Source organism: Vitis riparia, chromosome 9, assembly GCF_004353265.1.
Source record: "Vitis riparia cultivar Riparia Gloire de Montpellier isolate 1030 chromosome 9, EGFV_Vit.rip_1.0, whole genome shotgun sequence".
Classification (NCBI taxonomy): domain Eukaryota; kingdom Viridiplantae; phylum Streptophyta; class Magnoliopsida; order Vitales; family Vitaceae; genus Vitis; species Vitis riparia.
This window is the reverse complement of record NC_048439.1, coordinates 3,518,046-3,589,610: the sequence shown is the minus strand read 5'-3', so window position 1 is coordinate 3,589,610 and position 71,565 is coordinate 3,518,046. Positions and strand designations below refer to the sequence as shown.

At 35.3% G+C, this 71,565-nt stretch overlaps 5 protein-coding genes across 5 annotated transcripts; 1 reads left to right on the top strand and 4 right to left on the bottom strand.

Annotated features, from left to right (window-relative positions):
- Positions 1-329: 329 nt before the first annotated feature.
- Positions 330-5,452, bottom strand: LOC117922320 (senescence-induced receptor-like serine/threonine-protein kinase). The gene is made up of 13 exons (XM_034840431.1): positions 5,375-5,452; positions 4,172-4,727; positions 3,465-3,949; positions 3,235-3,367; positions 2,510-2,581; positions 2,329-2,400; positions 2,168-2,242; positions 1,853-2,031; positions 1,542-1,771; positions 1,328-1,454; positions 1,165-1,230; positions 898-1,072; positions 330-805 (listed from the first exon to the last, which is right to left on the bottom strand). The coding sequence occupies exons 2-13, from the start codon at positions 4,474-4,476 to the stop codon at positions 388-390; spliced, it is 2,337 nt and encodes a 778-aa protein (XP_034696322.1). The 5' UTR covers positions 4,477-4,727; positions 5,375-5,452; the 3' UTR covers positions 330-387.
- Positions 5,453-24,908: 19,456 nt separating this feature from the next.
- LOC117922322 (probable LRR receptor-like serine/threonine-protein kinase At1g51860) lies at positions 24,909-26,075 on the bottom strand. Its single transcript, XM_034840434.1, has 4 exons — positions 25,953-26,075; positions 25,798-25,860; positions 25,506-25,695; positions 24,909-25,436 (listed from the first exon to the last, which is right to left on the bottom strand). Exons 1-4 carry the CDS (start codon positions 26,065-26,067, stop codon positions 25,016-25,018), a joined length of 789 nt encoding a protein of 262 aa, XP_034696325.1. The 5' UTR covers positions 26,068-26,075; the 3' UTR covers positions 24,909-25,015.
- A 1,737-nt stretch (positions 26,076-27,812) lies between these two features.
- LOC117922427 (putative leucine-rich repeat receptor-like serine/threonine-protein kinase At2g19230) lies at positions 27,813-29,047 on the bottom strand. The gene is made up of 5 exons (XM_034840565.1): positions 28,888-29,047; positions 28,367-28,774; positions 28,226-28,286; positions 27,979-28,133; positions 27,813-27,889 (listed from the first exon to the last, which is right to left on the bottom strand). The coding sequence occupies exons 1-5, from the start codon at positions 29,045-29,047 to the stop codon at positions 27,813-27,815; spliced, it is 861 nt and encodes a 286-aa protein (XP_034696456.1).
- Positions 29,048-34,619: 5,572 nt separating this feature from the next.
- On the top strand, positions 34,620-35,422 carry LOC117922426 (REF/SRPP-like protein At3g05500). The gene is made up of 2 exons (XM_034840564.1): positions 34,620-34,849; positions 35,104-35,422. Exons 1-2 carry the CDS (start codon positions 34,620-34,622, stop codon positions 35,420-35,422), a joined length of 549 nt encoding a protein of 182 aa, XP_034696455.1.
- Positions 35,423-37,627: 2,205 nt separating this feature from the next.
- LOC117922425 (senescence-induced receptor-like serine/threonine-protein kinase) lies at positions 37,628-51,427 on the bottom strand. Its single transcript, XM_034840563.1, has 14 exons — positions 51,148-51,427; positions 50,028-50,461; positions 49,375-49,868; positions 49,138-49,270; positions 48,946-49,017; positions 48,754-48,825; positions 48,580-48,666; positions 48,305-48,459; positions 39,226-39,240; positions 38,910-39,127; positions 38,694-38,820; positions 38,537-38,602; positions 38,263-38,446; positions 37,628-38,169 (listed from the first exon to the last, which is right to left on the bottom strand). The coding sequence occupies exons 1-14, from the start codon at positions 51,187-51,189 to the stop codon at positions 37,755-37,757; spliced, it is 2,514 nt and encodes an 837-aa protein (XP_034696454.1). The 5' UTR covers positions 51,190-51,427; the 3' UTR covers positions 37,628-37,754.
- Between the last annotated feature and the right edge of the window lie 20,138 nt (positions 51,428-71,565).

Genomic DNA, 71,565 nt, shown 5'->3' with positions numbered 1-71,565 from the left:
TTCCATGGACACAATTCAAAATATAGAGGAGTGCACCATATTCCCCGCATGCTAACATTAATCAAATCTAGGTGGTGTTTGTTTTTTTGGCTTTTTGCTGAAAGTAATTTGTTTTCAGAATTTAGGTTGTTTGTTTTTGTACTTTTTCATAACTTATTATAAAATTTTTACTAAATAGAAAAAGCCAAAATATGTAGCTTTTTATAAATAGAAAAAATAACATATTGATTTCTTTTTACTTTTTAATACTTAATAGAAATAAAATACTATAAAAACAAACAACCTAATATTTAACACTATTAAACATTAATTTTCTATTTAGAATTAAGTAAAAAAACAAACGTCACCTTTACATTAATTGAAACTATTAGCGTCAAACAACCACAACTACCTAGCATGAGGAGCCACTTCAATGCTAAGAACCAAGGGAACATTTTCTAGGAAATTGCCTGATCCGATGCTGTGGCCACCTACCCTCTGAATTCTCCTGGAAGCCACCTCCGTCTCCAAACATTCCTTCAAGTCTACCACTACATGACTCATGTCTGGCCTTTGCATTCCTGTTGATGCTACACATGCTAAGGCTATCTCTACTGCTTTCCAGGCAGAATTGGTGTTGAAATCTCCTTGTAACCTTGGATCAACAATGCTTCGAATATCCCCTCTTTCAATCATAGGACTAACCCATCCAGCTATATGAATGCCCCCAGGGATTATTGCACGCCGGCCGGTGATTAGCTCCAATAAAACAATCCCAAAGCTATAAACATCGCTCTTCTCATTCAAATTTCCCGTGGACTGGCATCTGCATATATAGGAAGTAATTAATAGTTCATGATCAATAAGGAAGCAATTATGTAAAAATTGTAAGGAATAATGTCATTAATTAACACCTACTCAGGATCAAAATATCCAGGTGTGCCTACTGGGTCAGTTGATAAGCTTTGAAGATCTCTGGACATTCCAAAATCCGCTATCTTGGCTTGCAGTGATTCAGTTAATAGAATGTTGGAAGATTTCATGTCTCTGTGGACTATTGGTGGCTTACAGCCATTGTGTAGATACTCCAATCCTACACAATTAAGCAAGAAAAGAATCACAAATTACAGAAATATTTGAATGCACATTAAGTATAATATGGAAGATCTCCGCTTAATTACTGACCATGTGCTGCATCTACTGCAATTTGAAGTCTCTGTTTCCAGTTCAAAACATCTGCAGCTTCTCTGGCTACAGCAAATGCATAAACATTAAAGTCCACGAGTTGCTTCCAATTAATGTTATATACCTGTGATCAAGAGTGGTCAATACATATATATATATATACCTGATAACTTCTGTTGCAGGTTTCCATTGGACATGTATTCATAAATGAGAACCATGTTTGTACTGTCATCGCAGTACCCAATTAGACGAACCAAGTTTTTATGATGAACTCTCGTCAAGAGTTTCGCCTGCAATATTTCAAATTTTTTAGTGTCTTGACATCAGATGGAGAACTTATAGTACTGTAGAGCCATGGATGGATTGCTTTGTCTAACCTCCGCTCGAAATGCCTTAGGGCCTTGATTTGATGATGGAGAATGCACCTTGACGGCAACCTGAGTGTCATCTGCCAAAGTGCCTAGATAAACTTCTCCAAATCCTCCTCTACCAATGGGGCGATTAAAGTTATCGGTGATACCCACAACCTCAGAGTAAGTGAACTCAAAATTCCCTGACTTCAATGGCCCTTCTTTGGGGCGTTCAGTGACCGTCTCTATGGTTGTAGCTAAGGAAATCACAACAAAAATGGAGTAATAAAATGTTAAATCCTCACTTAGAAAAAAATGAAATGAAAGAAAGAAAATACCTTTGGTTTCTCTCCTCTTGGTCAACTTCCGGATGATTGCAAGGGCAGCTATGAGGACCAGGATCACAATCGCAGACAGAATGGATGTAAGAACAGGAACAAAGAACTTGTTCTTCTTCTTCTTCTTTTTCTGTCCTTGGCACGAGACGGTCGGACAAAGATTTGGATTTTCTCCGAGACTTGCATAACATAGAACATGGTACGTCCACTAATTAATTAATAAACTTTATAATCACAATATATGGATATTGAAGTCTAGAATTCTAAAAACAAACATTGAGAACAAGTACTAGAAAAGATCATTAATAAGCAAACCTCAGAGTTCCATCCTTGAACTTATCCGTAACAGCCTGTGGAACCGAACCTGTTAGGTTGTTCCCTGTTAAATTCCTGCAAAGACAAGATCAAATACTCAGATTACTGCATATATATCCTAAAGTATTCGAATATCCCAAAACTAAAAGTTTATTACTTACAGAGTTTTTAAAGATGGCCAGTCGGCAAAAAATTCTGGTACTGGTCCAGTCAAGTTGTTGTATGATAAATCCCTGAAATAATTTGAGTTGCATGCATTTTGAGCAAAGATTATAGAGAAGATATTCATGCTGCCACCATTTTTTTAGGTGACTAATACTGCTCATGGCTGCTAATACTTACAGAGTTTGTAATGATTTGAGACTCAAAAATGAAGCAAGTATATTCCCGGACAAATTGCTAGATGAGAGGTTCCTGCTTGCAAGGTAGAGTGGCATATAATAGTAAATCCTTTGTGTCATTTATTAGAAAAAGATTTATAATATTTATGGTTGGCAATTTATATTGATGGATCGTGTCATGTCAAAGCTTAAATATTCTATTACATAGGTCAATCCAAATCTAACGTGACAATCATGCTAAAAACATAAACTCAAATGCTACATAAATATTAAACAAGTAGTAGGTTATGTAACTCTTGTAATAATCAAGTCTTTATATTTAATAATCAAAGTCGAATTAGGTCTTTGTATAAGTATATATGATATGTGTCTCCACTAAATATGCTTTTAGCTCAATTAATCCATCTATTTAAAAGCAAATTTATAATGAATCAATCATTTATGAGTTAAATAACCAAAATTTATAATAAGGTTAATCAATAGGATTATTAAATGAGTCAATTTTGATCAAATTCGTATTATATAAACCTAAAAACTACTTATTTATTAAACAAGTTATATAAGCCGACATGAATTTTACCTAAACTCAATTATACTTGACCCAAATTCATGAAAAACATGGTGAGTTTGAGTCATGTTAATGAATCATATCAAACTTTGTAACTCCTAATAACTTTCACCAGTACATCCCTGCAAACATGAAGTTGTTCGAAATGGCAAACTCACAATGAGATAATAGTAGGGGAAGTATTATGGCTGCAAGTGAGGCCATCCCATTGGTATTCCATGGGGAGACATGGGTCTCCTTGCCAGTTCCTGCTCACTGCGTAATCTGATTTGATCTTCTTGATTGCATCAACTAGTATTTTCCAAGAAAAACAGAACAGGAATTAAGTAAAGCTGGACAATTTTAACTAAATTAGAATATATATCTAACAGAACGGAACAGAGCCTACCATCGTTTTGTTGAGTTGATGATTGTGGGAATTCTTTTATCATGTAAGCCTCCATAGCATTAATAATTGGCGGAAGCGTGGATCTGTTTGTCCTTTTTAGTGAAAAGAACAATTTCTTTGTGGTACTTCCACTCATGGAATATTTGCTAGACACGGTGTCCGAAAAAAGGTATCTAGGAGACACAGGCCCACTATATGGTTCATCATTCACGGAGACAGTAAATTCTCTAATTTGGCCTTTGAGATCCTCAACCTCCGCAAAGTGCATGTAAATGTACAACTTTTGAGAAGGATCATTATCTATGTTTAAAGAGAAAACCCAGGGTTCACTTTCATTTGCAGGTGTTACAGCAGTCGCCATCACACTCCCCGGTACTTTATAAACAGAGGTACTAAAGGAAGAACTTACAAGTGATGAATTAATGGACAACCAAGACGACCATGTGAATGATCTCCAAATCCGGTCGTAAACATCGTCTTTGTCCCTAAATGATCATAATATATGTTTTCATAACTTGTTAGTTCAATATAAATGGACGATTAAGCTAAAAAAGAAACTAGTAAATCCATGTTTGATAATTGTTTTCAAAAACAGTTTTTTATTCTTTAGAATTAAAAAAAAAAAAAAAAAAAGGAAAAAACAGTTTTTTTTTGTTTTGAGAAACAAAAAATATGGTGTTTCCAAAATACATTTTTTAATGTCTCACCTGATTAAGCTCTGCTTTTCTTGTTGTGTACCAAAATCCCACCTATTATAGAGTAGCAATGACCCTAGTTCAGTCGGGCTATAAATCAAATCATTAAGTTGTCTAAGCTCTAACACCGATATGAATGGTGTCCCCGAACCGGCGTTTACTAGACACACATCTATGTAATCTGTAATTGGTATGTGTATGATTTCCATCCTGATAATATCAGAGGCCTTTGTTATGTTGACCGTGTCCCATTCATCAACACCCAGATATAGTTTGAAGATTGGAGGTTGATTCTTGGAATCATAATTCCCATACATGAATCGAGCCCTGATCAAATACTTATGATTCTTGCCTCGTGCTGGTTGTAGGGTGTAACAATTCCTGTCTCCTTCTGGGAAGCTTCTAACGTTCTTGAGATGTTAATTGATATCTTGATAAACATATTCTTGGGAAACGTTATAATTGATTCCAGTATCTATGAATCCTGCATCCGAGTTGTAATCTATCTCGGTTTCACTATCTGTATAATAGGAGCCCGAAGCTATCCCACAATCGATGCTTATGAACCCTACAAAATTTCAAACTCATTCAAATTGATAACAAACTTTGTAATGAATATGTTTATCTGCACTACAACTTGCTTGTCATTTTATGAAGAAAAACATGGTGTTGCAAGATGGTATTAAATTGTATAAAAATTCAAGATGACAAAGTTTGATATGATTTGTCAACACAGTTCAAACCCAACATAATTTTTATGGGTATGGGTTGAGTATAATTGCAGTTAGGTTAAACTCGTGTTTACCTACATAACATGTTTAATAAATGGATAGTTTTTGTATCAATTTATATAACATGAATTTCACCTAAATTGATCAATTTACTAATATTAACTTAATTATAACTTTAAACTATTTAACTAATATTTGACTTATTTTAAATTTATTTTTGAATAAATAAGTTAATCGAGCTACAAACATGTCTAATTAAGATGGTAATTATATGGCCTGATACAAGATCTAATTTAACCTAATTATTAAATATAAGGACCTGATTACTAAATAGATTACATGATGTGGTACATGTCTAATAATTATATAGTCTTTGAGTTTATATTTTGAATGATATATATTTAATAGAATGGCTAAAATTTGACATAACACAAATACAACCCACTAACATCAACTGACAGCTCTGATAAAAATGAATATCTACCTTCCTTCGCTGTGAGCTTTCGCCGATCTGCCTGGTTCTCATGGAAGGTCCCTGAAACCCGTCCCAAGCTGTGGAAGGAAACAATCACTAGAAGAAAGACCAGCCAGGTCAATGTCAGTTTACCATCCATGTTGTTTCAGATCTTGAAACACCCAGAGGCGAAAAAATCTCGATGAAAGTGAAGTATGTGAAGCTTAAGGAAAGAAGAGGAGGTATGGATAAGATGGGCCTGAAACAAGCTTTAAAGACAAAGCCTGGTATACCCAGCCTCCCAAGCTTGGAGGAACTAGGACTGATGTTGACTTTTCCAACACGTTTGTTGGGAGCAGGTATTGACTTACAGCGTATGTCTTGGGTTGCTCCTAATTATGCTTGACAGCCTCATAATATATGTAATTGAAAATCAAAGAAAATGGATAATGATTTTTTCCTCCAAAATTATTCTCTCTAATGAGTTTTTATTCTCATGCCCGTCTACCAATAATTTTATAAATGACACTCTTATCGAATGCACAACAAAGAAAAAGAAAAAGGTATATAAAAATCTTTAAACAAATTTTTCATCGATTAAATTGTAATTTGGAAGGTTGAAGCCCAATAAAACTAATTCAAGTTTCATGATTCATAAAATAAATAAATAATTTTTATGTCAATAGAAAAAATTAAAATATTTAATTTTTATTTAAAATTAAAGTATAATTATTATTTTATATTAATTCCTATTCATATTTGAAACGAATTCTAATCTATATATTTAAATTTTAATCTAGATAAAATATTATAATTCTTTGTAATAACTTTTATTTACGAGTATTTGTGAAGGTGAAGAATTAACTCATTCAAACAAATTTAACCCTTCATAATTATGAAACTAAAAAATCAACCAACCATTCAATTTTTCTTTTTTCTTGACAAAAATTTTAGAACTTTATCGACTAGTTAATATCATACACTAACAACAAATTTATAGCAAGTAAATGTGGGATGGTGTAGAAAAAAATAGTGAGATTAATGTTCATGTTTACCTAATGTGTTTGTGCCAGGTTTCCTCCCACGAGGTTTTTCATTAATAAAATGTTTTACTAATTACCAGATTTAATTAAGCAAAAAAGGCTTAATCACTAAGCCAAATTTGGGTTGTATCACTCCCTTGTTGCAATGAAAGATATCAGAGCCAAAACCAATGGTGTTATTTTACTGTCCATGTTGGTCTTTCTCATCATATTCGTTAGGCTAAATAAGTGGAAATGGTAAGAGCTGTGGGGGCATGTTGTGTGGAAGAAGACTAGCATCATATGGGAATTTTTGTCAATTCATTGTATCTTGCCTCAAAGAAAAAGAAGAAAAAGAAGAAATGGGACTTTGAAGTTTGAATGGATCAAAGTCAACTTAAAGAATTTGAATTAATATAGTGAATTGTAATTGCCTTTTTGAACTTTGGGGATCATTAAGGCAACATGAAGACAAATCCAATCTAAGGAAGATGGATCCATTGTATATCCAATTTATCAAACCATGTGATATTTTCTACATGGATTATAATTTCTTCTCATTCATATCTTAATTTTGTTATTATTATCATGTAACAAACACACCTAAGGACAAGTTTTAAAAATTAAAAAACAATTTTTGAGAACAAAACAGGAAACATGTTTGACAAAAAATAAAATAGAAATCAATTTTCAATTCTTAAAATAAAAAATAATATATATATTTTTATAATATGTTTGAATTGTTTTTAGTTATTTTAATTAATTTTTTTTACAAGGGTTATTTTAAAAAATAATTACATAAATATGGCGAATGATTAAAAATAAAACATAAGACTTATTTTTTTTAAATATTTAAAAAAATAGAAAATAAGTTAAAAACATTTCAAATTTTCAAATAATTTTATGAAGGTTTAAATTTCACTATACTTTTTCAACATTTGTCTTTTTTTACACTTTGCCTCCCATCTCCTTGAAGAGTAATATTTTGTCTCCTATACTTGTTAATAAATTTTCTAAGTGAAGAAACAAAATTCAAATGTCAACAAAAATACCTAGAGCCTATTTAATAATTGTTTTTTGAAAATATTTTTATGTTCTTCATAACAAAAAAAAAAAAAAAAACGTTTAACAACCAAAAAATAAGGTATTTTTAAAGAATATCTTTGAATTGTTTTTTGAAAATTGTTTAAAAAAATAATTATACAAGTATAAGGAATGATTAAAAATAAAACATTATATATAAAAATAATTTTTAAAACATATTTAAAATTATTAAAAAAACATGTTAAAAACATTTTAGATTTTCAAACAAACATTTGTTTTACAAAACATTAGAATTGTTTTAAAAAACAATTACCAAACATAACCCTATTATTCAATTTTAAAGCTATCACACTATACAATTGCATGCGAAAATCATGAATTACCATCTGAATATTTATCTAAGATAAAAAATAAAAATTGATGACTATTATATTTTGAAAGGATTTGGAAATATCACTAAAAAAACTATAAATTTAAAGTTAATTATACCTAAGCTCCAATAAGTGATCAAACTAAAATGTAAAAAATGGCAATCCCTTTCATAATTTTATGGATGGTTTGTAATTAAGATAAAATATTATCTTTTAATGAGTTTGGAGGTAAAGTATTTGAGCTTTGAATATGAAGAAGTAGAGTGCAAAACAGATAGAAAAATTAAGAGGATAAAGTGTATTTAATTCCTTTATAATATAAAATACAAGTATTAGAAAAAAAAACTTAACTTCAGTAGAGGAAAAGTGCATGCATTGAAAGCACACCAACCAAAAAAAAAAAAAATAAATAAATAAAAATAAAAATCTATATGTACTTGACCTAACATCTCCCCACAAAAATAAAAATCTATATATACTTGACCTAATATCTCTCCATCTAATCAACAAAATTCATCATGCATGGGGAAATATTCTCATTCCATGCAACATCAAGACTGATTAAACAATAAATTAAAAAATTCCAACAACTTTGAATAGTTATTTGTACTTCACAAATTATTGTCACGGGACAAAACTACGTTGGGTTTCACTTCATGGTTACAATTGATTAGGGTTTTGAAAAAATATTAAATAGTGGTCTAAATGATTCTAAGTATATATATATATTAAATGTGAGATTTTCAAAAGCCACATCCAATATGGGCATTGAAAACTCATTAGAAATTCATGAGTTTTCAGAACATTGACTTTATCTTTCCCATCAAGTATACTCGACAAGAAGTTTCTTGACCTCTAACGTGTAGAAAATTATTAATAGTGGTATTTATTAGCGTTGGGGAAGGTAAGACTTGATTTTTATATTACTTATTGACCAAGACAATTTGGAAGGTTATATGCAAAAAACTATTCACCCATTGTAAGTTGACAAATAAAAAATTAATTATTTAATTGTTATATTAGTACAAAAACTTAAAATTTTTTATTATATATATCATTAAGACTCTTTGTAGTTATGAAACAAAGAAATCAACCAACCCTTCAACTTTTATTTTTATTTTTTTATTTTATTTTTCTTTTGTAACACTAACAACAAAATTCAATAATGCAACAAAACTAACAGCTGTGAGTGGGGCCAGCAAGCCTTGTGGTTGAAATATAGGGATTATTGCCATTAGAAAATTGGTTAAGATGGAGGAACATAGCAAGTAAATACCAACTTTCAGAGTTTTCACAGTCAAAGCAAAACCTTTTTTTTTTCAACGTGTAAAGAAAAAGACCTTTTAAGAACATTTTTGCGTTATTTTCATTTGTTTTACGAGGATGGTTTTAAAAAATAATTACATAAATATCAAGAATTGTTAAAAATAAAGTATAAAGCTTATTTTTTAAAAATATTTAAAAAAAAATATGGTTAAGAACATTTCAAATTCCCCAATAGGCTATTTTAAAACAGTTCTTAAAAACTATTTTCAAAAATCGAAACACTTATGAAATAGAGTCTAACTATTATCTCACCTCTGGACCCATTTCACGTTGAGAATCTAGACTATACAAGTCAATCAAAATGCCTGACTTTGTCGCTTGTCCCTCCATCCTTCTAGTTTGATCATGAGCTTTCTCTTATTCCAATTACTCTTTCAGTTCCATCACTACATGACTCATGGTCACCCTTTGGATGGAAATTGATGGTAGGCATGCCATTGCCATCTCCAAAACTCTCCAAACTGAACTTGTGTTGAAATTTCCTTATAGCCTAGGATCAACAATGCTTCCAATGTCCCCTCTATCGACAAAGAACTTTACCCATTGAACTATATGAATGTTGTCTTCATCTTTAATGATTGCAAGTTTTCCGGTTATCAACTACAATAGAACAATTCCAAAGTATAAATATCACTTTTCTGGATCAACCTATTGAATATGTAGTACTTGCACAAAATCACTTGGTGACAAAATCCAATATAGTGTCTTAATTTTTTTTTCATGGACATCCACATGTAGAGGTGTAAATTGGACAAGCCTAGACAATAATTTTCAATACTCGAATTAGGGTAGGGTTAGGTTTTTTCTACCTAAATTCAATTTGGGTTGGACTTGACTAAGGTACAAACTACCCAATCCCAACCCGAACTCAATTTAATGTTTTTAAAATATTTGTAATGTCTATTATCTTATATAACAATATTCATTTTTTTTGGATTTTAGAAAATATATCAAATTATATTATAGCTTATATTTTTCATTTTTATAGAAAAATATATAAATTTATTTATACTTTTTTGTAATTATCTTAAAATTTTGTCCTATTTACTATCTAAATTTTCATATAAATGTATAGATTTTATTTTATTTTTTTTAAAAAAAAACCAATATTGATGGATTTTGAATTATACAATATGACTAACTTGAATTTAATCTAACCAACCCAAGTTAAACTTAAACTAAAAGAAACGAGGTTGGGCTAGGATTAGGTTAAAGAAATGAGGTTGGGAGTTTCGGTGGGTCAGGAAATGACTTTGTCGGACTTTGTAGAATAGGGTATGTGACTGCTCCGGGGCGTCATACTCCACTGGTGGCATGCCCTGATAACCTTTTTTAGGGTTAAGTTTGGTTATTTTTGCGTTTTGAGGCCCTGTTGAGTCTACTGGGTGTTTGCATCTCTTTGTGGTCTGAAAGTTATAGCGAGTCAATCCATAGCTAGGGTTAGGAATCGATGAGTGGAATTGGGTTTCCCGATTTGTGTGGCCACTAGATCAAGCATGCTAGCTAGTTGTGCACCTTGGGGCATTGCCCTCTTGGCAGTAGGGTCGGGTAGCTGCTTTCTAATTGTCGGCACTGTGCCATGCAGGTTCGACTCGGCCCACCACTCCAATATGCCTGCAAAAAAGAACACTGCCTCATCCAGTGCAGCTGGGTAAGGTGGGAAAGGCGGTCAGACAATCATGAGTTTCGAACACCCTAATCCAGGGAAGCTTACTGAGCTTCTCAATGAGCGGGAATTCCACGAACACTTCTTCATCCCAAATGGCGTCTCTGTTCAGTTAGTGGAAAGAGATCCAACGTCCACAGAGAAGGCTGCACACAACACCATTTTCTTTAGCAAGGAGTAGTTCAATGTTGGGCTCAGTTTTTCTCTTCTGTCCATTTTCAAGCAGTTCTTGCACTATACCCAGATTCTTCTAGCCCATATCCATCCTAATATCGTCCGGGTGTTAATGGGGTACAGCATCTTGAACATGTTCTTCCATATGGACCTCTTCCTACTAGAGGTCCTCTTCGTCTACACCATCAAAAAGGGCAAAAAGGACATTTTCAGCATGTTCACCCATATCCCATCCCTCCAGTTGGTGACGGGCCTTCCTAACTCGAACAAAGGAGGGGCCAAGGGACATGTACTGGTCCGGGGATCATGGGCCGGCTTGATAGAGCATCCAAAAAGGGATTTCCACCTTAACTGTTCATTAAAGATTCTAGGTAGGGATGGTTCTGAGTGTCTGTCCCCTTACTATTTTTTGTTGAGTTAATGCCACTTGGTCGCTAATATTTTATGTTTCGTCGGTGTAGGTAAGGATAAGAGGGGTCGTCTGGTCGAGTGGGTGGAGGAGGCTTTGTTCATTCGTCTAAACAAGTTGTTCGAGATCACTGCCAGCGAAAGAAACCATCAGACGCTTATCTCTATCCGGAACCTGCTTGCGGTTATCCGAGAGCCCCAACCGTACGTCCTTCCCATCATTCCTAGGAGGTTGCCAAAGGTTGTGGTGCCCGAAGAGCACTTCATCTTGAAGGATCTTCCTTTTTACAAAGAGGCATGTGAGGCAAACGCCAAGGCTCGTCAGGAACGTCTTGAGCAACGGGAGAAGAAAAAACAGGAGGGGAAATTAAGGAGAACACCGAACGAGAAGGGTCGGTGTGGACCCGCATTTTTCACGTGCGTCCCCACTCGATCGGCAAGACTCGCTTTTTATTTATGAAAAAATATTTAGTTTTGGAAAAGTTGGAGCTACCACTTATTTTATTTTTATTTAAAGGGAAAATAAAACAAGAAAGAAAAACCCTAAAATGTGACTCCATAATTTTTGGAAAAAGCATGTCTTTGAAAAAACTCGAGTCTAAGACTGGGGATCAGGTTACTTATTGGGAAGGTACCTCTAGGAGGTAGCACCCCTCTAAGCCCTAAAAAGGTCTTTACTAACTAAATTGGGGAAATGAGGCAATTAATTGATTAATTGTAGATACTTAAGTAAGGTAGGTGATTTCAGAAAGTAGCATGCTAAATAAGGATATCAATCACAATAAAGGAGAGTTAGGGTGCGTACCTGAACCACTTCTTAAGCACTATCACAAAACATCAATTGTTAATTCAGAAATATGACACACGACATGCATTTTATCAAGGATGATCAAACAAGCATCAAGACAATCAAGTATGACATCAAACAAGGGCAATGACATGCATATTCATGAAATTTTGGGAACGTACCTGGATAGCATATATAACTCCTAATGCGCTTCCTCAGGACATGGGGGTTAGATAAATAATAATAAATAATAAATCCTAGCATGCTTATCTAATTAATTAGCAAAAATTATCACAATACGGAATAATTAATTATCATACATATCTTGTATACAATTCCTAAAAAGAAAAATGTAAATATAATTACAATAAATTGTAGGGTGGTAGCAAAAATAAATTTTGAAAAAGATTTTCTTATGTAGGGATTTCACCAATTCCCCAAATTAATATACACGAATTTAGCCTAAAATTGTCCCATTTATTTGGGACCACAAGCTTTGATTCGCGTTTTGTTTAAAACCAAAATTTTTGTTGAAAATTGAGAAGGATGCAAACCGATTAAGATATGGTTGCATGTTATTTTTTAAATAGAAAAGAGATTTTGATTCTAGAGGCTTTAAATGAATTTTAAAAAATCTCTTAAAAGGGTTTTTTTTTTTTTTTTTTTTTTTTGAGAAAAAGAGTTTTGTTTTAAAATAAAGGAAATTAATTTTTAAAATAACAAAAATAGAAAACAAAATATCAATCAAAACAAAAGGAAACAAAGATCACGAAATAAAGATTTTAGGAAATCTTGTCAATTAAAGTGGTAAGAGTAAAGGCCAACCTTCATGGGTTTCTAGTGGCCTTAAAAAAAAATTTGATCAACAATCACTAAGGCAACAAATTTATAACTTCCTAATCAAATAAACTAACAAAATTATCATCCAAAAACTAACATTTAGATTTTAAGAAACACATGAATAACTAGAATTAAACTAATTAGAATTAAAAATGTAAACTTTTCCTCACAAGATCAATTAAACTAAAGAATTAAGATCGATAACACGTTCAAATTAAAAATAAACTAGAATTTAAATTAATCGGAATTAAAAATATAAACTTTACCTTACGAGACCAATTAAACTAATAGATTTAAGATCAATAACTCATTCAAATTAAAAATAAACTAGAATTTAAACTAATCAGAATTAAAAATATAAACTTTACCTTACAAGACCAATTAAACTAATAGATTTAAGATCAATAACTCATTCAAATTAAAAATAAACTAAAATTTAAAAATAAACTAGAATTCAAACTAATCGGAATTAAAAATATAAACATTACCTTACAAGTCCAATTAAACTAATAGGTTTAAGATCAATAACTCATTCAAATTAAAAATAAACTAGAATTTAAACTAATCGGAATTAAAAATATAAACTTTACCTTACAAGACCAATTAAAATAATAGATTTAAGATCAATAACTCATTCAAATTAAAAATAAATTAGAATTCAAACTAATCGTAATTAAAAATATAAACTTTACCTTACGAGTCCAATTAAACTAATAGATTTAAGATCAATAACTCATTCAAATTAAAAATAAACTAGAATTCAAATTAATCGGAATTAAAAATATAAACTTTACCTTACGAGACCAATTAAACTAATAGATTTAAGATCAATAACTCATTCAAATTAAAAATAAACTAGAATTTAAACTAATCGGAATTAAAAATATAAACTTTACCTTACGAGACCAATTAAACTAATATATTTAAGATCAATAACTCATTCAAATTAAAAATAAACTAGAATTTAAATTAATCGGAATTAAAAATATAAACATTACCTTACAAGTCCAATTAAACTAATAGATTTAAGATCAATAATTCATTCAAATTAAAAATAAACTAGAATTTAAACTAATCGGAATTAAAAATATAAACTTTACCTTACAAATCCAATTAAACTAATAGATTTAAGATCAATAACTCATTCAAATGAAAAATAAACTAAAATTTAAACTAATCGGAATTAAAAATATAAACTTTACCTTACAAGTCCAATTAAACTAATAGATTTAAGATCAATAACTCATTCGAATTAAAAATAAACTAGAATTTAAACTAATCGAAATTAAAAATATAAACTTTACCTTACGAGACCAATTAAACTAATAAATTTAAGATCAATAACTCATTCAAAATAAACTAAAATTAAACTAAAAATATAAACTTTATTTAAACTTTCATGTAGATTAAAATAAACTAGCATAGAACTAATGAATTGCAATCATAAAAGAGAGACATTTAATCTAAGAAAAATAAAAGATTGTTCGAAATCGAGATTTAAAAGAATTTATCACAAACAATTAATTAAACCAATCAACTAAAACCCAAACTAAAAAGAAATAATGTATCAAAAATCCAAAAAACTAACCTGTATTGTATCGGAAAAATACTTTCTTGATGTGTCGAAATGGCAGCCCAATTAGTCCTTCAAGTCCTCTACCGCTCCCCTAAAAAACTCTTGCATGTGTTGATCTCCCCTCAAAGAAAAAGTCTCTTTTTTAAAAGTCCCACCATCTGGATGTCCTTCTTCTATTCCTTTTTTGTCCCATTTATATGGCAACCTATCTTTTTCATGGAATATTTTATTTCCTTTTGGGATATGTACGTGGATATATGGAAAGTGATGTTTTAATTACAAAGTGGTATTTTAACTTTTATGGAAAGTGTTTTTCTATTTTATATACATCATAATTCAAAAAAAAAAATATTAACAAACATTTTTAAGGGTAATAATAATAATAATAACTTATCAAATTGGTATAAACAAATATATATATATATATATATATATATATATATATATATATATATATATATATAAATTAAAAAAACTTAACTTACCAAAAAATATATTAAAAGCACTTTAAGAAAATGACCAAATAAAATAAAATAAAATACAAAATAACTTACTAAAAAAATTTATTAACGTATATATTAGTAAAAACATTTAATAGTAATAATAATAGTAATCATAAAAAGAGATAAGATAATTGATCATATACAATCTTGTAAAAACAAATAAATAGATAACAATAAACAAATAGCTAAACAAATATAATAAATAAATAACTAAATAAATAAATAGATAAATGAATAAGAAATCAAGCTCATGCAAGTGTTAAGAAATACAAATCATGCGAACGATGCAAGTCATACTTAAGAAATACAAATCATGCGAACGATGCAAGTCATACAGGAGTTATCTAAAAGGTAACATATGTGGGCCAGGATGCCTAAGTGGACCTAGCAAACCAAAGTGGCCTAGATGTGCCTAAATGAGCTTAGGTGAGTCTAAGTGGGTTAAAGTGGACCTAAGTGAGCTTAAGTGAATCTAAGTGGGTCAAGGTGGACCTAAGTGGGTCAAAGTGGACCTAAGTGGGCTAGGTGTACCTAAGTGGGCCTAGAGTGAGACTAGGTGGACCTAACTAAGTCTAACCTGAAGTGCACTTAACTGAAGCCTAATTTAAACTTGAAGGGTAGCCAAGGTCATAATGTGGAGCTGGGTAAACCCCTCAACTAAAGTCTCCGAGGTGGCTCAAGAAAGGTAAGTAGCATGAGTAGCTATGGGCTACCAAGAGATTACTGTAAAGTATTGGTAATGGACTTTAAAACATGTGCTAAATGGACAAAATTGAGGGTCCACATTCAGGCCTCATCGTCTGCAGCCTGTCTTCCAACTAAGAAGAAGAAGAATAGGCCCAGCGTAAAAACGACCAAGGCTTCGACTCTGGTTCCTGAATCTCCGACTACCTCTACTCCTTCCGCGTCCAATTCAGCGGATAGCTCCATCCAAGCTTCCGAGGGTGACTCCGATTCCCTGAGGCTCGATCCAAGCGATTCGGGGACTTACCATTTCGAGCCCGAGCCAGAGCCTATAGCCCTTAGATTTATAGACGAACCGGAAGCAGAGAAAGACATGTCAGTTGATCTGAGGACCAATTTTAAGGAGAGGCACCACAAATGACTCCATGAGGCTATCGATATGGTTCCTCCTCCAACCAAAAAGGCTTGCCAGAAGGGGGCTCGAGAGGAGCCTGGGAGAGAGGTCCCTCTAATGCCAGTGCCCCCACCAGATACTGTGGGGCCTAGCAGCGCACCTGCTGTTGAGAAAGAGGTCGGCCCGACTCTAGGTGGGGCCTCTGGTGGTGGTGCTCCTGTTGAGGAGGTTTTAGACCAAAAAGACACTCATGCATCCGCTCTTCCTCCAAGTTGGGATGAAATGATGGATATACTGAAGCGCGTGTCATGCTTTACAGATGCTGAGCCGCCTTCCACCAAGATGTCAGATTTCTTTCCTCTTACCAAGCAAATATCGGTGAATTTAGGTGGCAACCTTCTTGTCTTTGTCTCAGCCCGACCTTCTTTTGGCACGCTCGAGTCTACCGTCTCTCGTATTCAGCAATTGTAGGACTGCACGGTGTAGGAGACTGTAGAAGTGGTAACTTCTTCTATTTTGCTATCTTTCCGGATAATGAACACCTCCCTAGTTGGCACTAACCCTGTTTCTGTTATTTCTTCTAGTTGGTGGGTGGCATCAGAAACATAGTGCGTCAACGCACACTGCTTTTTAAGTGGTTGGAGGTAACTGAGGCTATGCGGGCTTTCATCTCCCACCGCATGGGTGGTGGTGAGGAGCTGCGTGCAAGGTTGGAGCGAGTAGAGACTGATCTTGCTGTTGCTTAAAAAGCTATTGCGAAGGGAGTTGAGGCTCTAAAGCTGGCTAAGTAAGAGAGGGAAACGATCCGCATTAAGGTGGACAAAACTGAAGAAGGAGAGCGGAGTTGTGGAGGCCAAGCTCAAAAGGGTCGAACAGGAGATCTCCCAATTAAAGAGGGAGATAGAGGAGCTCCACGCTGGATTCACGACTTAGAAGAAAGAGATGGAGGAGCTACAGACAGGGTTTGCCGTTCAAAAAAATGAGTTGGAGGCTAGGTTCGTCGCTTAGAATAAGGAGCTGGAGAAGGAGTACCAAAAGCAAGTGGACGAAATGTACTTTTTTGGTTACTGTTGCTGCATGAAGAAGAATGACATTATGCATGACATTTTCTCTCTTCCTTCTGATGATGATGGTGAGATACTTGGGGGTTCTTTGTGATGAGACGACATTTTCTTTGTGCGATCCCTCCATATAGTTTTCTTTCTACCGTGCATGGTTTAGTTAATGATTTGTAAAGACAATTTTTATATTTATAATCATGAATACAATATTCCTTTACTTTTCTTTTGATATTCATTCATTTTTTCCTTTAATGATAGTATTGCTTTAGGTTAGATACATTCCACGGACGAAGTAAAGGAGTTCCGTCCAACTTATGCAAGTTATAAGCCTTACTTTCATTTGACTTTGAGACAATGTAAGGGCCCTCCGAGTTTGCTTGGAGCTTTCGGACTCCTTTTTTAGTTGTATTTTCAAAGACCTTTTTGAGGACGAGTATTCTGACCTTGAAGGTGCAAGGTCAGGCCTTACGATTGTAGTGGGCAATGGCTTTTTGTTAATAGGCAGCCATCCAGATGAATGCACTTTTCCTTACTTCGTCCGCCCAATCTAGGTGCTTTCCAAGTTCTTGGCTTTCGTCCCTTTGACCCTGCACAGCTGTCCGGGCTGTGGGCATGCCTATTTCCGTAGGGATGATTGCATCCATCCCATATGCTAGAGCGAAAGAAGTATTTCCTGTCAGTTGTCCAGGCGTTATTCGGTAGGCCTACAAGACGCCGAGCAACTCCTCCACCCACTTTCCTTTGGCTTGCTCTAGCATTTTCTTTAATGCGGATAATAGGGTTTTGTTCGTTGCTTTTGCTTACCCGTTGCTTTGGGGGTACTATGGCATAAAGCATAAGTTCTTGATTTTCAGCTCTGAATAAAAAGTCTTGAAGACAATACTATCAAACTATGGTCCGTTGTCAGCTATAATTGTTTAGGGAATACCGAACCGGTAGATGATGTTCTTCCAAACAAACTTCATGACATCTTTATCTTTGATGCTAGCATAAGCTTCTGCCTCTACCCATTTGCTGAAATAGTTAGTGGCTACGAGCAGGAATTTATTTTGAGCGGCTGCAACAAGCAAGGGTCCTACTATGTCCATCACCCACTGCGTGAATGGCTAGGGGCTCGTTATCAGGTTAAGCGTTTCGGATGTCATATGTGGGATGGGCTCGTATCTTTGGCACTTGTCACATTTCTTGATATAAGCTTCTGCGTCTCGCTTTATAGTGGGACAATAGTATCCCTACGAGTGGGCACGATGTGCTAAAGATCGGCTTCCTGAATGGTTGCCGCATACACCTTCATTCCATTCTGCTAGCATATATTGAGTTTCTGAATGGTCTAAGCACTTGAGTTACGGGCCTCCAAAAGATTGCTTGTAAAGGCAACCCTCAATCAGGGTGAAACGAGCAGCCTGCACCCGGATCTTATGTGCATGTTTGGATTTCTCAAACAAGGATCCTGTTCGGAGATACTCCTTTATTGTGCTTGTCCACTCTTTGTTTTCTTTGTTAGTGCTACAGACGGGCGACTCTACGATTGAGGGAGTGGTTTAGAGATGTATGGGCAGCAATATGGCTTCTCTTACAGGGAATGAAATAGCTATTCCTGCCAATGCATCAATCTGTACGTTATCCGCTCGGAGGATCTTCTCGATAACCCATTTGTGCAGTTGTTTCATGATGTCCTGCATTTTCATCAAGTATTGAGACATGCGCTCGTCTTTGGCTTCGTTTTCGGCTTCATTGTTAGATATAGGGAATCCGAGTCGGATGGGCTGCTCCAATTGTTCACCAGTCGGAGATCGTAGAAGGAGGCCTACCCCGGATCTTGAGGACCGGGAGACCCCATTGATTTGCAAGGTCCACCATTCCTTCTTGCTCGATTCCATGCCTTGGGCGGGTTGTTGGGGTACCTCAACTATGAAGTCAGCCATGACCTATCCTTTTATGGACAACCTGAGTTGGTATTCGATTCCTTACTCGCTCAACTCTATGGCCCATTTCAGCATTCTTTCTGATAGATCTGGTTTATGTAAGATACTTCGAATGGGCTGGTTGGTGAGCACGACTATCGGATGAGCTTGGAAATATGGGCAGAGTTTCTGAGTGGCGCTTCACAAGGCTAAGGTCGTTTACTCCATTTTTGAGTATCTGGTTTTCGCATCGGTCATTGCTCTGCTAATGTAGTAAATAGGTCTCTACTCTTTATGCGATAGGCAGTGAAATAAGACAACGTTGACCGCCCAATCAGACACTGCTAAGTACATGTACAATCGCTCGCCAGGCTGAGAGTTGCTTAGAATAGGCGGTTGTGTGAGGTAGTGCTTGATTTCTTCGAACGCGGACTAGAAGTTCTCTGTTTATCCTATTGCACCAGCTTCCCTCAACACTAGGAAGAAGAGCCTCATCTTGTCTGTGAATCAGGCTATAAAGCGTCCCAGGGCAATGGGTTTGTCGGTGAGGCGTTGCAACTCTTTTTTGCTTTTAGGGGCAGATGTCTCCATGACCGCCTTAACTTGATTTGGGCTAACTTCTATTCCCCTTTGGGTGACCATGAACCCCAAGAATTGCTTGTGTTTACACAGAAGGTGCATTTAGATGAATTGAGCTTCATGTCGTATTTTCTTAGTAAATGGAAAACTTCTTAGAAGTGTCGGGTATGCTCTTCTTTGGTTTTGCTTTTGACCACTATGTCATCAATGTATACTTCTACCGTGTGACTGATTAAAGGCTTGAAGATTTTAGTCATTAGCCTTTGGTAGGTGGCTCTAGCGTTCTTGAGCCCAAATGGCATGACTTTGTAGCAATAAAGTCTATGCGGCATTATAAAGGCAGTCTTTTCTTTGGGAAAGTTGGAGCCATAGGAATCTGGTGGTATCTGGAGAAGACATTCAGAAAAGAGAGCACCCATGTTCGATGATAGAGTCCACTATTTGGTTTATCCGTGGTAGTGGAAAGCTATCTTTGGGGCATGCGTTGTTGAAGTTAGTGTAATCAATGCACCTCGCCACTTTCCCTCCTTTTTGAGGACCACCACCATGTTTGCCAACCAGTCTGGATACTCAACTTCCCTAATAAACCTGGCTGCTAGTGACTTATCTACCTCATTTTAAATGATTTTCTGCCTATTCGAATGAAACTGTCAGACAGGTCTTGATGATGGCAAAACGTTAAGTCGATGGGAGGCAACTGATGGGTGGATTCCAGGCATGTCAGAGTGCGCCCATGTGAAAACATCTTTGTTTTGTTGAAGTGTTTCCTCGAGGCACCGCATCTTGTTTGGCTCTAAAAATGAGCTGGCTGCATAAGTAAAATGACCATCTTTCTCTAAGACTTGAATAGTTCGCAAAGGATCTGCTACCGAGAGATCTTTATCCACCAGGTACTATAATTTCTATTGGTTGGGCACGTTTGCTTAGAGGGGGGAGGGGGGGTTCGCAATCATTGCTGGGTCCGGCCTCCTGTGCTACTTAGTATCATTGACAGGCAGACAACTGGCTACCATAGAGATCAATCTATCCATCTTTGGTGAGGTAACTCACCATCTGATGATATGTGGAAGGGATGACTTTCATGTTGTACAACCAGGTGCGCCCTAAGATGGCATTAAAGATGGATAAGTTTTCTACCATTGAAAACTACACATTAAGGGTGAGTGGGCCCGCTTGGATCGACAACACGATGTCCCCAAGGGAGGTCGTTGAGGCCCCATTGAATCTTGACAATATCCACCCTGGGTTCTCTAGACTGGAGGGGATGAATCCCATTTGTTTGATTACCGATACTTACAAGAGGCCTGCCGAGTTGCCCGAGTCGACCAAAATCCATCTCACATTGAAATCACCTATTCCTAGCGTCAGAACAAGGGCATCTCGGTGTGGCTGCAATATCTGGATGGGGTCTACTGGGGGAAAGAAGATTACTCCATCTATTGGGTGAGCGCCTCCATTGGCTAGCCCAGGCAAGATTGAGCTAACATGTTTTCGGACCGAGGCGGTCCGCAGCAACCTTTGTCTCTTTCGCTTGGAGTTGTATTCTTCATTGAGGGGTCTGCCATGGATGTAGTTGATTATGGCCCTAGGAACAACGGGAGTTGAGGGTGCCGTGGAGACCTGATTTTGGGAAGTTTCTCCACTTTTAGCTCTTAAGTGGATGTACTGTTTTAGATGTCTCGCTTTAATGAGTTTTTCCACCCAATAATGAAAACTCCTGCACTGCTCTATGGTATGTACATGCTCTTTGTGATAAGCACACTTTCTGTTGTGATCTCTCTTGGTTGGGTCCATTTTTAGTGGTTCTGGCCACCTAAAGTCGGACAGCTCGCGGATCATAGGGAGAAGCTTTTCTTATGACACGGTGAAAGGGATGAGCACGAACTGGTCTAGCTGGCATTGCTTGCCTTGCCCCCTGCTAGGTAGCCTTCGTTGACTTGAGGGTTTAGGGCTCTTTACCACGTTGTTCCTCATTGACTGGCCAATAACTAGGATATGTTGTGTGGCTGTGTAGACATCATCTTCTAGCATAGAGTACTTGTTCGCACGTCGGAACAAATCATCCATAGTAGTGGGAGGTTTTTTGGCAAGAGATTCAAAGAATGACGTGCCTAAACATATGCTTCACTTAAAAATTTAGAGGACAACGTCCATGTTGTAGGACTCCACTTGTAGTATAGCTTGTCCAAATCGTTTCACAAACTCCCTTAAAGATTTATTTTCTTGCATTTTTATGTTTTGCAGGGTGCTAATATTCTGTTTATGTCATGTTGAGCACAGGTATTGCCCCACGAAAGCCTTTGATAGATCCTAAAAATTATCAACAGAATTCATGGGGAGCCAATGGAACCATGAGAGAGCTTGGCCTTAGAGGTTGGCGGGAAAAACCTTGCATAACAGTGCGTCATTCCCTATATCAAGAGTCATAAGTTGTCGGTAGTGCATGAGGTGATCAAATGGGTCATTGGATCCGTCATACACGGAAAATTTTGGCACGAGGAACCCTCTTGGGGGCTCGTAATTGATAATACGAGAGCTGAAAGGCATGGAGAGCATGTCATCCAATCACCTGCTGATGGAGTCGAAGGGGGGCTTTGCTTGCCACCTCTCTCCCGATTCGTTGTAGTGGTCGGTGTGAGGGATAGTCTTGTGCGATGGGTGTGACTGAGGGACTAGGATATGCCTCCTGGGCCGTGGTTGTACGCGGCCTATCTTTACTAGGTACTTGTGGCCCCTACATTGCGCGTATCATGTCAGATAACTAGGGCTTTCTATCTCGTTGCCTCTTTGATGAGACACGAGTGGAGTCCAAGTTTTCGTCTTACAGTATGCAATAGGTAGGTAGGGGTCCTTCATTACGCCATACACCGTGCACGTTAGGGGGGGGGGGGGGGGGATTCAGTGTTCCCAGGATACGTGGCCTCTTGGTTATGCCTGGAGTTTGTCCGGTGGCTCCTCGGCCGCTGGTCGCGGGGAGGGCCTGACAAAAAGACCTGAATCCTCAACACATCGTTTTCCTCCCTGAGTCTCCTTGTTTCCTAGAGCAGGGCTTGTACTTGTCGCTCACTTTCTTGCTATTGTCTTTCCATTCTTTCACGCCAGTCGAAATAACCTTCGTCACCCATGGCTGATGAACGAATCCTTGAGGGTGTGGACATCTTTGTTTATGTCGTTCCCACAGATGACGCCAATGTTGATGACGGATAACTGGAAGTAACGTGTCTTCTTGATGTCGTCGCCCAATCAACTGAGAGTGAGGCTTCTTTCTACTCTCCTGCAAAAGATGTTCGAACAGGTTGTCTGGACACACCCTCCGAAGCTCTAGTTAGATTGACAATTAGAGAGAATACCCCTTCTTGGGAACTCAAGAAGTGGACTGTCTTACTGCCCCTTTTTTTGAGCTATGGGAAGGCTTTTATAATGTCTGGAGCCTTGTCACATCTATACTGGGAAGGTCCTTTGACTTTCACAATCATGATGGCTGCACAGAGGGTGGTAGAACAATCATTATCCTTTAGGCGATCGATAGAGATCGTTGGTGGGGCGACCTGGCGTTTTGCTTGTCACCTCATTCTGCAGGCGACGCAATGCAGAGAGTAGTAGGTCGCCTGAAAGAACATGGGGATGTCCCATCGAGCGTGCTTTTGGTGGGGAGAAGAATGATTGCTCGCGAAAGCTGGTCAGGGATCCTGTTTGGAACGCATCATGCATTCTTGGAGGAGCACGAGGCAGCTGGCCATTGACTATTGGGGCCGGATTGGGTGTTCCTAGCTGATGGCACATGTCCGGACCGAGGCGAAGGGGTGCCATGTGTCCAATAGAAGGGTGCCTTGCGAGGTCAAGGCAATCTGCCACGTGTCCACCCAAGGGAGTCCTTACTAATTACTCCTAGTCAAATGGTGTGAAATGAGTACAAGACCAGGATGATCCCCATTGTGAAGATAGAATGGACTCCCAGTGTCTTCCATCGGTGACGATTCAGAGAATCCAATCACAGCTCGTGTATTGGATTGGTTGCCTTAAGCCATCAAACAAAAATGGAGATAAATGCAGAGATGAGCAGAAGCATAAAGTGCTCTGATACCATATTACAAATTCTGGATCAAAACAGAGTGTTGAGAAGAAAAACAGAGGAAAATATCTATCTCATTGATATTCAGATTTCTGTGCAGTCCGGGATACAAAAATGGTGACCTGTATATAGCTTGGAGTCTCACAACCACAACTAACTACTCCAGCTCATCAAATAACAGAAAAGAAACAATATCAACTTCTCAAATTAGCTCACATCCATAACATTTCTCATTCTTAGAGATAACACTCAGTGCATAAAAACCACAATTATGAAGTCTTGTTCATCCAACTACGAAGGGAACATGGTGGTTGGGAGGATAATGCACACACAGTGGGAGCTGAAGACAACAGAAAGTTGCATGTGATTGAGTAATTATAGGTAGTTGACATTTGCCGACCATTCAAGGCCAGCTGGACAGGACCCCATGTAAGATGACTGAATTAACTTGACAGGTTTAAAGATATTTGGCTCAAGTAATGATCTTTTGCGTATGTACCAAAGTTTAAAGGAAAATATCTGAACTCTAGGCCAGTTTTTGGCTATCAAAACCTAAATTAAGAATTATGATTTGGGCTCATATTTTCTGCCTTTTCCTGATAGATTTTTTTTCCTGAGAAAATGTCATCAAGAAATATAGAACAGGTTCACTTCTGGGCTGCAATGTACCTAGATTTTGTGGGTTCTGTTCAGATTAGGCCTGGTTTCTGGAAGTATATTTCCTGGAAACTCCATTCCAAAATTCTCCAGAAGCCAATGCAATGTTGTCTGGTAGATACCTTGAGATAAAGACTCTGTTCATGCCATTTTTGCAGTTCATATTTTTGAAACTTGCAGAAGTAATCTCATAAATATTCTTGGACATGGAAACATGGAAATGACATTATCACCTAGAATGAAATGGCATAATTAATGTAGTAGTCTTAGATCCTCACCATTTCCACCTGCTCAACTAAACAATAACGCACAACATGATTTCACAAATGTAGATCTGATCTGTTTCTTTTTATTATAATAGAGATGGTGACACAAGAAATTATGCTTGAGTTGCTATCTCAAAATAAATCGAATGCAAGTTTGAGCTACCATAGAAGTTGAGAATTAGTTCGAATAGTATTCCATCTTACCATTTTTCACTAATACAATTCAAGGATGAGAGAATTGCCTAATACAGCAGACCAACTTTATGCAAATTTGTCACATGAAAATGGGATAATTAATAACTGCAAATTTGAACTGGCAGCTAATGGTGTTCCATAACTATCTAACATGGGGAGCCATTTCATTTTCAAGATCCACTGCACAGCTTTTTAGGGAGTTGCTTGATCCCATTTTGTAGCTATCTATCCTCTGAGTTCTCATGGCACCCGCCTCTATCTCCAAACAATCCTTTAAGTCTGCCAGTACATGGCTCACGTCTGGCCTTTGGATTGCAGTTGATGGTACACATGCTAAGGCTATCTCCAGAGCTTTCCAGGCAGAATTGGTGTTGAAATCTCCTTGCAACCTTGGATCAACAATGTTCTGAATATCCCCTCTTTTAATCATAGGACTAATCCATTGAACTATGTGAATGTTCCCAGGGGTTATTATTGCAGGCTGGCCGGTTATCAGCTCCAACAAGACAATCCCAAAGCTATAAACATCGCTTCTTTTATTCAAATTTCCAGATGAGTAATACCTGAAAAGGGGTTATGAGAATAAAGAAGCAGTTGTGTAGAAATTCCAAGAAATATATATCAACACTTACTCAGGATCCAGGTATCCTGGGGTGCCTGCAGGGACAGTTGATACATGAGGGCCACTTTCAGTTGCAAGGTCTCTGGACAGCCCAAAATCAGCTATCTTAGCTTGCAGTTTTTCATTTAATAATATGTTGGAAGTCTTCAAATCTCTGTGGATTATTGGTGGCTTGCAACCATTGTGCAGATACTCCAGTCCTACAGTTCCAATAAGCCATCATTAACTTACTTTTAAGTAAGAAAATGATCAGAAAAAATTATTTTAAGGAAAATAGTAATGCAGCAAATCTGCTTACTGACCTTGTGCTGCATCAACTGCAATTTGAAGCTTCTCTTTCCAATACAAGACATCTGTATCTCTCTCTGCACCAAAAATTTATATATGCATCTCTGTTGTTAGGTTATGTCCCCAAACTTTTAGTGATCAAGTCTTAAGAACATAAAGATGGTGATACCTGATAACCTCTGTCTCAGGTTTCCATTAGACATATATTCATAAATGAGGGCCATGTTTGTACCATCATTGCAATACCCAACAAGGCGAACCAAGTTTTTATGATGGACTCTCATCAAGAGTTTTGCCTGCAATTCAAAATTGTTCAGTGGCATACTGGCATGTCCTATTACAATCACATCATCAGATGGATAGATTTTGAGAACCCTGGATGGACTGCCGTGTCTAACCTCAGCTCGAAATTCCTTGGGGCCTTGCATTGATGATTGCGAGCACAGCTTGACCGCGACTTGAGTGCCATCTACCAGAGTGCCTAGATGAACATTTCCAAATCCTCCTTGTCCAACGGTGGAACTGAAGTTGCGGGTAATAGTCACAAGCTCAGAGTTCCCTGACTTCAATGATCCTTCTCTGGTGACCATCTCCATAGCTAAGAAAATCATCATAATTGCAACAAGCAGAAATGTATCAACAAAAATGTATTTTCATGGGATTTTCATGAATTAGAAGTGAGTAATCTCTCAAATCCTCTCTTTTTTTTTCCCTTGATCTGAACCTCATATGAAATCAATGAGTTTGAAGTCCATTCAGACAGGTTCTATAACAAGGCCAGTAGTGGTCACACCTCTACAATGAAATGCAGAATGATACGAAATCTAAGGGAATGAAAGAAAGAAAATACCTGTCTTCTTTCCTTCTGAAGTTCCAAATGATACCAACAGCAATTTGAAGGAACAGGACCAGAACTGACATAATGGATGCGAGAACTGGAACAATGAAGTTCTTGTTCTGCTTTCCTTTGCATGAGACTGACACACAAAGATTTGGATTTTCTCCAAGACTTGCATAAACAGAACATGTTAAACATCAGCATAGCTGAACTGTTATAGGACTAATGATCTTTTCATCATATTATCAGAATTAGCTTTCAAAATACAAGTGAGTTCAAGTGTAAAGACCTAATTCTTGGATATGAAAATAAGCACACCTCAAGGACAATGTCCCATTCTGATACTTCTCCATAAGAGCCTGGGGAACTGAACCTGTCAAGTTGTTCCCTTCTAAATTACTGCAAACACAGCATCAAATACAATATTACCTGAATACCTTACAAGAAACCATACTTTGCGATACCAAAAGGTCAACTGATCACTCACAGGAATGTTAGAGATGGCAGTTCAGCTAAGAACTCTGGCACTGATACAGTCAAGTTATTGTAAGATAAATCCCTGAATCAATTTAAAATACAATTTTGGGATAAAGAACTCCATTAGATCATGTCCTTAATCTTCATTAATACTTACAGATTTTGTAATGATTTGAGATTGAAGAATGAAGGATGTATCTTTCCTGTCAAATTGCTATATGAGAGGTTCCTGTTTGCCAGTTAGAATAGTATAATTAGTAGATGTTTTGACATTTTCACTAAGTCCCTATACAGAAATGTTTTTCCAATGCCAAACTCACAATGATATTAAAGTGGGGAAACCGTTGTCGCTGCATTTCAGGCCATCCCATTGGTAATCCATTGGAAGACATGGATCTCCTTGCCAATTTCTCCTCACCATGTACACTGATTTAATCTGCTTGATAGCCTCAACTATAATTTCAAACAAGGAGAAACAACAATTGAACAGATTCTTGTAGGCACTTAAACCTGCTCAATAACTAAATCAGAACATACAACACAAAAGATAAGAACATACCATCATCTTGGTCAGTTGTTGATTGTGAGAATTCCTTTATCACATAAACTTCCAAGGCATTGATAATGGGGGGAAGAGCAGATTCATCCGTCTTCACTTGTGAAAATAAAAATCTACTTCCCCTTACAGAATTTGTGCTAAATATTGTGGTAGAGCTAAAGCGTTTGGGAGCCACAAGATCGCTCCATAAGTTGCCATTCAGCCAGATGGTAAATACTCTGGACTGGTTGCCCTGGAGTTGCAAAACCTCAGAAAAATGCATGTACAAATAAAATCTTTGAGAAGGATCATCAATAGCCAAGAAGAAGCTCAAGGGTTCACTTTCATTTTTAGGTGTTGCAGCAGTAGACATGACTATTCCTGGAAGTTTAAACGGATTGTCACTGTAGGCATAGCTTTCAAATCCTGCAGTTATGGATTCCCAAGAAGTACTGTTGTAGGAGTTCCAAATGCGGTCAAGAGCATCATCTTTGTACCTAAAAAGGTCCATTTTTATGAGAATTGTTCACAATATTGTAAATTTCAGTCAACAGGTCGTGTTAGAGATCTACTAAATTATGTGACTCACCTGACTTGCAATTTTTCTTGCTCTGAACCAAAGTCCCATCGGTTAAAGAGTAGCAGAGAACCTGATTCGGTTTTATTATAACTGGAACTACCAAGCTGTCTAAGCTCTAATGCAGATATGATATGAAGGGCGTCCCAGAACCATTGTTGACTAGACACGCATCGATGTAATCTGTTTTGGGGACATGTATGATTTCCTTCCTTACAGTTTGGTATGAATCGTTGAAGTTGATAGTGTCCCATTCATCAACACCCAGATAAAGTTTGAAGACTGGGAGTTGATTCTTGGAGTCATAGTTCCCATACATGAAGAAAGCTCTGATCAAATACTTATTACCCTTGCCTTTTTCTGGTTCTAGGGTGTAACAATTCCTGGCTCCTTCTGGGAAGCTTCTAACATTCATGAGCTGCTTTGAAGGATTTTCAGACCTGGAAACATTATAATTGATTCCACCGTCTGTGAAATCTGCATCAGAAGTATAAGGTATCTGGGTTTTATCATCAGTATAATATGAGCCTGGAGCTATCCCACAGTCGATGTTTATGAACCCTACAGAAATTCAAACTCATTCAGAGAGAGCAGCATACAAAATTTGGGGCTCATTACTCATAAGCCATGATGGTGGAAACTTGTACAGAGGAATTAAGTGTTACATAACTTACCTTGGGTGTCAGCAGCAAGTCTCCGGGGAGAAGGATGGTCGTGAGGGAAGGTTGAGGCAGTGTGATGGGGTTTTCCGGCAACCAATTCTGGGTTGTTGCCTGAGGAAATGATGGTGACCAGGACAAAGACGAGCCAAACCAGTGGTGGTCTACTGTCCATGCAGGTCTTTTCTGTGGAATGATGGTGTATGATGATTGATGATCAGAAGTTGGATAAGAAGTGAGAGGTGATCTTGGCCAAGTCTCGAAGTGTATGAAAGCCAGAGAAACAAGAGGAAGCATGCATACTGTGGAGCTTAACCAGTTTTGACTATGCCAAAGTCTTCTCCACAGAGCCCTCTAGTTGGTTTTTTCTTTCTATTTTTATTTTTTTATTTTTATATTTTAGTATTATAATTCCTTGTGATGAATTTTCTTTACAACAATTTGAAAAGAAATTTAACTTTTCATAATTATGAAAAGAAGAAATCAACCAACCCTTCTATTTTTATTTATTTATTTATTTTTACAAAATTTTAAAATTTTAATGACTAGTCATTAGTCAATATCACACTAACAATGAAATTGAATGATTCATCAAACTAACTGTGAGGGCTAGCAAGGTGAGGAAAAAACTTTTTTGGTACATTTTTTTTAATACTAAAATATTCAAATTATATTTGTCCATTATTATTATTTTTTTCTTTCTCTCTTTGTTGTTTTAATAGTATAGTAAGAAAAAAACAGTATGTTTATGATTAATGAAGGAATTGATGGATTGTGTTGTATTGTTTATCATTAATTCTTTTACGTGAAAAATAATTAAATAACTAAATTATATTTATTTTTTTTATTTTATCTATTAATTATTTTGATAATGTAATAAAAAATTTCATTTTTATAATATAATGCAAAATTTTAATATATCATTGACCAATTGCATATATTTTGACCTATTAAAATGAAAAAAAAATGATAATATTGGTAAAAATAAGAGGAAAAATTATAATTTTTTAATATTATTAGAAAATAAATATTTATATTTTTTATGTTATTTTATTTATTTTCAATTTGATAAGGAAATATTACATATAATATTCTTTTAAAAAAAGAATGAATACTAATTAGGAAAATTTGAGACACAAACCTTCTACCCACGTGTGGGAGATTTGTGTTGCAAGGTTTTCACTAATTTTAACACAGTGAAGAAACTATTAACACTTTTAAACCACTATGATCAGTTCAGTAGTAAAAAAAACAAAACGGTACGATAAATATAAATTTAGTTCTATGATTTCCAAAAAGAAATTGATTTTAAGGTTTTAAAAACCACAATGAAGTGCACTTGTTGAATCTACTTGATATTCACTAAAGATAAACCAAATTTTTTATAGCATTCTACGTCATATCCCAAATTTATTTTAAAAGTTGTTATTTAGGTGATCCATCTATGTTTAAGAGTGACCCTAACACACATAATAACAAAACTTGTCAAAATATAAAGTGAGAGTGTAAACTCTCTGTTCTATCTTTAATACACATATTTTTATTATTATTTTTCTTGCTCTTTTTTAGTGCATTTCTAGGATCATTTTTTGCTCAATTTTTCATCATCCCGTCCATGTTTACTCGATGCATAATTGATTTTTGGAGTTACATTTTGAAGGCTTTTGCAAGATTATTTTGGGTCCGAACAGGATCATTAGAGGTAGAGGGCCACTAGAATTGTTTTTTTTTTTTGGTTTGTGTTTTTAGAACTGTAGATCCTTTTGGGAGCTTGGTTGGGATGACGACACATGTCCTTGGCCATCCTTTTCTCTTTTAAATTGCCGTTGGCCTTTCGTAGGGTCCGTTTTCCGACCTTTTTGGACCACATTTTTTGTGGGAGAAGAAAGGAGAGTGGGGGTCGCTGAGGAGGGGTTGCACACGATATTCTGGGGTTTTTGGGCTTTTGGAGAGAGGATATTCGTTTTTGGGGTGAGGACAGATAAAGAGGGAGAGACTACTGATTTTGGGGAAAGGAGAGAGGTGAGCTTGGGGAAAGCATTTGGGGAGTATGGAGAGAGTTTTCTAGTAAAAAGATGGTTTGTGAGAGAGAGTGAGTTGAGTGGAGATTTTGGAGGAGAAATCGGAGGGAGCAAGAAAAGAAAGAGCAGACTAAGGGAAGGGGGAGCTGGTTGGTGGTTTCGCTAAAAGTTTGGGGAGGGAAAGATGAGCCAGGAGCCCATACAATCCGGCTGGGGAAGAGCGTCTTCAGGTAAGGATACTTTGTTTTCCCGAGTTTTCTTCATTATCATTATTTCCTACAGCTTGAGCTACTTTTGTTGATTTAGTTTTGCTTGACCATCTTGAGCTTTGCTGATTTTGATCCGATTACATGTTTGTTACTGTTGATGCATTCTCTGTTTTGTTTGGCATTGTTGGGATTCAACTTATCTCTATTTCGTTTTCATTTTGTGGCGTATATAACATTGATTTCATTTTCGTTTTCTTTGATTCCACCTCGAGTTCTCCTTATTCGTTTAAGCCCATGGATTGAAACATGAAATGTGGCTTTTGTTGGTTCATTTTATTTCCACCTTTTGTGCTCTGTTTTTATTGTTTTCCTCTATTTCTGGTTCACATCCCAATCAACTCCATTCCCGGCGTTCAAAATCTGCTCTCTGTTCTGGAATTGAAAACTGAAGATTGTGTGTAGGAAGATATTCATTTTCCGCACGAGAAGAATGTATTTGGAGCTCTTATAGTAGATGTGTTAGAATCATCAGACGACACAGATGCTATCACCAGAAGGTTTTCTGTTCTGTATGTTGGTTTTATTGATTTTGGTAGCATGGTTCTTTAGTCTCTTGAGGAAAGTGAATGGTTGAAGGAATGGCAAATGGTCCTCTAGTTCAAAAGGCACCCACAGTTGAAGCTCTCTACTTCTCAGATTCTCACATCAGGTTCCTAGAAGGAGCATGGATTCCCAAGCCACTCCCAAGCATGTATTTGACACAATTCTGGAAACAATGGCTGGAAGTAGATCTCAGCTCATGGATGTTGAGGGTGATCGAGGTTCTTTTGGGTGGTGTTGAGATTGTTACTCGTTCCAAGAATCTTGTCCTGCCTAATCTTCTTTAATCTGGGTCAATTACCTACTGCACTGGATTAGTTAAAGCTGTAGCATCAGAAGATGAAAAACAGGAAGCAGAAAGATGACTTTCTGAACTGGGATGGTTATAAGAGAGTAGGTTTTGAAAATGTCATTTATGAAGATTGGTTCAGCAAAATTTCCTGGCTCACAGTTCTTCTCCACGATTCTAGATGCCGCTACATGTTGAGCTTTCTAAGGTACCGGGGTCCCATGTGTTTGCTTTTGTTCCAGAATCTAAGAGAATTCCTGCCAGTATCCAGATATTTGCTACTGGGGAAAATTCAATTCTACATCCTCCAATAGACATTTTCCTCGCATATATAATTTTGGAAATATAGTGAATTTTTACAGATTGATTTATGGAGGTTCTGGCTGCCACTCGAACACAAGGGAAGCAGGACAGAAGTGGTTCCAGGCTCTCAACTCATCCATTCAGCAAGCTCAAAATTCACACTGTGATGGAGCAGATAACAGCAGAAGAAAAGATGGGGTTCATTTTAAAACTTGTCGAGTCATCCTCTCCACATGTACGTAATATCAACTTGCATGGTCACCTTGCAATACTTGGAGTCATTGTGAGCGCCTCATCCAGAGCTGGCAGAATGATATAGCTCTCTCGCAGATCTGTACCAGAAGAAGCTCTGGCATCAACTCACTCTTAAGCTTGAATAGTTCAACGCCCCCTGGCAGTCTTTCAGTTTCTAGGCATGATACTGAGAAGGAAGCTGCTGACAAGAACGCTCAAACAAAGTTTGAGACTTAACTGTACAACTTTGTTGTGGAGGACGAAATTTCGAAACCAATGAGAGTAATCAGTGACCAAAATGGAGGTTCTTATAGCAATTTGGAAATTTGATTTACCAAAATCAATCCCTCCTTTCCAAGAGGTGCCTTGCAAGACCCAGACCTGCTCCTGCTGGCTTTCTTTGTGATTGGGGTGCCCCAGTTGTCAATGCCGGTCTAAGCAAACCAGAGATCGAAGTTTCTTGTTGGGTGAATCTGGAGAATGGTGATTAGATTGAGCATCTCAGGCATGGACCCAGAACTTAAATCTGATGATTCTGAGGATGGAACCATGGCACTCATAAATCTGGCCCAGCGGAAGGAAATGGGAGGCAGGGTTGATCTTAGCCTGTCAAAGAGCACCAGAAAGTCAATGCAACCCCAAACCCATGAGAGACAATCTGAATCCGAACCAAGGAGAAACAGTGAGGCAAATGGTTCTCCTTTCCAGCATGGCCAGAATGCCATGCTTGATGTTAGGGAAGATGCCCATTGATGTGCGAATGGTATGTGGAGAGTTACTGTACTTCGGACCATGTCATTGTGAATCAGAATTGCTTACTGTCGGCAACGGCTATCTTGCAGAGTTTGGCGTCCTCAGGTTTGAATTGGGATTGTCAATGGAAAATCCAAATGCTTGCTAAAGTGGGGAACTCAAGTTGAAGATTTTGCTAATAGGCTCATTTCCCAGTTGCTCCACCGCTCACCCCCCGTGTTCATGAAAATTTGACATGCATAGCCACCTACTGTACGTGGCCAATTCCTTTCCAGTCTTCCAGCTTGCTGCTAAGTTTTCAAGGCAATCAAGTCACCACCCAACTTTCAAGATTTGGGAATTACAACTGCAGCCGCAACATGATGCTACAAGACACAAGAATGTGAACTTAAGGTGTCACAGAAGGCTTCTCCCAAGCTGACAGCATCACCTAGCACGGGTTCTGGGAATTTTGTAGACTGGAAACCGAGTAGTCCTTTAACACAAAGAGAGGACGAGTCCTTGGCCAGATGCTATTTGTTCTTCCAAATTTTTAACAAGCAGAAGTTTCACTCAGTCTGACATGCATCATTAATCTTAAAGCAAGTCCTTGACTAGCAAAGCAACTAGGTAGCCAGAAGAATTGGGGTACCTTTGTTCGGAGATTGGCCCAGGCATTTCCAACATGACAGTTTCTCTCGGTAGACTTGCGGTGCCATGGTGATTCAACATCGATTAATACTCGGAGATGCACCCTCTCATGGAATCTATTTCTGAACCTATGAGTACATGAGAGAGCAGCTTCACCCAGATTGCCACAATCTATTCCAAGTAAATGGTCCAAAGAAGAATTGGTGCGTGGTTCTCAAAGCCTCTCATCCTCATGGCCACAAAAGAAAGGGGCATCCCATTTCGTGAGACCCTTCATTTTCCTCAGCTGTACTAGTAAGTCTTACTGAGAAGGGAATGAATGCGGGAATTGAAGACCTGAACTAAGCAGATCAAAGAAAAGTAAATGGGACTTCCACAGCTTCTGGCTTGGGACAATGGAAAGTTCAAGTCCAGGCACCTGCTTCAAAGCTGTCAGCATATGACGTTGTCCTTGCAAACCAGCCAATGAATACATCACCATGCTCTGGTCTCTCTCAAGCCCCATTTCTGTTTCTTCACACCCTATTGCAGCAGGTTTTGGTGTGGGGTTTGATCATGGCTACCGAGGACCTGTCATTGCTTGTACGGCTGTATAAATTCCAGAGCAGGCAGTCTGGCACATTTGATTTCTGCATTTGAAATTCAGAGAGAGATAACAGCTACAATCACCAGCACTCCCTGCACCCAGGACCCCACTTCCACATGAGAATGCATGGTCACCTTCTTAGACATAAGAAGCGGAATAGAGACTCAAGTACCGTAAGTTTGTCCAAGTTACAATACTTCCATGCTGTGGTGTGTTTCTCAAATCTCTATGGAAGTGCCAAAGAGAGGTCTGGCCCTTTGAAGCTTGGCATTCAGACTGTTGAGAGAATGGTTAAGATTGTTGTGGCCCCAATATATAACAAGTTCCATGATGTTCCCTTTGAGCTATTCAGGTTCATCGATCACAGGGTAGAAAGCAAGTGCCGCCCTTGGTTAAGCAGGCGTCATCCCAAGCTGTTTCAGTTATTCAGAAGGCTCCAAGCATGGCTTAGGTTGTGACATTAGAAGTTCAGTGATCTGGTATAGTTGACACTGCCTCAGGGTTAGCAAATTAAGTCAGTATACATAAGGAGTGGATCAGTTTATGTAAATGCCGAGAATCATTTTCTCTTGTCTGGAGCTCTGTCCAAACACGCTTTGATTGAAGAAATGGGACTCTCTCATTCAAGGCCTGTGTGAAGCTCAAAGACCCCGAAAAAGGAGCTCCTCCTGTTGCAAGATTGCTTAACAAATTTCGGTTCCAGATTTATTGGGCAGGATCCTTGGCTGCTAATTGCATAGATAATTTTGTGATATTTGTAAATTCTGGTGAAGCTTCTAAGGATCTAGAGATTGATACGCCAGAGCTTGAGAGCCTTTTCTCTGCAGCAGCTCCAAAATCAGATCACAGGAACTCTAATGGGAAATCAAATTTGCATGTCCCAGCTAGGTCCAAATTTGACAAAGTGCAACTGATTAAACAGTAGGAGGAATTCAGATGAGATTAATGAGCTGTTGGCATGCTTGGATCCACTCCCCACCACTTCACCATTCGATTCTCACCAACTCCTTTTCCATCTTGCCCATGTGCATGCAATTTTAGCATGCATGACCACCTTTCTCCTCCTCCAGATGCTTTTTTTGGTAACTTACTGTTTTGAATCAGATTTTCAAACCTGTTTTCAACTGAATAATACCAGCTTTAAAAATTCATCTTTAGGCTTTCCTTAGGCAATAAAATGCTGATTTTAATAAATTGTTTGCTGCCATATTTCCCTTTTGGCATGCGTTTTCATATTTTCTTTTATTTTTAATTTTTTTCTTGATTTTTCTTGATTTTTAATAAACATGGATGAATTTTATAATTCTAAAATAATGGAATTTATTCATGTAAAAATAAATCGGGCATTGGTGAGGCCCAACATATGAGACATTTTTCATTCGATTGTTCATTTTGATTGCTATATTTGATTTAATATTGACTAATTTTTGGCCTGATTTGTGATATGCATGTGATTATTTTGTACTTGTCCACTAACTCTGTTTCCATGATAGCACATTATAGATTCGCTGCTCAGGTACGCATCCTATCTTCTTTCATTTGCGCTTGATCATTTTTTTTTTCTTTTTTCAATATATACTTTGGTCATATTACTTTCTTTGATCATTGTTTGGTATCCATGATTAATCAATCAATTGCTACACTTACCTTAACTTATTTAGTAAAGACTCGTTTTTAGGAGTTTATAGGGGTGTTACGACTTATTACCATACATTTCCGATATGTAATCTGATCCTTAAATTTGATTTAGTTTTTCACAGACCGTCTTTTTCTTTTAGGGGTCGTACTTGATATTTTTTTTTCTTATTTTGTTTTTCTCTTTACAAAATAAAACAAAAATAAGTGGTGATTTTAAGTCTTTTCTAAAAATAAAAAATTTTAAAATAAAAATCGAGTCACGGGAGTAAAACTACCTCATTTGCCAAAATGGTTCAGACTAGTTTCCATGGAAGGTCCTTAAAACCCATCCCGGGCTGTGCAAGGAAATAATGAGCAGTCATATCAATGCTGGTCTACCATCCATGTTGTTTCACAGCTTGAAACACCAAGAGGAATCTTGGTCATGAGAAAACGGAGAGAAAGGTGAATAAGTAAATAAGGGTGGCAATTGGTGTTTGTTGACGGTGGAATTCGTGTCCCTTGCATCGTGTCAAGAACCAAACATTCTACTAAATAGCTCGATCCAAACTTATCACAAATAAAAATTAAGTTAAAAATATAAATTAAAATACTATCTAATTATTAAATAGATAGCACATTATGTAATTTATTTAACTCATTTAATAATCAGATTATCTTATTTAATAATAAGATTGAATTAGATTTTACATAAGTCCATATAATTAATTTTTCAATCTAATGTATTTATAATTAAATTAATATATTTATTTAAAAGTATATCTAAATTGAGTCAAATATGGATTTAATATTTTATAGTTATAAGGATAAGTTTCACTCATCTCTTTCAAGTTTTGAACTAAACACACTTAGTTATCACGATTTTGAAATTTCATCAAACACCACTATTATTCTAAATAATAAAAAAAAAAGTGAGTGAAAATAACAAATGAAAAGGGAAAGGAAAATACTTGATGAAATTTCAAATTAATAGTGGCCGGATGTATTTATCTCAAACCTTAAGGGAGGTGAATTAGGTAAAACAACACGATTATTAAATAAGTCAATTTGGATTAAATTCGTATTATACAAATTGATCCGAAAATGACTTATATATTAAACAGGTTATATAGGTTAACAAGAATTTGACCTAAACACAAATACACTAAACTTAAACTTGTAAAAAATATGTTGAATTTGAGTCAAATGGTATCAAGTTTTTCCCACCCCGGTAAACAAAACTTCACTTATCTCCTTTTGTTGTTATAAATTGATTAGTGCTTTTTTAAAAATGATTAACATGTGACCTAAATTATTCTGAATGTATAAAATTTAATATTTTCACATCCAATATGGACGTTGCAAACTCATTAGAAATTCATGAGTTTTCACATCATTTACTTGATCTTTCCCATCAACTGTTCTCGATTCCCAAGATATATAGGGAAATATCATAGCTATATACTAGCTTGAAACAAGGGTCGATTTTGAAATATTGAAGTCTGAGAGAAGGTTGGTACAATCATCCAATATAGAATTTTTGATGAACACAATTCAAAATATAGTGGGGTTCAACATATTCCCACATGCTAACATTAAGCAAATGCATCACACTAACTGAAAATAGTAGTGTCCAACAACTACCTAGCATGGGGAGTCAATTCAGTGCTAAGAGCCATGGGAACATCTTCTAGGAAATTTCCAGATCCGATGCTGTGGCTACCTACTCTCTGAATTCTCCTGGAAGCCACCTCTGTCTCCAAACATTCCTTCAAGTCTACCTCTACATGACTCATGTCTGGCCTTTGCATTCCTGTTGATGCTACACATGCTAAGGCTATCTCTACTGCTTTCCAGGCAGAGTTGGTGTTGAAATCTCCTTGTAACCTTGGATCAACAATGCTTCCAATATCCCCTCTTTCAATCATAGGACTAACCCATACAACTATATGAATGCCCCCAGGGATTATTGCAGGCCGGCCGGTGATTAGCTCCAACAAAACAATCCCAAAGCTATAAACATCGCTCTTCTTATTCAAACCCGCTGACTGGTATCTGCATATTTTAGGAAGTAATTAATATTTCATGATCCATAAGGAAGCAATTATGTAAAAATTGTAAGGAATAATGTCATTAATTAACACCTACTCAGGATCAAGATATCCAGGTGTGCCTACAGGGTCAGTTGATAAGAGAGCACCGCTTTCAAGATCTCTGGACATCCCAAAATCAGCTATCTTGGCTTCCAGTGTTTCAGTTAATAGAATGTTGGAAGATTTCATGTCTCTGTGGACTATTGGTGGCTTACAGCCATTGTGTAGATACTCCAATCCTACACAATTAAGCAAGAAAAGAATCACAAATTAATGAAATATTTGAAGGCAAATTAATTATAATGTGGAAGATCCGCTTAATTTCTGACCATGTGCTGCATCTACTGCAATTTGAAGTCTCTGTTTCCAATTCAAAACATCTGCAGCTTCTCTCCCTGCAGCAAATGCATAAACATTGAAGTCCACAAGTAGCTTCCATTGACGGTTATATACCTGTGATCAAGAGTGGTCACTACATATAAATACCTGATAACTTCTGTTGCAGGTTTCCATTGGACATGTATTCATAAACGAGAGCCATGTTTGTACCGTCATCGCAGTACCCAATCAGACGAACCAAGTTTTTATGATGAACTCTCGTCAAGAGTTTCGCCTGCAATTCAAAATTTTTTTAAGTCAGACATCAGATGGAAAACCTTTAGTGTAGAAATTAACCATGGATGGAATATTGTATTGTCTAACCTCGGCTCGTAATGCCTTAGGGCCTTGTATTGATGATTCAGAATGCATCTTGACGGCAACCTCAGTGCCATCTGCCAATATGCCTAGATAAACTTGTCCGAATCCTCCTCTACCGATGGTCTGACTAAAGTTATTGGTCATACTTGCAACATCAGAGAAAGTGAACTCTGAATTCCCTGACTTCAATGGCCCCTCTTTGGCCCATTCAGTGACTGTCTCTATGGTTGTAGATAAGGAAATCATAATAAAAATGGAGCAATAAAATGTTAAATCCTCACTAAATAAGGAAAAAAATGAAAATGAAAGAAGGGAATACCTTTGGTTCCTCTCCTTTTTGTTATATTTATATAAATATATATATTGTTGGTTAAAAATAAAGTGTAAGAAGAGTTACACTTTTGAAAAATAACCTTTGAAAATAAAGTGTAAGAAGAGTTACACTTTTAATGTGTGAAATAAACACATGATTAAGTTTTGGAATGTTACAAAACTTAAGAGGTATTTATACATATGATTAAGTTTTGAAATGTTACAAAACTTGAAAGGTTAAGGAAAACAATGAGTCTTCTCATCTTTGTAACTTTATAAAACTTAAGAGGTTAAGTGTAAGAGAGTTATACATTTGAGATTAAATCATGTTTAATGTGTGAATTAAACATATGATTTAATTTTTTGAATGTTACAAAGATGAAGAGATTGAAGAAGACAATGGGTTTTTTCTCATCCTTGTAACCTTTTTTCAACCCTAAGAGTGATATATGTGACTTTTCTTCTTTTTGAAATCTTATGCAGAAAAGTGAAAAGGCTTGATCAATCCCAAGACTATTTCCATTAGTTCCCTAAAGATTTCTAGAGGTGGGAGGAAATAGAGTCTTTGGACAAAGTTCCAAGAACTTGTTTGAGCCTTTCTTGTGTTCTTCTTCTTCTTGTTCTTATTTTGTATCTTTGAGAGTTTTATTGTATCAAAGTGAGTGTGTGAGAGTGTTTCTTTTCTCCATTGTATCCAAATTTTCCCAACAATCAAAGACTCTATTTTTCAATGGAAGGAGAGACTATCAAGATTATGAACCAAGACCTTGTGAGGTTGGATCGTTTTGATGGTTCCAACTTCACTAGGTGGCAAGACAAGGTGAGATTCCTTCTCACAGCACTCAAGATTTTCTACATCCTTGATCCTACCTTGGCATCGTTACCGGAACCAAAGGAAAATGACACACCTCAAGTGGTGGCGGCAAAGAAGAAGAGGGAGGAGGATGAGCTCATATGTAGGGGTCATATTTTGAACGCCTTATCCGATAAGCTATATGATCTCTACACCAACACCAATTCCGCGAGGGAGATTTGGGAGGCTCTTGAAAACAAGTAGAAAGCCGAGGAAGAAGGTACCAAAAAGTTTCTTATTTCTCAATACATAAATTTCAAATTTTTTGATGAAAAGCCTCTCTTACCACAAATTCATGAGTTGCAAGTAATTGTGAATAAGTTGAAAGTTCTCAAAATTGAACTTCCGGAGGCCTTCCAAGTTGGTGCTATTGTGGCTAAATTACCATCAAGTTGGAAAGGTTACCGGAAGAGGATTCTCCACAAGAGTGAAGATTACTCCTTAGAAGAGATTCAAAAACATCTTCGCATTGAGGAAGAATCGAGATCAAGAGACAAAATGGTGGAAGAGTCCAATGGTGGGACTAACAAAGCCAATGCGCTTTCAAAGGCCAATCATCCTAGAGGTAAAAATAACAACAACAAAAAGAATTCCGGAAATTATATGAGCCCCAAGAAAAATCAAGAGCAATTTAAGGCCAAGAAAGGTCCTTGTTTTGTGTGTGAAAAACCCGGGCATTATGCTAGGGAGTGTAGGTTCCGAAAGGACCAAAAAGGGGCTATGGTGAATGCAATTGATGAGGAGATCATTGCAACACTAAGCGATGTGTGCGTTGTCCAAGGAAAGGTGCAAGGATGGTGGTATGATACTTGTGCCACAGTTCATGTTACCTATGACAAATCTCTTTTCAAGACCTTTGAAGATGCAAAGGGAGATCAAGAGGTTCAAATGGGCAATGAAGGAAGATCCAAGGTGCTTGGCAAGGGCACTATTGAAGTTGTTTTTACCTCCGGCAAAAAGGTTACCCTTATAAATGTATTGTATGTCCCCGATATGAATAAAAATTTGGTTAGTGGGGATTTGCTTGGCAAACCGGGTATCAAAGCAGTGTTTGAATCCGGTAAGCTAATTTTATCCAAATCGGGGAACTTTGTGGGAAAGGGGTATTCTTGTGATGGGATGATCAAACTTTGTACCAATGACAATATCAATAAAATGGCTTCTACTTCCGCTTATATGTGTGATTCAAATTCTTTATTTTTGTGGCATAATAGGCTTGCACATGTTGGTTTAAACACTATTAAAAGGATTGTGAAATGTGGTTTGATTGCTTGTGATACCAAGAAATTTGAAAAGTGTGAAATATGTGTTAAATCAAAGATGATTAAAAGGCCTTTTCATGGTGTTGAGAGATCATCTAATTTGCTTGATTTAATACATAGTGATCTTTGTGAACTTAATGGCATGTTAACAAGAGGTGGAAATAGGTATTTTCTTACATTCATAGATGATTGTTCTAGATTTACCTGTGTTTTTGTTGAAAAACAAAAGTGAAACTTTCAATGCCTTTAAAGTTTACAAAGCCGAAGTTGAAAATCAACTAGGAAAAAATATTAAGGTGCTTAGAAGTGATAGAGGTGGTGAATATTTCTCTAGTGAATTCAATTCTTTTTTGTGAAGAATATGGCATAATACATGAGTGCACCGCACCCTATACACCTCAACACAATGGCATAGCGGAGAGAAAGAATAGAACATTCTTGGAAATGGTGAATGCTATGTTATTGCATGCTAAATTGAATTTCAATTTGTGGGGTGAAGCTTTGTTGACTGCTTGCCATATTTTGAATAGAATTCCTATGAAGAAAAATGAGATATCTCCATATGAGTTATGGAAAGGAAGGAAGCCTAATATAGGTTACTTCAAAGTGTGGGGGTGTCTTGCTTATTGCAAGAAAACGGATCCAAATAAAACAAAATTGGGTCCAAGAGCCATTAAGTGTGCATTTGTAGGCTATGCCTCAAATAGCAAAGCTTATAGGCTATTAGACTTGGAGTCTAATGTGATAATTGAATCAAGAGAGGTAGAGTTCTTTGAGAATTTGTTGAGTGATAGCAATTCTCAAGTATCTACTAGTGTTGGAGAGTCTCAAGAGGAGACACCTTCAAAGGTTGTTGAGCAACCCATTGTGCCTCGGAAAAGCCAAAGAGCTAGAAAAGAGAAAGTGTTGGGATCAGATGAGATTGACTCTCAAAGAATTTCCTTTTACTTAGTAGAAGAAAATAGAGAAGATATTATAAGGAAAATTCCTATAGTACTTCAAATAGAGGAGGATCCCAAAACATACAAAGAAGCTATGGCTTCTAGAGATGTTGCTTTTTGGAAAGAGGCTATCAATGATGAAATGGATTCAATTATGTCCAACCAAACATGGGAATTGGTAGACCTTCCACTAGGATCTAAACCAATAGGGTGCAAGTGGCTATTTCGAAGGAAATATCACACCGATGGCATGATTCAAACCTTTAAGGCTAGATTAGTAGCTAAGGGGTTTAAACAAAGAGAAGGTATTGATTATTTTGATACCTATGCGCCGGTGGCTAGAACAACATCGATTAGGATATTGTTTGCTTTGGCATCAATTCATAATCTATTTGTTCATCAAATGGATGTCAAAACAGCATTCTTGAATGGGGATCTCAATGAGGAGGTCTACATGGAACAACCAGAAGGTTTTGTTCTACTGGGGAATGAAAACAAAGTGTGTAAGTTTGTCAAATCATTATATGGTTTAAAACAAGCTCCCAAACAATGGCACGAAAAATTTGATCATGCTATTCTTTCGAATGGATTTAGACACAACAATGTGGACAAGTGCTTATATTCTAAGACTTGTGATGACTATGTGGTCATAGTGTGTCTATATGTGGATGACATGTTAATCTTGAGTGATGACATGAAAGGAATAATAGAAACGAAAAGGTTTCTATCCTCAACCTTCAAGATGAAAGATCTTGGAGAAGTTGATACTATATTGGGTATCAAAGTGAAAAGAAATAGTGGGGGTTATGCTTTGAACCAAACCCACTATATTGAGAAAATAGTTAGCAAATTTAGTCATCTCAAGATTAAAGATGCTAATACTCCATTTGATTCAAGTATAAAACTTGAAAAGAATGATGGTAGATCGGTGGCTCAACTTGAGTATGCAAGTGCAATTGGAAGTCTTATGTATGCTGCTCAGTGTACTAGGGCTGACATTTCATTTGCAGTTAGTAAACTAAGTAGGTTTACTAGCAATCCAAGCGTGGAACATTGGAAAGCTATTGGTAGAGTTCTTGGTTACTTAAAGAATACCAAAGAACTAAGCCTCCAATATTCAAAGTTTCCTACTATACTTGAAGGGTATTCAGATGCAAGCTGGATATCGAGTGTGGGAGATAATTTATCTACCACAGGTTGGGTGTTTACACTTGGTGGTGGGGCTGTCTCTTGGGGATCCAAGAAACAGACTTGTATATCACACTCAACCATGGAGGCAGAGTTTATAGCTCTAGGTGCAACTGGAAAAGAAGCTGAGTGGCTTAGGGATCTCATGATGGACATCCCCTTTACTGCAAATAATGTGTCAACAGTGTCGATACATTGTGACAGTCAAGCCACTCTAGCTCGTGCGTACAGTGGAGTGTACAATGGGAAGTCTAGACATATAAGCATTAGACATGAGTATGTGAGACAATTGATTCAAAATGGAATCATCTCAAACTCATTTGTGAGGTCAAGTGGAAACTTGGCGGATCCTTTTACTAAACCTCTTACAAGAGATTTAGTAAGGATAACATCTAGAGGGATGGGACTAAAACTCCTTAAATAAAACTCACCAATGATGGTAACCCAACTTAATACTAAGAAATGACTAGTCTTAAGTTCAATGGGTAAAAACAAGTCATTGATAAGTGAGTTGTGGCAGCATTAGAACATGTGAGTTCCATCTGTGATGATTAATGCTGGTTGTTATCGTTGGAGGGTTAAGCTTAAAGCTTTTAATGAAATTCAGTTACTACTACAAAAATAATTTATGATGTCACTATTTATGGTGTCACATTTAAAATAATGACACCATTGAGCTTAAAATTTATAAAGGTGACACATCATATAAAAAATCTTCAATTAGGGTAGTTAGATGATTCTAATTTCAGATTTATGGTGTCATTTTTTGGAAGTGACACCATATGAAATAAAAAAATTTAAATTTTATAACTCAATGGGCCCTTTTTTAAAATAGTGAGTAGGAACAATTTATGAAAAGTCCATTGTTTCCATATATACATTAACTAATCTAAAAGATCTTATTGCTTAAACCTAACCATCTTTTTCTTCTCCTTCTTCTCACACCCATGGTCGGCACACCTAAAATTGATATTCTTTGCTTCGTAAATTCTCGGGTAAGTCAAAATCCCTTATCTATCATCTTCATTTTTTTTTTATTAATGCAAAAATATTTGTTAGTACAGTTGTTTTATATCTCTTGATTTAGTATATCTATGATGTGGGTTTTGTAAATGGTGGTTTTTTGTCGAGTTCCAAGGAAGTAAAAACTAGGTTTAACATTCTAACATATTTTTCGTTTCATTGCTAATAACCCCCAAAACAAATGAAAACAAGAAAAATGAATGATTTTTAAAATTTTTGTCTAATTGAGAATGAGAGATACACTAGTTTTCTTGTATGAAAATAAGAGGATTTATATATATAATAGACATAAAAATAGACTTCTTTGATATTTAATAAACAAGTGAATTTTTCTCTAAAAAAAATAAAATAAGAATTTCTCTATATAATAAAATAATTTACATATGAGATAGTTGTCAATAAGAAAGTTTTGAAAATAAATTTGGGATAAAATATTTTTTAGTAAGTTTTGTTTAGATAATTCAAGAATAAAGTAGTTTATTAACTTTCCTTAAAAAATAATATTCTTCTTTCTTTTTTGAATTGATCAATTTTTTTAGAAATAAAATTGTTAGGTTCTATTCTTTGTAAATGTTTAAGAAATTCTAAAAAATTCTTTAAAAATAAAATGACCTTTCTACCACATTCCTTGTAATAAATAATTGTTTTTTATACATATTGTAAACTAAAAAAAAAAAAGTCTTTGTTCAGTTAACCTAAGAAGACATTCCTCTGTGTTGAGAGTCACCCAAATGGAATAAAATATTCAATATCATAGGAGAGTAAAAAGTATTGTAAAAATGATTTTGTTGAGAGAGTTATCTAAATGGAATAAGATATTGGTAGGTGAATAAAATATTATGGTGATTGTAATAGTTGACTTAGTGAGTGGAGGATAAGTGTATGCTTCTTTGTTTATTCTATAAAAACAATAATTTTAGTAGTTGAAAACGTGTATGAAATGACTGAAAATATTTTCTGAAAAATAAGATAATAATAAATGGATAATAGCTCATTTCCTAAAAATCTTTTGATAAATTAAAATAACTTGTAGTTAAAATATATTCTTGTGAAAGTATTTAAAAATGAACCAATATATTAATAATTGTTATGATTAAAAAATCAATAATGTTTATGAAAAGTTCTTTGATTCTTTCTCATTCTAATTTTTCTCTTAACATTTTTTAATAAAAAATTAGATTTTTTTTTGTCTTATATGCACAATTTTCATGCTTGTTATAATATCATATCTTATCATATTAGTAGTTGAAAACATTTTTATATTTTGTTACTAAAATTTTATTTTATATAATTGAGATGAAATTTAATGGACATTGTTATTTCACAAAATGAACTTTAAAAAATATTGAAATTAAAAAAATCCTTCCAAGAAATATACATATATATATATATATATATATATATATATATTAGATGTTAAAAATGATTTTTAAAAACAAAATGAATTATAAAAAAAAAAAATTCAAAAGTGCAAATTTTAAGTAGAAAATTAGTATTTTTTTAAAATTTTAGATTTATATTTTGATTTTGTAGTTTTGATTTATTTTTTATTTTCTTGAATTGTTTTTATTTGAGTTCAAATGTGACTACTTTGTTATAAGATTCATTAAAGAAATAATTGTTGATTTTACAGTTATTGCTTTAAAGGTTTTACTCATTTAATGAATTGTATATAATTTCATACTTCCAATTATTGTGATATTAATGTTATTCTCATTTGATTTCAGTTTGATGACCAAAAAAACATATTCTCAAGTAGAATTTGATGAAATTAGAGAAGAATGGATTACTTTTGTGTTATAACTAATCATGAATCATATTGATGTATCGTGATCATTCATGGTAAGTCCCTTAGTTGTTATATGATTGAATTTTCCATTGGTATTGTATAACATTACTTATTCTTTACGAACTATTTTTATATCAAAACGAGAAAAAGGAAAAAGAAAAAGAAAACATTAGTACTTAGATTTGTTTATTGTTTATAACATCACATTTTTATTTTCAATAAGAACTCTAAACCTCATTAAACTATGAAATGCAGGTATACACTCTTGGGAGGACAGTATGAAGAATAAAAAGAAGGAAGAAAGAGGCAACAAGATTTAGGTTTTTAGATATGACTCTTATGTCATACATTATTGGACATAAACATTACTTTATTTGGAATTGAGAATTTTGGGTTTTTGGATGCAACTCTTCTGTCATTTTATGGTTAGCCGGTTTTATGCATATGAAATGTAGGTATACATGAATGTTGGGAAGCTTAACATTTCTAAATCATGTTTTAATGTGTATTCACTTTTCTTTTTTAGTTTTGGTGGGTTTGATGTGTTTGATGTACTATTATTTTGTGAACATTTGATATACAAATATTATTGGATGATGTAATGTGTTACAAGTTAATTCATAAGCATTATGAAAATATAAGTTAAATGTAATCTGATTATTATATTTATGGACAATTTACACAGGTTGGTCTTATTTATTAATAAGCATTACAAAAATCTACAAACTAATCAACAAAAAACAATCATATCTTTCATAATCATTTACAATGATGTGACACCATAAATTAAAGGTGATACATTTAACGTGACACCATAACTCAAAGATGATGCTTTGGTGTCGTTTCGAAATATGTCACCAATTGATACCCTCTATGGTGTCAGTGGATAAGGTGACGCTATATTGTAATGACACCCTATGTTTATAGTGACTTATTATAAATGTCACCATATATCTTTTTTCTTGTAGTGAGTCTATGTGTGACAAGCATCTTAAAGGTAACAAGAATGCTGGAAGAATTTCACCTATGTGAACTTAGGGGTGGTGTCGCCTCTCATGAGAGTTGGAGTTTCTTTCAAGAAAGTTCATGAATGGATTGAGCACATGGCCATAAAAGTGCTAAGCAAGAAAATAATGGGCACTCGTGTGGTTAGTGGAAGTGTGTGTGTTGTTACCGGTTTCGTTACAAGGAATAACTAGTTCAATGCTACAAGCAACCTGGGATTTCAACGGAGCTTTGTGACAATTACACTAAGGTAAAATTCAAATCGAAAGATAATTTATTTTATGCATTTTCACTGTTAAGGTTATAAGGGTTGATGTTTATTTTTAACCAAGTGGGGGATTGTTATATTTATATAAATATATATATTGTTGGTTAAAAATAAAGTGTAAGAAGAGTTACACTTTTGAAAAATAACCTTTGAAAATAAAGTGTAAGAAGGGTTACACTTTTAATGTGTGAAATAAACACATGATTAAGTTTTGGAATGTTACAAAACTTAAGAGGTATTTATACATATGATTAAGTTTTGAAATGTTACAAAACTTGAAAGGTTAAGGAAGACAATGAGTCTTCTCATCTTTGTAACTTTATAAAACTTAAGAGGTTAAGTGTAAGAGAGTTACACATTTGAGATTAAATCATGTTTAATGTGTGAATTAAACATATGATTTAATTTTTTGAATGTTACAAAGATGAAGAGATTGAAGAAGACAATGGGTTTTTTCTCATCCTTGTAACCTTTTTTCAACCCTAAGAGTGATATATGTGACTTTTCTTCTTTTTGAAATCTTATGCAGAAAAGTGAAAAGACTTGATCAATCCCAAGACTATTTCCATTAGTTCCCTAAAGATTTCTAGAGGTGGGAAGAAATAGAGTCTTTGGACAAAGTTCCAAGAACTTGTTTGAGCCTTTCTTGTGTTCTTCTTCTTCTTGTTCTTATTTTGTATCTTTGAGAGTTTTATTGTATCAAAGTGAGTGTGTGAGAGTGTTTCTTTTCTCCATTGTATCCAAATTTTCCCAACACTTTTGATCAACTTCCGGATGATTGCAAGAGTAGTTATGAGTATCAGGATCACAATTACAGTCGGAATGGCTAAGAGAACAGGAATAAGGAACTTCTTCTTCTTCTTCTTTCCTTGACATGAGATTGACCGACAAAGATTTGGATTTTTGCCTAGACTTGCACAAAATAGAACATGGTACGTTCACTAATTAATGAACTTTATAAGCACAATATATGGATGTTGAAGTCAAGAATTCTATAAACAAACATTGAGGACAAGTACTAGAAAAGATCATTAATGAGCAAACCTCAGAGTTCCATCCTTAAACTTATCCATGACAGCCTGTGGAACTGAACCTGTTAGGTTGTTCCCCGTTAAATTACTGCAAAGACAACATCAAATACTGAGATCACCTGCATATATATCCTAAAGAATTCAAATATCCCAAAACTAAAAGTTAATTACTTACAGGATTGTTAAAGACGGCAAGTCTGCAAAAATTTTTGGTACTGGTCCAGTCAAGTTGTTGTATGATAAATCCCTGAAATAATTCGAGTTACATACATTTTGAGCAAAGGCCTCCATCAGGTTATAGAGAAAAGATATTCATGCTCGCCCCATTTCTTTGGGTGACCAACTACTCATGGCCACTAATGCTTACAGATTTTGTAACGATTTGAGACTCGAAAATGAAGGAAGTATATTCCCGGACAAATTGCTAGATGAGAGGTTCCTGCTTTCCAGGTAGAATGGCATATATTAGTAAATTCTTTGTGCAATTTATTAAAAAAAGTCAATAATTCTCACCAAGAAGTCCCTGCAAATATGAAGTTCTTCACTATGCCAAACTCACAATGAGATTATAGTAGGGTAAGTACTGTGGCTGCAAGTCAGGCCATCCCATTGGTATTTTATGGGGAGACATGGGTCTCCTTGCCAGTTCCTGCTCACCGTGTACCCTGATTTAATCTTCCTGATTGCATCAACTAGAATTCCCCCAATCCCCCCCACCCAAAAAAAAAGGAAGAAAAAGGAAGGTACTTAAGCCTGCTGAAGATCTAAATTAGAACATCTAAACCACAGAAATTACCATCGTCTTGACGAGTTGATGATTGTGAGAATTCCTTTATCATGTAAACCTCCACAGCATTGATAATTGGTGGAAGCGTGGATCTACTTGTCTTTGTTAGTGAAAAGGACAGTATCTTTGTAGTGCTTCTTAGGGAATAGTTGTTACGCGCCGTGTCCGAAAAAAGGTACCTAGGGGCTAGGGCCCCACCATATAACTCATAATCATTATCATTCAGGGAGATTGTAAATTCTCTGAACTGGCCTTTCCCGAGTTTCTCAACCTCGGCAAAGTGCATGTATATGTACAACATGTCAGAAGCATCGTCATCTATTTTCAAAGAAATATTCCAGGCACTTTCATTTGCAGGTGTTGCAGCAGTCGCCATGACACTCACCGGTAGTTTATAGTCAGAGGCACTAAAGGAAGAACTTACAAGTGATGCATTAATGGATCGCAACCAAGATGACCATGAAAATGGTTTCCAAATCCGGTCGTAAACATCATCTTTGTCCCTAAATTATCACAATATATATTTACTTAACTTGTTAGTTCCATGTACATAGAGAATTAAGGGAAAATTGGTTTGACAAAATCAGAAAACAAAAAAATGGTTTTTTGTTTTGAGAATAAGAAAATTGGGTGTTTTCAAAGAACATGTTTTAGTGCCTCACCTGATTAACTTCCACTCCTCTTGTTGTGTACCAAAATCCCACCTATCAAAGAGAAGCAATGACCCTGGTTCAGTCGGGCTATAAATCAAATCATTAAGTTCTCTGAGCTCTAACACCGATATGAATGGTGTCCCTGAATTGGTGTTTACTAGACACACATCTATGTCATCTGTAATTGGTATGTGTATGATTTCCTTCCTGTAAATAGAAGAGGCATCTGTTACATTCACCGTGGTCCATTCGTCAACACCTAGATATAGTTTGAAGATTGGAAGTTGATTCTTGGAATCATAATTCCCATACATGAACCGAGCCCTGATCAAATACTTATGATTCTTGCCTTGTCTTGGTGGTAAGGTGTAACAATTCCTGTCTCCTTTTGGGAAGCTTCTAACATTCATGAGATGTTGATTGAGATCTTCATCAACGTATTCCTGGGAAACATTACAATTGATTCCAGTATCTATGAATCCTACATCTGAAGTGTAATCTATCTTGGTTTCATTATCTGTATAATAGGAGCCCGAAGCTATCCCACAATCGATGCTTATGAACTCTACAAGGTTTCAAAATCATTCAAATTAAACAGACTTTGTAATGAATATGCTTATTTGCACTATAACTTGCTCGTTATTTTATGAAGAAAAACATGTTGTAAGATGGTGCTAAATTGCATAAAAATTCGGGGTGACAAAATTTGATACAATTTGTTAGCATGATTTGAACCTAGCATACTTTTTATGGGTATGTGTTGGGTATAATCACGGTTAGGTTAAATTTGTATTGATATGCATAATACATTTAATAAATAATAGTTTTTGGATGAATTTATATAACCCGAATTTGATCTGACCAATTTACCACATGCTGATTAACTTAATTATAACTTTAAATTATTTAAATATTATTTTGAATAAATAAGTCAATTGAACTACGAACATGTTTTGATTGAGATAGTGATCATATATACTTACACAACATGTTACATGTTTAATAATTATGTAGCCTTTAATTTTATATTTTTAATGATCTATATATTTAATAGAATGCCTAGAACTTGACATGATATGAATACGATCACTAACATGAGCTGACACCTCTGATAAAAATGAATACCTACCTTCCTCCTGTGCGAGCTTCCGCCGACTAGACTGGTTTTCATGGAAGGTCCCTGAAACCCATCTCAAGTTGTTCAAGGAAATAATCACCAGAAGAATGATCAGCCAGGTCAATGTTAGTCCACCATCCATGTTGTTTCAGAGCTTGAAGCACCAAAGAGGCAACAAAATCTGGATGAAACTGAAGTGGTGAAGATTAAGGAAAGAAGAGGAGATATGGATAACAAGGAGTTGAAACAAGCTTTAAAGGCAAAGCCTTGTATCCTAAGCCTCCCAAGCTTGGAGGAAGTAGGAATGATGTTGACTTCCAACGTGTTTGTTGGGAAAGGGTATTGACTTGCAGCGTATGTCTTGGGTTGCTATGATCAGCTCCTAATTATTCTTGACAGCCTCATAATATATGTAATTGAAAAATTAAAGAAAATGTTCCATGGCTCCCTTAATGGATTTAATCAAAGTACGTAGTGGACAATGATTTCTCCTCCTTCAAAATTATTCTCTCAAAGTCTTCGGATTCTATTTTCATAACCAATATAGACATTGGAAACTCATTAGAAATTCATGAGTTCCAATATCATTGATTTGTTCTTTCCCATCAAGTGGAAAATAAGAGAAGGAAAGATATAGAGGTGTCATTCATAAAATTATTGGTCAATAGGCATGAAAATAAAAACAAAAACACCTTAGAAAAAATAATTTTGAAGGAGGAAAAATCACCATCTACTAAATTTATATCAAGAGATATTTTGATTAAATCCATTAATAGTGATAGTCATAGGAAATAAGACAATGCAGAGTTGACTAAATTGATTTGGAAGGTTTCATGCAGTACCATTCATCCATTGTGACTTGACAAAAATGAATTTAAAAAAAAAAAAAAAATTGTCTAAAATTGAAGTATAGATATTATTTCATATTAATTACTATTCATATATGAAACAAATTCAAATCTATATATTCAAGTTTTAGATTAGAACCAAACACCCACTCAAGTGTTATGATTCTTTGTAATTACAAAAGAAATCAACCAACTCATCATTTTTTGTTTTTATTTTAATTCTTTACAAAATTTTAGAATTTTATTGACTTGTCAATATTACACTAACAACAAAATTGAATAGTACACGAAACTAAACATATGTGAGGGCCCACTAAGGCATGTGGTTGAAATCTAAACGATCATTGATATTGGAAAATTAGTCGAGGAAGATGCAAGAACATAATAAATAAATGTAGGGTCCATATACTGTAAAAAAAAATGACACTTTTTTAATAGATATAAAAAAACATCATCAATAAAGTAATATTATATATATATATATATATATATATATATATATATATATATATATATATATTTACATCTCATTATTTGTATTTTAATCTTATTTATTTGTATGTTTGTTTAATTACTTAGATTTCATTATATATATATATATATTAAACGATCCAAATTTTGATTTTGATTAGGTATCACTATTATATCTAACATTTTTCATGTAAAAAAAAAAAAAAAAGAAGTGGAAATGCTAAGGGCTGTGGGGCCATGTTGTGTTGTAAGAAAACTAGCATCATATGAAAACTGGGTCAATTCATTGTATTTTGGTTCAAAGAAAAAGAAGCGAAGGGACTTTAAAGTTTCCATGGAGCAAAAAGACTTTGAATTAATAGAGTCAATTGTAATTGCATTTTTGAACTTTGGGGATCATCAATGTAAAATGAAGACAAATCCAATACGAGGAAGATGGATCCATTGTATATCCAATTTATCAAACCACAACGATGTTTTCTACATGGAATTGTAATTAATTTTCCTTCTTATCTTAATTTCGTTTATGTCCTCATGCATGTACCAATTATTCTTGACAACAAAATATTGCATGGCTCCCTTAATGGATTTAATCAAAGTATCTCTTGATATGAATTTAGTGGATGATGATTTTTCCGTCTTCAAAATTATTCTTTCTAAGGTGTTTTTGTTTTTATTTTCATGCCTATTGACCAATAATTTTATAAATGACACCTCTAAAATGTACAACAATAAAAAACAAAAAGATATAAATAAAAATCCGTATATGCTTGATATTGATCAAACAATAATTTTCATTTTTTTTTCTAAAAAAAAACTTCAAAAATTAAAGTTTTTCAAAATTTCCATCAATTGAGTTACAATTTGGGCATTTTATAATTTATAAATAAAAAACTCTAATTTGTATAAATCAACCAATTCTTCAATTAAATTGTATTTTAATTTAAAGTGGAATCACTGTATAATAATTTAAATATGCAACAAACAAACAACTTTGAAAATTTATACTTCATAAATTATTTTTATCGAAAAAAAGAAATTAAGAGTGAGTTTGATAATAATTCTAAAAAGTATTTTTAATTTTTATAATATTTAAAAAATAAAAATTTTTGAATGTTAAAAAACTTAGATACTTTTCATAAAATTACTATTAAAGAGATTCTAATGGTGAATAAACAAAACTATTTATAAATTTATTTGAGTTTTTGAAAAATATTAAATAGTGGCCTAAATTACAATGAATGTGTAAAATCTAAGATTTTCAACATTGGAAATTCATAAGTTTTCACATAATTGATTTGATCTTTCCCACCAAGTGTACACAACAGGAAGTTTCACTATCCTTAACGTATAGAAAATTATTGTACTTGGAGATTCTAGAAGGAAATGTAGGGGAGATTATTAATAGGTGATGGTTGTAGTGTTAAGATATGGACTCACACATTCTTAATCAATGATTCATGATTAAGCTATTCGAATTATAGACATTTGATTTAATGTTCGTTTTAAGAGTATGGGCCACCTTATGTGTAGAGCCCAACGCAATCACGGGCTTTAGATGATGGGCCTAAGGCCCGTGAGGCCCAATAACTAATGGGTATGGTCCCTAAGGCAGGAGGGTATAAAAGGGCTTCCGCTTGTGTCTTTTGGAATATGACATCACATCCTTTTGAAAGAATAGAACCGCTCTCTCTCCCGCTCCCATTGCCTGAGAGAATCAGAGAAAGGTGGTGCCCTCCATCAGCCTTAGAAGATCGATACCTCTTCATCAAAAGCGTCAAAATGGATTCAGGTTGGTTCCTATCTAAAGACTGATTGATGAATATATTCTGTATGTGTGTTTTGGTGTTAATGGAGAAGACATGAATGGCAAAACAATGGTATCAGAGCCCTGGTTCCATTTTCCCCAAAACATAATCAAGTTTTCAAAACGGGAATCAAACAGATCCAGGACCCTTTAGTGGATCCTAAACAAAATAATAATAATTTGAACATTGAAGGCGCTGTTCACGCGCCTTAGAGGCACGCTGCAGGCGCTGTTCAGGACGCTACTCCGGCGTCATTCTTGACGCCGTTCAGGCGCCATTAGGAGTGCCGTTCAGGCACTTTTTGCTGCAACATTCAAGCGCCATCTGCAGCACTGTTGGAGGCGTCGCCAGATCCGCTGCAACGCCGGTGGCATTGCGCCAGTTTGGTGGTTGTGGAAGCGCCGTCTCCAGGTTCACTCTAGGCGCCGTTATGACGTCACTGCAGTGTGCGCTTCAGGCCCGCTGGTGCGCGTTTCAGGCGCGCTGGTGCGCACTGGTGGCACGCTGGTGCGCGCTGGTGGCGCGCGCTTCAGGCCGCGCCGTTGAGGCACGACTCAGGCACCGCCGTTGAGGTGCAGTTCAGGCACGTTTAAAGCATGCCGCTCCAGCGCCTTCAAGCGCTACTTCCGGCGCTGTCCGCAGCACCATTAAGGCGCCTTTGGGCGCCACTGCCGGCGCCACTTCCGGTGCCGTTCGGGGCGCTTGCTTGAGGCGCCACTTTAGAAGCCGTGCTGTTTGGAGGCCAACGCCATGAATGGCGTTTTTTGATATTTAAAAAATAACAATGCTAAAAAAAAAATAAAAAAAAAAAAAGATGGAAAAATGAATAAGGCCACTCATGGGGCTCGAACCCACAACCACAAGGTTGTCAACCTTATGCTTGACCAACTAGGCTATGAGACTCTCATGTTTATTTATGAATTTTGTACTATAATAAATTTATGGTTTTGATGAATTTCTGTATTTTTTTTTTTTAGAATTTATTATTTCTTGTTACGTTTATGTTTAACGTTTCAAAATGAATAGGTTATCTATATATTTGTTGCCAAAGTGACTTATATTATATAATTTTATTCATTTTGAAGTATGAAACATGTTATTATTATTATTTAAAATAATCGACCCAAAGGAAGATTATTTTAATAGATAAAGTAGTCATAAATATGTGACATATAATGTTTATCTTGCATTGATATGTTAGTCCAAAGACAGACATATTGTGTTTGATTTTATTGTCAATATTTATGAATTAATTTTGTATAAGGATACCAATTACAAGTTAATATTTTTGTCCAAAGACTGAATATTAATGTTTGTGCTAGGTATCTTGCATGATGTTTATTTATTCATGTATGTATGATGCTTATGTGATTGATTGTGAGTTTTATTATTATGAATTCAGCATCTTCTATATCTGCAAATGTGAATAACATTCCTGTGCTTAATGGCACAAACTTCAAGAAATGGAAAGAGTACGTTATAATTGTGCTCGGGTGCATGGATTTAGACTTTGCATTAAGGGAGGATCGCCCTTCAGATCTTACTAGTGCCAGCACTGCTGAGCAAAGGTCTACTATGGAAAAATGGGAGCGATCCAATCGCATGAGTCTAATGATTATGAAGCACTCAATTCCAGAAGCAATAAGGGGTGCAATACCTGAGGAAACCCAAGCCAAGGCATTCTTGGACCAGATAGCAAACCGATTCGCTGCAAACGAAAAGGTTGAGACAAGCACTATTCTTAGTAAGCTTGTCTCCATGCGGTATAAAGGGAAAGAGAATATCAGGGAGTACATTATGGAAATGTCTAATCTTGTGACTAGACTCAAGGCACTAAAGTTAGAGTTGTCGGAAGACATACTCATGCACTTGGTCTTGATCTCTCTGCCTACACAATTCAGTCCATTCAAAATCAGTTATAATACACAAAAGGAAAAATGGACTTTGAATGAGCTTATTGCTCAATGTGTGCAAGAGGAGGAGAGATTGAAGCAAGAAAAGATAGAAAGTGCTCACTTGGCTTCCACATCTCAGGGATTTGGTACCAACAAGAAAAGAAAGAGGGACAATAAAGGAAAACAAACTGCAGTTTCTGGGACATCAAAGCAAAAAGAGCAAAAAAAAAACAAGATAAGGAGATCACTTGTTTCTTTTGCAAAAAGGCTGGTCATATGAAGAAGACATGTACCAAATACGCTGCTTGGCGTGAAAAGAAAGGTACACTTCTCAACTTTGTTTGTTCAGAAATTAATTTAGCTGTAGTGCCTACTGACACTTGGTGGATAGATACGGGTGCAACTACTCACATAAGTGTCACTATGCAGGGTTGCCTAAGGAGCCGAATGCCAACTGATGGTGAAAGATTCATCTATGTGGGAAATGGCAACAAGGCTGCAGTCAAGGCTATTGGTCTTTTCAGATTACAGTTAGACTCTGGATGTACATTGGATTTGGAAGAGACTTTTGTAGTACCGTCGTTTAGACGGAATTTAATTTCTGTTTCATGTTTGGACAAATTTGGATATTGTTGTTCATTTGGAAATGGAATGGTTAGTCTTTATCTAAATTCAAATATTATTGGTACAGGTAGTCTAACAGACAAACTATATAAATTGAACATAAAGGCCACTAATGGAAATGAAACCTTGCATTCAAGTAATTATGGCATTAAGCGAAAATTAATGAATGAGAATTCATCAATGTTATGGCACAAGCGTTTGGGTCATATTTCAAATCAACGAATACAAAGACTTGTGTCAGATGGAATTCCCCATCCACTTGATTTCTCAGACTTTCAAGTCTGTATAGAGTGCATTAAAGGAAAACAAACAAATATGAAGAAAAAGAATGCCAATAGGTGAAGTGACGTCTTGGAATTGATACATACAGACATTTGTGGTCCATTTCCTACCCCTTCTTGAAATGGACAACAATATTTTATCACTTTCATTGACGATTACTCGCGTTATGGGTATCTTTATTTAATTCATGAAAAGTCTCAGTCATTGGATGTGTTCAAGAATTTCAAAGCTGAAGTTGAGAACCAACTAAGCAAGAAAATAAAAGCCGTCAGATCTGACCGTGGAGGTGAATATTATGGTAGATATGACGGATCCGGAGAACAACGTCCAGGGCCATTCGCCAAATATTTGATGGAGTGTGGTATCATTCCTCAGTACACCATGCCAGGGACTCCGAGCCAAAATGGTGTAGTAGAGAGGCGAAACCGTACTCTTAAGGATATGGTAAGAAGTATGATCAGTCATTCCACCTTACCAGAATCACTTTGGGGCGAAGCCATTAAAATTGTAGTTTATATTTTGAATAGAGTACCAAGCAAAGCAGTAGCCAAAACCCCATACGAGTTATGGACTAGCAAGAAACCTAGTATTAGGCACTTGCATGTCTGGGGTTGTCCAGCTGAAGCTAGGCCTTACAAGCCAAATGAAAAGAAATTGGATTCCAGAACAGTGAGCTGCTACTTTGTAGGGTATTCTGAAAGGTCAAGAGGTTTCAAATTTTATGATCCCTCAACTAGATCCTTCTTTGAAACGGGCAATGTTAAGTTCATTGAGGATGTTGAGTTAAGTGGGAGAGAGTCATTAAGAAAGGTGGTCTTTGAAGAGGAATCTGTTAATATTCCTATTATTACGACTGGACATGGTCATATTATGTTTAATGACACTATTCAGAATGTACAGTCGATAACAGGGATTCAAGACACACATGAGATTCCTCCTGCTCAAGTTATGGAACCGATTCAAGTTCATCAAGAGGTAACTCAACAACCTCAAGAACCTCAAGTACAAGTGCCACTAAGGAGATCCACTAGAGAAAGGAGAAGTACAATTTCAGATGATTATGTTGTATATCTCCAAGAACATGAGTTTGACATGGGTCTGGAAGACGATCCAATTTTAGTAAGTCAAGTCAAACAAAGTTCTGATTCTGAAAAGTGGATAGAAGCCATGAAGGATGAGATGAAATCAATGAAAGACAATGGTGTTTGGGACCTAGTAGAGTTGCCTAAAGGTGTAAAACCGATTGGTTGTAAATGGATTTTTAAAACCAAGCGGGATTCAAAAGGCAATATTGTTAGGTATAAGGCACGCCTAGTTGCAAAAGGTTTCACTCAAAAGGAAGGCATTGATTATAAGGAGACCTTTTCACCAGTTTCATCAAAGGACTCCTTTAGAATCATTATGGCACTTGTAGCTCATTATGATTTAGAGCTACATCAAATGGACGTTAAAACTGCGTTTCTTAATGGCAACATTGATGAGACAATATACATGGTGCAACCGGAGAACTTTGAGTCTAATGATTCAAAGCAACTTGTATGCAGATTAAAAAGGTCCATATATGGTTTAAAGCAAGCATCCCGACAATGGTATCGAAAGTTTGATCAGGTGATTACTTCATTTGGTTTTAAGGAGAACACCGTTGATCAATGCATATACCTCAAGTTCAGTGGGAGCAAATTTATTATCTTGGTGTTATATGTTGATGATATTCTACTTGCAAGTAGTGATGTGGGACTTTTGCATGAAACCAAGCGATTTCTGTCTAGTAAATTTGACATGAAGGATCTTGGTAATGCATCTTTTGTGCTGGGTATACAAATCCATAGGGATCGTTCAAGAGGTATACTTGGGTTATCACAAAAGGCCTACATCGATAAGGTGTTGAGTAGATTTGGCATGAGCAATTGTGCACCAGGAGACACGCCTGTAGCAAAAGGCGATAAGTTTAGTTTGCACCAATGTCCGAAAAATGAACTTGAGAAGAAAGATATGGAGAGATTTCCCTATGCCTCGGTAGTAGGAAGTCTCATGTATGCACAAGTTTGTACGCGTCCGGATATTGCGTACATTGTTGGAATGTTAGGCAGATATTTAAGTAACCCAGGTATGGATCATTGGAAAAAGGCAAAACGGGTTATGCGGTATTTACAAAGAACTAAAGATTACATGCTCACATACCGTAGATCAAGTCACTTAGAGATCGTGGGATATTCGGACTCCGATTTCGCAGGATGTCTTGACAGTCGGAGATCCACTTCAGGCTACATCTTCATGTTAACTGGAGGATCAGTTTCATGGAAAAGTGTTAAACAAACACTTATTGCTTCTTCCACCATGGAGGCAGAATTCATAGCCTGTTACGAAGCATCAAACCATGGGATATGGCTGCGGAATTTTGTCACTCAGTTACGAATAGTTGATGGGATTGAGAAACCGTTGAGAATCAACTGTGATAATAAGGCCGCAGAATTATATTCTAAGAACAACCGAAGTTCGTCAAAGTCCAAACACATTGACATCAAGTTCTTGGTTGTGAAAGAAAGAGTTCAGAGTCTTCAAGTATCGATTGAACACATAAGCACAAACTCCATGATTGCGGATCCGCTCACTAAGGGTTTGCCACCCAAAGTATATCATGAGCACGTCACACATATGGGTGTTGTACACATTGATGATGTGCCAGTATAGTGGGAGTTTGTATTCAGACTTTGTGTTTATTTTCTTGATGTGATATTATGTTGTGTTATCTGTACAGATCTTGATTTTAAAGACTATTGTATTTGAATTCTCTGAATTAAAATGATGACTTTCAAAAGCAGTTTAGCATCAAGTGTTGAAAGTGGAATTTGACTATTTTTAGTCATAAAGTAGGACCAATTGGAAATAGACATATTAAATATCACATTCTATGTAATTTCCATGCTACACATCCATACTTGATCCATATTGCTAATTTTGTTAATATTGTGATCATTGTTGGGTCTAGTTATAATTATAATTAACGAAGACCGCTTTAATCCTATGTTAACTTAATTAGTAGATCGGATTGTTTAAGGATATTAAGATAGAATAGCAAGATGAGCTCGATAAAGTACCATCATGAACATTGTTTGGTAACATGTGTGGTCCAAGTGGGAGATTGTTAAGATATGGACTCACACATTCTTAATCAATGATTCATGATTAAGCTATTCGAATTATAGACATTTGATTTAATGTTCGTTTTAAGAGTATGGGCCACCTTATGTGTAGAGCCCAACGCAATCACGGGCTTTAGATGATGGGCCTAAGGCCCGTGAGGCCCAATAACTAATGGGTATGGTCCCTAAGGCAGGAGGGTATAAAAGGGCTTCCGCTTGTGTCTTTTGGAATATGACATCACATCCTTTTGAAAGAATAGAACCGCTCTCTCTCCCGCTCCCATTGCCTGAGAGAATCAGAGAAAGGTGGTGCCCTCCATCAGCCTTAGAAGATCGATACCTCTTCATCAAAAGCGTCAAAATGGATTCAGGTTGGTTCCTATCTAAAGACTGATTGATGAATATATTCTGTATGTGTGTTTTGGTGTTAATGGAGAAGACATGAATGGCAAAACATGTAGGAGACGAGAAAACGCAGACTTGACGAAGTCAATTTGGAAGGTTATGGCTCACAAACTTACAACTGTCAGGAAGGAAATGTAGGGGAAATTATTAATAGGTGGTAGGTGCAGGAGACAAGAGAACGCAGACTTCACCAAGTCAATTTGTAAGGTTATGCAGTACTGTGCACCAGCTTACAGCTTTGATTATTAAGACCCCACCTTTTTTTTTCTTCAGAATTTCAAATTTTTTATTAAAAAGAATTATTTTTAAGTGTTAAAAAAATTAAAAATATTTTCTTATGGGTGTAAGAAAACTACTTTAGTATTTAAAAATTAATTTTAATAAGTTATAATGATATGTATTTTTATTCTTGTAAATAGAAAGAAATAATGCTTCAAAACGTAATTAATAATTATAAAGAATTTATTATATTAGATAGAGAAAACTTGTGTGAAATGTTTTATTTCTAAATGTTATGATAAGTTCTCGAGACTTGAAAGAAGTTAAGAAAAAAAAAATCATAGTAAAGTTTTAAGACTAACATTATCAAAGTTATTTATGGTATTATTATGAATCTATTTGTGGACTCATGTTTTTCACGTGCGTTTCTATTCGATGACGCGACTCACTTTTTATTTGTGAAAAATTGATTTTTTTTTTTTAAAGTTTTGGAGTCGTAATTTATTTTTATTTTATTTTGAAATGGAAAATAAAATAATAAATAAAAACCTTAAGTATGACTCCTAAAAAGGAAAAACATGTCTGTAAAAACCAAATTTAGGTTCGGGGGTTAGGTTACCTATTAAAAAGGTACGGTGATAAGTTATAATACCCCTTTAAGCCCTAAGATTAGGTTTTTACTAAATAAGTTAAAGTAGACATGACCTTTGATCGGGAAATCAATGGATACCAAGGAATGATCAAAGGTGTACTATGGCTAAAGTACGTAATGGAAAGTGACCACACAAATAAGAGAAAATATATAGGATACGTGTGTGAGCAGCGAATCAATAATGCGTTATTGTGGAAACAAAGTTAGTGGACAAGTGCAGAATAATTGCATGCATGTCATAGATCAAGGTAAAAAATTAGTCAATATTCAATCAAATATAGCAATCAGAATCAACAATTGATTGGTGATGAAAAAATGTTTATTCTCATGTAGGTTCTTTACTTTCTTATGTTGTGTCTTTTTATCTAATATAGTACATATCATATTTACTAATACATGTTTATGTTTTATTTACACATAATATTGATTGCTTAATAAGTATATTTTAAGATGTTTGTTTCATTAATTGTACAATATGTAATAATTGATGTCATTACCATATCAATTTATGGAAACTTAATTGAAAGCTCTTGAAGAGCTCATATTATGTCACTAGTTGATTGACGTCATTACTACATATATGAATTTATGAAAACCTGATTGAAAGCTCCAAACAAGCTCATACTATGTCACTAGTTGATTGATGTCATTACTACATATATGAATTTATGAAAACCTGATTGAAAGCTCTAGACAAGCTCATACTATGTCACTAGTGGCATGCGAATCCATAACATTCTATTAAATCTAGAATAATTTGAGATGACCAACTTGGTCTCATAGGGTGAACAATGATGCATCAACTCCTTGAAATGTCAAATGGATATTCATTAAAGAACTAAAATTTTCTTAACTAGTGACTAATATATTTAAACCTTTGAAGGATATTATTACATGTTAAGCAAATTTCTAGTTTAACCTGCCATTAGGGGGAGGGAATTCAATTCCAGAAGAATGACGAGATATTAGATGGTATATATGCTCTTTGTCTCATCTTTATCCCCGTGCAAGGCAGTATGAACTAAAAGTTCAAAGGATTATTCATTTGTAAGGATTTGCAAATTAGTTACCTAATGCTTTCACAAATGTAAAGAAAGTAACAAAGTCACATGTACCGACTGTGAATACTCTGACACATATTGATCTCCTTGAAGGACAATTGAAGAATTCCATAGCAAGTGAATCTAAAACACGCTTGAAGCGTGGTAAACCTATTAGCTCAAAGGATTCAGTTCCTAGAAAAAGAAAATGAATAACATATGAAAAGCTTGGCACTCTTGAAGAGTTCACAAATATGAAAGGGTCAAATCATGAAACCCAACTTAATAAACAATTAGCCCTTGAAGAGGCAAAAATTAATCAAATACCGGTATCTAGAACTAAAGAGATCTCAATGAGTCACTGGTAGAAACAAAGAATCGTAGTGACATTATTATAGACAATATATTTGCATTCTAAGTGGTTATGGACATCATGAGAAATGTTGAAGATCAAGAACCACAAACTATGGATGAATGTCGAAAAATGAATGATTGGCCAAAATGGAAAGAATAAATCAAAATAAAGCTAAACTCATTAGCAAAAATAGATGTATTTGGACCTATAGTTCAAACACTTGGAAACACAAAGCTTGTTAAATATAAATGGGTCTTTATGAGAAAGCGAAATGAGAATGATGAAATCATAAGATATAAAGTACGACTTGTTGCTAAATATTTTTCTCAAAGACCTGGTATAGATTATGAGGAAACTTATTCCCCTGTAATGGACACAATCACATTTTGATACTTAATAAGTTTAACGGTCTCTGAAGGACTAGATATGTGTTTCATGGATGTTCTTACATCCTATTTATATAGGTCTATAAATACTGACATAGATATGAAAATCCTTGAAGGATTCAAATTGCCTGAAGCAACTAATCCAAAGCCTCGCAACATGTACTCAATCAAATTACAAAGATCTCTATACAAATTAAAGCAATCCAGATGCATGTGGTATAATCTTTTGAGTGAGTATCTATTAAAAGAATGATATATGAATAATCCAATTTGCATATGTGTTTTTATCAAGCAATCAAAAACTAGGCTTATAATAACTGCGGTATATGTGGATGATTTGAACCTTATAGGGACTCTTGAAGAGCTCACAAAACATCCAATTATTTAAAGAAGATATTTGAAATGAAAGATTTGGGAAAAACAAAATACTGTATTGGCTTGCAGATCGAGCATTATTCAAGTGACATATTAGTCCATCAATTAACATATATAGAGAAAGTATTAAAACGATTTTATATGGACAAATTGCATCCACTTAATTCCCCCATGGTTGTTCATTCACTTGAAGTGAATAAAGACACGTTTCGTCCTAAAGAAAAAAATAAAGAATTGTTTGGTCCAGAAGTACCATATCTTGGTGCAATTGGTGCACTAATATGTCTTGAAAATTGTACTAGACTAGACATAACATTTTTTGTTAACTTGCTAACAAGATACAGTTTTGCCCCAACTAGAAGACATTAGAATGAGATTAAACATATATTGTGATACCTTTGTGGAGCAAGTGGCATGGGTTTATGTATTCAAAAGAATCAAAATCACAATTGATTATGTAGATGTAGGATATCTTTAAGATCCCCATAAAGTACTATCCTAAACGAGATATGTTTTTACTTATGGTGGTACAACAATATTTTGGAGATCAATCAAGTAAACAATGATAGCCACCTTTTCAAATCATTTAGAAATCCTTGCATTTCATGAAACAAGTCATGAATGTGTATGACTAAGGTCAATGATTCAACATATTTAAGAAACATCCATCAGAGGCAGTGCAACCAAATTACATGAAGATAATGCTATTTATATTACACAAATTAAATGAGGATTCATAAAAGGTGATATAACTAAGCATATCTTTCCTAAATTCATATATACCCACAAGCTCTAGGAGAAAAGTGAAATTGGTGTTGAGCATATTCAATCATGAAATAATCTAGTAGATCTATTCACAAAGGCGTTACTAATTGAAGAGTTGAAGAAATCATAATCATGTCTACAAGAGAAAGAGAAAGCTAATATGGATATGCAGCACTTTTTTTCCTTTCGTCTAGTTTTGTCCCTCTAGGTTTTATTGATAAGGTTTTTAATAAGATAGTTACCATATCCTTATGATCATCCAAGGGAGAGTGTTATAAAATATGAGATTCTGTACCACTATGGTAACTTGTGAATGACCATTCATATATATGTGGATCTTGTATTTCTATGTATGCGCTCCCACTCGATGATGAACTCGTTTTTTATTTGAAACAAAGATTTATTTATTTATTTATTTTTAGAAAATGACTTGGAGTCACCACTTATTTTTGTTTTATTTTTAAAGGGAAAACAAAATAAGAAATAAAACCCTAAGTGTGATTCCTTATTTGGAAAAGATGGTTTGTGAAAAACCAAATCTTGGCTCAGGGGTCAGGTTACTTATTGGGAAGGTATGGTGAAGATCGTAGCACCCCTCAAAGCCCTTAAAATGGGTCTCTACTAAATAAGATGAAAAAAGTATAGCAATTGGCGAGGAAATTAATGGATACCAAAATGATCACACATTGGAAGCCAAAACATGCAAAATAGTCAAAGAGAGAGTGCGAGCGTACCTCAGCAGCAAGCAATAATGCCCTATCATGAAATGGGGTTAGTGCACAATAATAAGTACAAAATATATCACATGTGTCACTAAACATAGTAAGAAACCATCACTGATGGATATTGCACTTCACTTAAATTTATTTTTTAAAAGAAAACATCAATGATGTTGGACTCCCACCAAAGGCCAATTTATTTTTGCATGAATTAATTCCATAAACTCCATCATTTGGAATTATAGAATTTGATTCATGCTTATTTTAAAACATTTTTTTTCAAAAAAAAAATGATGAAGATATGAAATGTTGTTTGTCGGAAAGAAAATAGTAGCAAATTTTATTGAAATATGGGATTTTTGGTGATCCTAAACACTAAAGAAGAATAAAAAGTTAAAAAGTTGAAATTATTTGAGAATTAGGAATTTTAAAATTATTTGAAAACTGGAGTTTGGAAAATTATTTTTAATATTAAAATACCAAGAAACAAGAAGAGGACGAGTGACTATTGGGATTGCATGCCAAAGGTGACCATGCAAAGTGGGAACGCTTAAGGATGGGCCCAGGGTGGAGAGGAACCTGTGACAGGTTAAATGGTAGACTGTTTGGACATTATGGTATCTGAACCCTCATCATAATGTGTAGCAATACTCTGTCTATACTTTTAACCCCTGCTAATTGTTGCCTTCAAACTAGCTATGTTGACAATGGCTTACCAATTAGACAATTATCCTCTTACACTCATCATAAGAGCCTATATATACAACTCGTAGATGTATGTTCAAGGCTTTGAATCACTCCATTAATCATTAGGAATCTCCTCTTAAGGTTTCCCAATCTAAGTGGACTGTTACTTTCCCAGATAGCTTGAAAATAATCTAGTCGGTACGACTCTGAGCTTCTATTGTGCATGAAATACCACATTCAACTTTACTCAAAGTTTCCTTGTCACTAATGGAGTCATCTAGACCGCTATAAGCATGGACAATGGGGAGAAAAACGCTCAAAACATTCTCCAAATAATAGTGATTCTTCCAAAGTCTTGGAAACAAGTTTCGTTTGGGTTCTCATTGCCATCATTGATGCCTAACAGCTTCACATGAGTGTGAGACCCTTGGAGTTGCCCTCTATCTTTGCCTTAGTCACCCATACATGTTGGTAGATGAGCCATGTCATGTTTCTTGCAACAACTCTTTTGGGTATGGACTACGGAAGCAATTTCAAACTTTTCAAAACCCATGAATCTTGAACAGATATGAAGCTGCCATTGTGGATGTTATATGGTGAGTACGAAGAGTGAACATGCATGCATAGTTTCTACTGGTACAGATCTGTAAATGAACTACATCATTTTACCAGCTCCAAACGAGATGCCTAGTGACTCCTAATATTGCAAAGTGGCCCTGCAAGTTGAATCCATGTGTGTGTGATTCTAGGATGGAATGGTTGATGGGCAAATTGTGTGAGGATTACAAAACTTGAACTCTCATCGTAATGTGGGGGTTGCCAAGTATTGAAGATGCTATGATGAGGAACAAGTAGAAACATGACATGTGTGCATTGAAGTGGCCACGCATGTGGCTTGGGCGCCCATGGGAAAGATCACAAAATCATTTATGCAATTAGCAACCAAGGATCTTGGCCCAATAAATCTAGAACTAAAATTTGTCAAGCAATCTTACAATAGGATCAAGTCATTTTTTGGGGTCTTTGAGCTTCTCACAAAGGCCTTGAATGAAAGAGTCCCATGAGGGGGGTGAATTGGGTGTTTAATTGTTTTTTTTCAAGCACAAAAATTCAAGTAAAAGAAGTACAAATATAAAGAGATAGAGTTAGAAAGAGCAAACACAACATTTATAGTGGTTAGACACCTCTTACCTACGTTCACTCTCCTCAAGCTCCTACTTGAGTGAGAGTTCTACCATCCTTGAAGCTTCAATCAAGTTTCCATTACACTTAGATTCCGACTCTATTGGGCTCTTACACAATCCTTCAAGTCTTTACTCACTTGAAACTTTTAACACTCATGAAAACACTCAAAATATTTACTGGTTCACAAAAAATCAAACGATTTGTCTAGTTGACGGGTCAATCGATTGAACCAGCCGATCTGGTCCGGTTTTTAAAACATTGCTCTAGATGGAGGGTTGGTGAAGATGTATGTAGGTTGTGTTGAACAAGAAATATAACATGTAACAAAAATGCTCATTGCAACACTTTTTTGTACCTAGTTCACAAAAAGCCATACTATTTATCTGATTGACGATTCAACTAATTGAACCGGTTGGTCCGATCCGATTTATAAAATATTGCTGTAGATGGAGGATTGGTGAGGTTGTGCTGAACAAGAAATATAACATGTAACAAAAATGCTCATTGTAACACTTTTTTTTTTTTTTTGTACAAAATGATAATTAAGTTTGATATGCTTGGTTTGAGCATGGAACATATAATTTACAATCATATGAAGAGCACTATGATTATCACAAAATAATTGAAATGACACCTTGAGCAGAATTCTAACATTTCATAATATGGATGAGAACTCTGTGTTAGCCCAAGGGTTCTCCTAATTAGGTTTTGATGATAACAAACCATGGTTAAGTTACTAATTTGTTTGAATTGTAAAGAATCTCAGGTATTAATTTTGAAATTCATCAAAGGACCCAATGGATACAAGATCAAGACATTTAGAAGACCTTGAATCATAAGAAACAATGTAAGATGAATACATGGGTGCATTTAGGTTTTACATATCATTTCATGCATCTTTGAAAACTTGGTTTGTTCTTTAAAATTACAATTTCATTAAAACACGAGTTTCATCACGAGTTTCATCAAATGTACCTCAAGCAAAACATTTTAAAATTGACATATTAATTTACCTACGAACCTTACCTAAATGTTAGAAAAGAAAAGAACAGAAAAAGATTGGTTTTCGGGGCCAAAAAGCTAAACCGGTCGAGGCACTGACCAACTAGCTCAACCGATTAGGGTGTTGGTCGACTAGTTTCCCTTGTCCGGTCAAGGTCTGGTTGAGGAGTGCTAAAAACACTTTCTCTCATTCAGTAGCCTTCCCTTCCCGATTGAAGTATCCTCATTCCCGGTCGATTTCCAGTCGAGGTTTGGTCAAAGCAACAGTAACCTACTAAAGCATTAAATGCTCCAACGGTTAATGAACTGATTGACCCCCAGCTTGACCGGTTGAGGCCGCTTTTTGTTTTTCTTGGCTCTCGAGGTTAGAAACCTATAAATTGAGAGTTCCACTTCATTTATGATATATAGAACACTTGCATTTAATTGTCCACCCACTTGTTCTTGCCTTAAAAGCTCTCATTTCTTTCTTGGTGAATTAAATCTTCACTTGCATATCTTTTAGTGCACCCTTATGAGCCATCCTAGTTTTGATTTGTATTTGAGCCCTTATTGAGCTAGGTTGAGAGAATATCATTCTTGTAAATTGAGTGTTAGGGCCTTCAAGTGAGTTGAATCTTGAAGAGATTGTGTAAGAGTCTGTTGGAGCCGAAATCCAAGTATAAAGAAGATTAGAAGTTTGGTTGAAGCTTCAAGTTAGTGAGACCTTCACTCGGTTAGGAGCTTGAGGAGAGTTGACGTATGAAATAAAGTGCCGAACCACCATAAAATCTGAGTTTGAATTCTCTAACTTTATCTTATTATATTTGTTTCTATTGTGCTTAAATTTGTTGTGTTGAAAAAGTTTTTGAAAAACCTAATTCACCCCCTCTTGGGTGTTTTTCTTATTTAAGATTAGCCTTTATTTTCTCACTATATAATTTCAATAGTTGTAGAAGCCATGGAGATTTACTCAACTTCAATGCTAGAGGGTGTCATCTTAGGTTGCTTTGTAGAACTTTAAGAGATGTTGTCAAGACGAGCTAAAGAATCCTCCATAAGGGTTGATTTTCAAATATTAAACTTGAATAGAAAGTGAGTGTTTAGTAAATCAATTTAATAACTTAATAACTTAAGTCATTAAGTAAATTAAACATATTCAATAAAATAATTGAATATTATAACTTAAAGTAAAAAATAATTTTAAGTATTAAGTTAAAATAGTTAATTTATTTTAATTTTTTTACTTCATTTACTCATATTTAGTGAAAACATATTTTAGAACCATGATTCTACATTCACAACTCATTGTTTACAATAAATGTCTTTGTAGTTATATCATGTCCCAAAGGGTTGGCCTTTCGGGACATAGTATTAGACTAATTAGTATTGAGTCATCGGCTTACAAAGTGAGTATTGGGAATAATAGTGACTTGCAACATGTGCATTGGGTTAGGGCTTGGCCAATGACATTTATTGTTAGATGGTAATTTGAAATTTGTTATTTGGAGATTATTGTCAACGAAAAAAAAAAGGAGAGAAAGGTGAATAAATAGAGGATTAGAAATGAAACTAAATAGGTAACTCTAAGCCATCCATATTTCAACTTGAAAAATAATTCATTTTTAACATAAATGTTATTTTAGTAAAAAAAATATGAAGAGTTAGATTTACAAATTATAGATTATTTTCTCTTTTAATCAAATAACTCCAAAATAAATAGGGGTGGCAATCTGTATTGATTGTTGTGTCGTGTGAAGACTCGAACATTTTATAAAATAGGTCAATCCAAGCATGACACAAATAAAAGTCGAATTAAAAACATAAATCTAAATATTACCTAATTATTAAAAAAGTAACATGTTGTTAACTTATTCAATCCATTTAATAATCAAGTTGAACTAGATATTAGGGTTTTTCTCAATAGTACGGTAATTTAAAAAAGTTATGCTTAAATTATTGTAGTAGAAGAAGTTATTACAAATATATGGTAGTTTTTGCCACGTAGGAGAGAGAAGAGAGGGTAGGAGAGAGGAGAGAGGGTGAACGGATAATTTTTTTTTAAACCAAAATCATCTTTTCAAATTTCAAAAGGCGAAATCGTCTTTTTAAAAGACGATTTTAAAAAAATTTCAAAAGGAACTCGTCTCTTCAAGAGACCGAGTTCCATGAAAAAAAAAATATAGAAAAAAAAAAATTCCTTTAGGGAACTCGTCTCTTGAAGAGACGAGTTCCATGAAAAAAAAATATATATTTTTTATAAAAAAATTCCCAAATTAAAAAAACAAAAAAAAAAAAAAAAATTCCTCAAGAACTCGTCTCTTCAAGAGACGAGTTCCATGAAAAATCCTCAAGGGAACTCGTGTCTTCAAGAGACGAGTTCCCATGGAAAAAAAAATTCCTAAAAAAAAAAAAAAAACAATTCCTCATCTTTTTTTTAAATTCTTTTGTTATAATTTTTTTTTTTCCATGGGAACTTGAGGAATTTTTTTTTTTTTTTGAAATTTGGGAATTAAAAAAAAAAAAAAAATTCCATGGGAACTCGTCTCTTCAAGAGACGAGTTCCCTTGAGGATTTGCTTTTTGCTTTTTTTTTTTTTTTTTTTTTTTTTTTAATTTGGGGATTTAAAAAAAAAAATTTTTTTGTGAGGAATTGCTTTTTGCCTTTTTTTTTTTTTTTTTTTTTTTAATTTGGGAATTTAAAAAAAAAAAATTTCCATGGGAACTCGTCTTTCCTTGAGGAAATTTTTTTTTTTTTTTTTGGGAATTTTTTTTTAAAAAATATATTTTTTTTTTTCCATGGGAACTCGTCTCTCAAGAGACGAGTTCCTTGAGGAGTTGTTTTTTTTTTTTTTTCCATGGGAACTCGTCTCTTGAAGAGACGAGTTCCCTTGAAGAATTTTTTTTTTTTTTTTTGGGAATTTTTTTTTTAAAAAATATATATATTTTTTTTTTCCATGGGAACTCGTCTCTTCAAGAGACGAGTTCCCTTAAGGAGTTGTTTTTTTTTTTTTTTTTTTTTTTAAATAATTTGGGAATTTAAAAAAAAAATATTTTATTTTCATGGGAACTCAAGAGACGAGTTCCATTGAGGAATTGTTTTTTTTTTTTTTTTTTTAATTTGGGAATTTTAAAAAAGAAGAGACGAGTTCCTTTAAGGAATTGTTTTTTTCATGGAAAAGAGACGAGTTCCCTTGAGGAATTTTTTTTTTTTTTAATTTAGGAATTTTATATATATATTTTCATGGAACTCGTCTTGTTCTTGAGGAATTGTTTTTTTTTTTTTTTTTTTTTTAAATTTGGGAATTTTTTTTATAAAAAAAATATATATTTTTTTTCATGGAACTCGTCTATTGAAGAGACGAGTTCCCTTAGGAATTTTTTTCCCTATATTTTTTTTTTCATGGAACTCGTCTCTTCAAGAGACGAGTTCCTTTTGAAATTTTTTTAAAATCGTCTTTTGAAAAGATGATTTCGCCTTTTGAAATTTGAAAAGATGATTTTGGTTTTAAAAAAAATTATCCGTTCACCCTCTCTCCTCTCTCCTATCTCCTCTCTCCTACCCTCTCTTCTCTCTCTTATCTCCTCTCT

What these genes read in the sequence shown, in the direction of transcription:
- LOC117922426 (XM_034840564.1), top strand. Translation starts at nt 34,620, where the DNA reads ATGCATGGTCACCTTCTTAGACATAAGAAGCGGAATAGAGACTCAAGT. An exon ending in GTTCCCTTTGAGCTATTCAG is followed by an intron (nt 34,850 to 35,103) that starts GTTCATCGATCA and finishes CTTTGATTGAAG; the next exon opens with AAATGGGACTCTCTCATTCA.
- LOC117922322 (XM_034840434.1), bottom strand. Translation starts at nt 26,067, where the DNA reads ATGAGAGTCCATCATAAAAACTTGGTTCGCCTTGTTGGGTATTGCAAT. An exon ending in CCTGAGACAGAGGTTATCAG is followed by an intron (nt 25,861 to 25,952) that starts GTATCACCATCT and finishes TTTTTGGTGCAG; the next exon opens with AGAGAGATACAGATGTCTTG. An exon ending in CCAGGATACCTGGATCCTGA is followed by an intron (nt 25,437 to 25,505) that starts GTAAGTGTTGAT and finishes ACCCCTTTTCAG; the next exon opens with GTATTACTCATCTGGAAATT.
- LOC117922427 (XM_034840565.1), bottom strand. Translation starts at nt 29,047, where the DNA reads ATGGACAGTAGACCACCACTGGTTTGGCTCGTCTTTGTCCTGGTCACC. An exon ending in TGCGTGTCTAGTCAACAATG is followed by an intron (nt 28,287 to 28,366) that starts GTTCTGGGACGC and finishes AAACCGAATCAG; the next exon opens with GTTCTCTGCTACTCTTTAAC. An exon ending in TGCAACACCTAAAAATGAAA is followed by an intron (nt 27,890 to 27,978) that starts GTGAACCCTTGA and finishes TTGCAACTCCAG; the next exon opens with GGCAACCAGTCCAGAGTATT.
- LOC117922425 (XM_034840563.1), bottom strand. Translation starts at nt 51,189, where the DNA reads ATGAAAACCAGTCTAGTCGGCGGAAGCTCGCACAGGAGGAAG. An exon ending in GAGGAGTGGAAGTTAATCAG is followed by an intron (nt 49,869 to 50,027) that starts GTGAGGCACTAA and finishes GTGATAATTTAG; the next exon opens with GGACAAAGATGATGTTTACG. An exon ending in TGCAGTAGATGCAGCACATG is followed by an intron (nt 38,447 to 38,536) that starts GTCAGAAATTAA and finishes TTAATTGTGTAG; the next exon opens with GATTGGAGTATCTACACAAT.
- LOC117922320 (XM_034840431.1), bottom strand. Translation starts at nt 4,476, where the DNA reads ATGTATGGGAATTATGATTCCAAGAATCAACCTCCAATCTTCAAACTA. An exon ending in GAAAAGCAGAGCTTAATCAG is followed by an intron (nt 3,950 to 4,171) that starts GTGAGACATTAA and finishes ATGATCATTTAG; the next exon opens with GGACAAAGACGATGTTTACG. An exon ending in TGGCCATCTTTAAAAACTCT is followed by an intron (nt 2,243 to 2,328) that starts GTAAGTAATAAA and finishes TTGTCTTTGCAG; the next exon opens with GAATTTAACAGGGAACAACC.